Raw genomic sequence first — 72,089 nt, 5'->3', positions numbered from 1 at the left:
CACACCTCCTCCCCCACACCATCACACCTCCTCCACACCAGCACACCTGTGAAGTGAAAACCATTTCAGTGTGAATCTACAATTTTCATAGTCATGAAAATAAAGAAAACTCTGAATGAGAAGGTGTGTCCAAACTTTTGGTCTGTACTGTATATTAAACAATACCATTATATGTATATTTGTAATATACATTGGTTTACAAATGTGTATATTTTTTTGTGAAAAAATGCTGTCCCTGGAGTTATTGCCTGTGTGTCTCTCTGAGGAGTCCAAATACAGGAAGTGAGGCTCTGTGCAGGCTCCTGGCTTGTCAATCATCCTGATGTGTGAGCCGGGAGCATGTCACAGAGCCTCAGTGCACAGATCCTTGCTTGTCCTCAGTGCACAGAGCCCTGCTTGTCCTCAGTGTACAGAGCCCTGCTTGTCCTTACTGCACAGAGCCCTGCTTGTCCTCCGTGTACAGAGCCCTGCTTGTCCTCAGTGTACAGAGTCCTCCTGCTTGTCCTCAGTGTACAGAGCCCTGCTTGTCCTCAGTGTACAGAGTCCTCCTGCTTGTCCTCAGTGTACAGAGCCCTGCTTGTCCTCAGTGTACAGAGCCCTGCTTGTCCTCAGTGTACAGAGCCCTGCTTGTCCTCAGTGTACAGAGTCCTGCTTGTCTACCCACACTTCCTGTATTTGGTCTCCTCAGACAAACAGGCAATAGCTGCAGGGAGAAAAAATTATACAGTTTTTTAACCAATGTATTTTACAAATATACCTATAATATTATTTTCTGCATTATACAAAAAGTTTTTGCTAATGACAGGTACACTTTAATGGATGGTAATGGGGTGCATGGTGGTAGGGTGCTTGTAGTGTCCCTCCTTCAGCTCCAGAGAGGTCAAAGGTGGCGTGAGTGGGAGTTTGGATCTCAGTGTTCCTCAATGATCAATAATGCCTGATGAAGCAGCTGTGCTGTGAAACGCGTTGCATTATGGGTGAATAAACGTTTGGTCTAGCTACCCGTTTGTCCAGCGCCCTTGTATCCCATCTACACCTTGGAGTTCTACCCCTGTTGTATCTATATCCTGGGAGGAGTCTCTTCTCTCTCTTAGAGCTAAGCTCTGAGTCTTTGCTGAGGTCCAGCCAAGTCAAGTCCTAAGAGTGTGTCTGGAGTCCTTAGGAGGCCTCAAGTCAGTCCAGCAGCCACAAGTCTTCAAGTAAGCTACAATTGGGGTATAGTCAGGCCCATTCAAGTCAGTCAAAGTCATCTGTCTTCAGTCAGCGTGGCCTGCATCAAAATTGTCCCAGTCCACTACAAGTCCCAGCAAGCCCTAAGGTCTCTGAAGTCACTGGTCACCTCCGTGGGCCTGGCTAAGCTGTATAGACTGTTCCATCTGTCACTCAGTAAAGCTACCGTTGTCCATAACTTGGCGTCGGAGTCATTATTGCCCCCGTACCTAGCCCAGGATCCAGCAGTATACCTTCGGGTCGTATTGAGGATAAACCACGCCCTGGCGTCACGAATACAAGGGGTTAATGCCATCTGCCCCTAAGGTAATTCCATCTGCCCTGCATCACACCTTCTACCACACTATACACTATCAAATGTGGAATGGGCCCGAGGCCTTAAAAAATTGGAATTTAAAATGAATAAATATAACATTGCAGATCAGAACTTGATAATATATATATTATATATTTACTATCCATGTATGTGACAATCTATGTCATGTTTAAAGAAGCACTCCGGGTTTCCTGTGGTCCTGCAGTTTTAATAAAACTACAATTCCCAGCATGCCCGGACAGCCGTTGGCTGTCCGGGCATGCTGGGAGTTGTAGTTTGCAACAGCTGGAGGTCCACAGTTGGGAGTACACTGGTCTAAGGGATGAACCAGTAGAATTCTTAGACCATGTTCAGACGTCCAGAATTTCCGTGCGGAATTCCGCATTGGAAATCTGCTGGAGATTCCGTAGCAGCAGAGTCCCATTGATTTGAATGGGATTATGCTGCACCGTCCACGCGGCAGAAATTCCTGTGCGGAAATTCAGATTCCAGCGTCCGCAGAAAGAATAGACTGCAGAGTCCGCAAGGAAATGCATTGCCACCTATGAGACGGCGCTATTCCGAGCGGTCCTAGCGCCTGCTGTTTAGTCAAATGTGCGGAATGTCCACACTGGTTTTCCGTGCGGACATTCCACACATTTTTCGTCTGTCTGAACATGGCCTTAGATTGGCGGATCTAATGAACACCTGACCAAAAGAAGCTGTAGATTTAAATACTGGATATAATAAGAAAATAACAAGGGAATTATATCTTTTTGGTGGAGTTACCTATAAACGCGTTTGAGTCATCAGGACCCCACCCGATGTGCGTGGACAGGCACACAATACATGCTAGACACACCCATCCTATCTCCATGTGTAGATTTTGCACCCGATCACAAGCAACAAAGAAAAGGAGACAGGGAAAAAAAAAAAAATCGAGGTCAGGCTTCATGCCAAAGCCACATATGCTGTGGGGGCTTCACGCAGACGAGGAAGGAGAGCGCGCACTTTGGAGATGATGTGAGGGGAGATGAAAGGAGGAACCAAAACGTATCTACACCTTGGTGCAAGCGTCTGTAAGCTGCCTTGAAAGCCGCAAGTCCACAATATCTTGTATTTCAACTGGGCGTCTATAAAAGGTGTTCAGCGTGTCAGGTTATGCTCCAAATGGCTGTTGTTTCTTATAAGGAGCCTCTAAGCTTGCTCCTCGATACTAACCCCATTCCAACAATTTATGAGTACGACCAAAAACTGATATTTATTTAAAAATTTGCAAAACTGTATCAGGCGCCACCTTTGATAGAAACAAGAACAACTCAAAAACACAGGGGCGACAGACACGTCGCAAGACAATGCCCATCTCCAACGACAGACCAGACCAGCCATGCCTGCCATCAGGGCTCAAGTTCTGCAGGAACTGGGTTCCTGCACTTTTTCCACAGCAGGAACACCATTCCAGTTAGAAACCTTGAATGAGTTCCCACACGTTTTTTCCCAGGACTTGACCCGGCCTGCCATCCACTAATAAAAACATATCTTGGGGGAGATTTATCAAAACCTGTGCAGAGGAAGAGTGGTGTAGTTGCCCATAGCAACCAATCAGAATGCTTCTTTCATTTTCCACAGGCCTCTAAAGAGGCCTGTGGAAAATGAAAGAAGCAATCTGATTGGTTGCTATGGGCAACTGCACCACTCTTCCTCTGCACAGGTTTTGATAAATCTCCCCCATCTATCTCTACCCTGCCATTTACGACCTGCTTCACACCTGCCTACAGGTGAGACAATACCTCACCATCCTGCTCCCTGGCCTACTGGGAATTGATGGCCAGGTGTGCAACACACTATGGCCGCTGCACTCCTAGACAACGTATGCCTACTTGGTCGGGGCCTCCCCAACCATCTTGTCTGTAAATCCTGAAGAACCTGCTTAACCCCTTAAGGACGCAGGACGTAAATGTACGTCCTGGTGAGGTGGTACTTAACGCACCAGGACGTACATTTACGTCCTAAGCATAACCGCGGGCATCGGAGCGATGCCCGTGTCATGCGCGGCTGATCCCGGCTGCTGATCGCAGCCAGGGACCCGCCGGCAATGGCCGACGCCCGCGATCTCGCGGGCGTCCGCCATTAACCCCTCAGGTGCCGGGATCAATACAGATCCCGGCATCTGCGGGAGTTCGCGATTAAAATGAACGATCGGATCGCCCGCAGCGCTGCTGCGGGGATCCGATCATTCATAACGCCGCACGGAGGTCCCCTCACCTTCCTCCGTGCGGCTCCCGGCGTCTCCTGCTCTGGTCTGTGATCGAGCAGACCAGAGCAGGAGATGACCGATAATACTGATCTGTTCTATGTCCTATACATAGAACAGATCAGTATTAGCAATCATGGTATTGCTATGAATAGTCCCCTATGGGGACTATTCAAGTGTAAAAAAAAATGTAAAAAAATGTAAAAGTAAAAGTAAAAAAAAAGTGAAAAATCCCCTCCCCCAATAAAAAAGTAAAACGTCCGTTTTTTCCTATTTTACCCCCAAAAAGCGTAAAAAACATTTTTTATAGACATATTTGGTATCCCCGCGTGCGTAAATGTCCGAACTATTAAAATAAAATGTTAATGATCCCGTACGGTGAACGGCGTGAACGAAAAAAAATTAAAAAAGTCCAAAATTCCTACTTTTTTAATACATTTTATTAAAAAAAAAATTATAAAAAATGTATTAAAAGTTTTTTATATACAAATGTGGTATCAAAAAAAAGTACAGATCATGGCGCAAAAAATGAGCCCCCATACCGCCGCTTATACGGAAAAATAAAAAAGTTATAGGTCATCAAAATAAAGGGATTATAAACGTACTGTCACGATGCCGGCTGGCAGGTAGTGGACCCTCTGTGCCAGAGAGGGATTGGCGTGGACCGTGCTAGTGGACCGGTTCTAAGCCACTACTGGTTTTCACCAGAGCCCGCCGCAAAGCGGGATGGTCTTGCTGCGGCGGTAGTGACCAGGTCGTATCCACTAGCAACGGCTCACCTCTCTGGCTGCTGAAGATAGGCGCGGTACAAGGGAGTAGGCAGAAGCAAGGTCGGACGTAGCAGAAGGTCGGGGCAGGCAGCAAGGATCGTAGTCAGGGGCAACGGCAGAAGGTCTGGAAACACAGGCAAGGAACACACAAGGAACGCTTTCACTGGCACTAAGGCAACAAGATCCGGCAAGGGAGTGCAAGGGAAGTGAGGTAATATAGGGAAGTGCACAGGTGATTACCCTAATTGGAACCACTGCGCCAATCAGCGGCGCAGTGGCCCTTTAAATCGCAGAGACCCGGCGCGCGCGCGCCCTAGGGAGCGGGGCCGCGCGCGCCGGGACAGAACAGACGGGGAGCGAGTCAGGTAGGGGAGCCGGGGTGCGCATCGCGAGCGGGCGCTACCCGCATCGCGAATCGCATCCCGGCTGGCAGCGGGATCGCAGCGCCCCGGGTCAGAGGACGTGACCGGAGCGCTGCAGCGGAGAGGGTGAAGCGAGCGCTCCGGGGAGGAGCGGGGACCCGGAGCGCTCGGCGTAACAGTACCCCCCCCCTTGGGTCTCCCCCTCTTCTTGGAGCCTGAGAACCTGAGGAGCAGACTTTTGTCAAGGATGTTGTCCTCAGGTTCCCAGGATCTCTCTTCAGGACCACAACCCTCCCAGTCTACTAAAAAAAAATTTTTCCCTCTGACCTTTTTGGCAGCCAAAATTTCCTTGACCGAGAAGACGTCCGAGGAGCCGGAAACAGGAGTGGGAGGAACAGATTTGGGAGAAAAACGGTTGAGGATGAGTGGTTTGAGAAGAGAGACGTGAAAGGCATTAGGGATACGAAGAGAAGGAGGAAGAAGAAGTTTATAAGAGACAGGATTAATTTGACACAAAATTTTGAAAGGACCAAGATAGCGTGGTCCCAACTTGTAGCTAGGGACACGGAAGCGGACATATTTAGCGGAGAGCCATACCTTGTCTCCAGGGGAAAAAACGGGGGGAGCTCTTCTTTTCTTATCCGCGAACCTCTTCATGCGTGAAGAAGCCTGTAAGAGAGAATTTTGGGTCTCTCTCCATATAATGGAAAGGTCACGAGAAATTTCATCCACAGCGGGCAGACCAGAGGGCAAGGGGGTAGGGAGGGGGGGAAGAGGGTGACGGCCGTACACCACGAAAAATGGGGATTTGGAGGAAGATTCAGAGACCCTGAAGTTATACGAGAATTCGGCCCATGGAAGGAGATCTGCCCAGTCATCCTGGCGGGAGGAAACAAAATGTCGCAAATAATCACCCAAGATCTGGTTAATTCTTTCTACTTGTCCATTGGACTGGGGATGATATGCAGAGGAAAAATTTAATTTAATCTTGAGTTGTTTACAGAGAGCCCTCCAGAATTTAGACACGAATTGGACACCTCTATCCGAGACAATCTGCGTAGGCAACCCGTGAAGACGAAAAATGTGTACAAAAAATTGTTTAGCCAACTGAGGCGCAGAAGGAAGACCAGGAAGAGGGATGAAATGTGCCATTTTGGAGAATCGATCAACGACCACCCAAATAACAGTGTTGCCACGGGAAGGGGGTAAATCAGTAATAAAATCCATACCAATCAGGGACCAAGGCTGTTCGGGGACAGGCAGAGGATGAAGAAAACCAGCGGGCTTCTGGCGAGGAGTCTTATCCCGGGCACAGATAGTGCAGGCTCGCACAAAGTCCCCAACATCCGTCTCCAGAGTCGGCCACCAATAGAAGCGGGAGATGAGTTGCACAGATTTCTTGATGCCCGCATGACCTGCGAGATGGGAGGAGTGACCCCATTTGAGGATTCCGAGGCGTTGGCGTGGAGAAACAAAAGTCTTTCCTGGAGGAGTCTGCCTGATGGAGGCAGGAGAAGTGGAGATCAGGCAGTCAGGTGGAATGATGTGTTGCGGAGGGAGATCAACTTCTGAGGCATCCGAGGAACGAGAGAGAGCATCGGCCCTAATGTTCTTATCGGCAGGACGAAAGTGAATCTCAAAATTAAATCGGGCAAAGAACAGAGACCACCGGGCCTGGCGAGGATTCAGCCGTTGGGCAGACTGGAGGTAGGAGAGGTTCTTGTGGTCGGTGTAGATAATAACAGGAAATCTTGATCCCTCCAGCAGATGCCTCCATTCCTCAAGTGCTAATTTAATGGCTAGAAGCTCTCGATCCCCGATGGAGTAGTTCCTCTCCGCTGGAGAGAAGGTCCTAGAGAAAAAACCACAAGTGACAGCATGCCCGGAAGAATTTTTTTGTAGAAGAACAGCTCCAGCTCCCACTGAGGAGGCATCAACCTCCAATAGGAAGGGTTTGGAAGGGTCAGGTCTGGAGAGCACGGGAGCCGAAGAAAAGGCAGACTTGAGTCGTTTAAAGGCGTCTTCTGCTTGAGGAGGCCAGGACTTGGGATCAGCATTTTTTTTGGTTAAAGCCACGATAGGAGCCACAATGGTAGAAAAATGTGGAATAAATTGCCTGTAATAATTGGCGAACCCCAAAAAGCGTTGGATAGCACGGAGTCCGGAGGGGCGTGGCCAATCTAAGACGGCGGAGAGTTTGTCTGGATCCATCTGTAGTCCCTGGCCAGAGACCAAATATCCTAGAAAAGGAAGAGATTGGCATTCAAACAGACATTTCTCAATTTTGGCATAGAGTTGGTTGTCACGAAGTCTCTGAAGAACCATACGGACATGCTGGCGGTGTTCTTCTAGATTGGCAGAAAAAATTAGGATATCGTCCAGATATACAACAACACAGGAGTATAACAGATCACGAAAAATTTCATTGACAAAGTCTTGGAAGACGGCAGGGGCATTGCACAGTCCAAAGGGCATGACCAGATACTCAAAGTGTCCATCTCTGGTGTTAAATGCCGTTTTCCACTCGTCCCCCTCTCTGATGCGGATGAGGTTATAGGCGCCTCTTAAGTCCAATTTAGTGAAGATGTGGGCACCTTGGAGGCGATCAAAGAGTTCAGAGATGAGGGGTAAGGGGTAGCGGTTCTTAACCGTGATTTTATTAAGACCGCGGTAGTCAATGCAAGGACGTAGGGAGCCATCTTTTTTGGACACAAAGAAAAATCCGGCTCCGGCAGGAGAGGAGGATTTACGGATAAAGCCCTTTTTTAGATTCTCCTGGACGTATTCGGACATGGCAAGAGTCTCTGGGGCAGAGAGAGGATAAATTCTGCCCCGGGGTGGAGTAGTACCCGGGAGGAGGTCGATAGGGCAATCATAAGGCCTGTGAGGAGGTAGAGTCTCAGCTTGTTTTTTGCAGAAAACATCCGCGAAGTCCATATAGGCCTTAGGGAGACCGGTTACTGGAGGAACCACAGAGTTACGGCAAGGGTTACTGGGAACCGGTTTTAGACAGTTCTTGGAACAAGAGGACCCCCAACTCTTGATCTCCCCAGTGGACCAATCCAGGGTTGGGGAATGAAGTTGAAGCCAGGGAAGTCCAAGGAGAATTTCTGAGGTGCAATTGGGGAGGACCAAAAGTTCAATCCTCTCATGATGAGATCCGATGCTCATAAGAAGGGGCTCCGTGCGGAAACGTATGGTACAGTCCAATCTTTCATTATTTACACAATTGATGTAGAGGGGTCTGGCGAGACTGGTCACCGGGATGTTGAACCTGTCGACGAGAGAGGCCAAAATAAAATTTCCTGCAGATCCAGAGTCCAAGAAGGCCACCGTAGAGAAGGAGAAGGCAGAGGCAGACATCCGCACAGGCACAGTAAGACGTGGAGAAGCAGAGAAGACATCAAGGACTGTCTCACCTTTGTGCGGAGTCAGCGTACGTCTTTCCAGGCGGGGAGGACGGATAGGACAATCCCTCAGGAAGTGTTCGGTACTAGCACAGTACAGGCAGAGGTTCTCCATACGGCGTCGTGTCCTCTCTTGAGGTGTCAGGCGAGACCGGTCGACCTGCATAGCCTCCACGGCGGGAGGCACAGGAACAGATTGCAGGGGACCAGAGGAGAGAGGAGCCGAGGAGACGAAACGCCTCGTGCGAACAGAGTCCATATCTTGGCGGAGTTCCTGACGCCTTTCAGAAAAACGCATGTCAATGCGAGTGGCTAGGTGAATAAGTTCATGTAGATTAGCAGGAATTTCTCGTGCGGCCAGAACATCTTTAATGTTGCTGGATAGGCCTTTTTTGAAGGTCGCGCAGAGGGCCTCATTATTCCAGGACAATTCTGAAGCAAGTGTACGGAACTGTACGGCATACTCGCCAACGGAAGAATTACCCTGGACCAGGTTCAACAGGGCAGTCTCAGCAGAAGAGGCTCGGGCAGGTTCCTCAAAGACACTTCGGATTTCCGAAAAGAAGGAGTGTACAGAGGCAGTGACGGGGTCATTGCGGTCCCAGAGCGGTGTGGCCCATGACAGGGCTTTTCCGGACAGAAGACTGACTACGAAAGCCACCTTAGACCTTTCAGTGGGAAACAGGTCCGACATCATCTCCAGATGCAGGGAACATTGGGAAAGAAAGCCACGGCAAAACTTAGAGTCCCCATCAAATTTATCCGGCAAGGATAAGCGTATCCCAGGAGCGGCCACTCGCTGCGGAGGAGGTGCAGGAGCTGGCGGAGGAGATGACTGCTGAAGCTGTGGTAGAAACTGTTGTAGCATAACGGTCAGTTGAGACAGCTGTTGGCCTTGTTGCGCTATCTGTTGTGACTGCTGGGCGACCACCGTGGTGAGGTCAGCGACAACTGGCAGAGGAACTTCAGCGGGATCCATGGCCGGATCTACTGTCACGATGCCGGCTGGCAGGTAGTGGACCCTCTGTGCCAGAGAGGGATTGGCGTGGACCGTGCTAGTGGACCGGTTCTAAGCCACTACTGGTTTTCACCAGAGCCCGCCGCAAAGCGGGATGGTCTTGCTGCGGCGGTAGTGACCAGGTCGTATCCACTAGCAACGGCTCACCTCTCTGGCTGCTGAAGATAGGCGCGGTACAAGGGAGTAGGCAGAAGCAAGGTCGGACGTAGCAGAAGGTCGGGGCAGGCAGCAAGGATCGTAGTCAGGGGCAACGGCAGAAGGTCTGGAAACACAGGCAAGGAACACACAAGGAACGCTTTCACTGGCACTAAGGCAACAAGATCCGGCAAGGGAGTGCAAGGGAAGTGAGGTAATATAGGGAAGTGCACAGGTGATTACCCTAATTGGAACCACTGCGCCAATCAGCGGCGCAGTGGCCCTTTAAATCGCAGAGACCCGGCGCGCGCGCGCCCTAGGGAGCGGGGCCGCGCGCGCCGGGACAGAACAGACGGGGAGCGAGTCAGGTAGGGGAGCCGGGGTGCGCATCGCGAGCGGGCGCTACCCGCATCGCGAATCGCATCCCGGCTGGCAGCGGGATCGCAGCGCCCCGGGTCAGAGGACGTGACCGGAGCGCTGCAGCGGAGAGGGTGAAGCGAGCGCTCCGGGGAGGAGCGGGGACCCGGAGCGCTCGGCGTAACACGTACTAATTTGGTTAAAAAGTTTGTGATTTTTTTTAAGCGCAACAATAATATAAAAGTATATAATAATGGGTATCATTTTAATCGTATTGACCCTCAGAATAAAGAACACATGTCATTTTTACCAGAAATTGTACGGCGTGAAAACAAAACCTTCCAAAATTAGCAAAATTGCGTTTTTCGTTTTAATTTCCCCACAAAAATAGTGTTTTTTGGTTGCGCCATACATTTTATGATATAATGAGTGATGTCATTACAAAGGACAACTGGTCGCGCAAAAAACAAGCCCTCATACTAGTCTGTGGATGAAAATATAAAAGAGTTATGATTTTTAGAAGGCGAGGAGGAAAAAATGAAAACGTAAAAATTAAATTGTCTGAGTCCTTAAGGCCAAAATGGGCTGAGTCCTTAAGGGGTTAAACAAGTACATAAGTAATATAGGACCCCAAAGAAGAATCTGGAACTAAGCAGGTTTTCTTTATCTGGCGGAGAAGCTGTTTGACCACAACAAGCAATAAGGCCCGGATGGCCCTGCAAACTCTACAGAAATCTAAAAGAACATTATTTTTTTAGTGTCTATTAAAAATGTGAAAATAATTGGAGGACATAAACATTGATGGTCCATACTTAAAGAAGCACTTCAGGGTTTTTGTGTTTTTTATTTGCCCATATCATGCTCTCTCACAATCACTAGTCCTACAGTGCCATCTGTTTTATTCCAGCACAGCTGCATTCATGTGTTTTTTACTCTAATTTGCTCATGTGATCAGCAGTCTCACTCCCCAAATCTTTCATTGCCAAATCATTTAAACAGGATGTCAGACTCTAACTTCCTCTAGACTACAGGATGACATCATTACCTACCAGATCCCTCCTCCTAGCTTCCAGACCTCTCCTCGCCCAGCTCCGTCTGCTATCTCTATGGGATCAGGATATATCTATATATATATATATATATATATATATATATATATATATATATATATATATATATATATAACTCAACATGTGTGTGTATGTGTGTATGTGTGTATGTGTGTGTGTGTATGTGTATGTATGTATGTTCCAGCATCACGTCCAAACGGCTAAAGATATTAACATGAAACTTGGCCACATGTTACTATTATGTCAACAACAAACATAGGATAGGTGATTTAACCCTTACTCACCCCCATGTGCCAGGGGCGGGGTTTATGTTTAAAGTCCCATACAATTCAATGGGAAATATATGTTACTGCATAATTTCCAAATGGCTGGAGATATTTCGATAATACTTGGTCACATGTTACATGAGAGGAAGGGATAGGAGGTCAAGATAGGAGGAAGGGATAGGAGGTCGGGATAGGAGGTAAGGATAGATGGACTGGATAGGAGGACAGGATAGGAGGTCGGGATAGGAGGTCGAGATAGGAGGTCGAGATCGTAGGTCGAGATAGGAGGTCAAGATAGGAGGACAGGATAGGAGGACAGGATAGGAGGATGGGATAGGAGGACGGGATAGGAGGTCGAGATAGGAGGACGAGATAGGAGGACAGGATAGGAGGTCGTGATAGGAGGACGGGATAGGAGGACGGGATAAGAGGACAGGATAGGAGGTCGAGATAGGAGGACAGGATAGGAGGTCAAGATAGGAGGTCGAGATAGGAGGTCGGGATAGGAGGACGGGATAGGAGGTCAGCATAGGAGGTCGGGATAGGAGGACAGGATAGGAGGACGGATAGGAGGACGGCATAGGAGGACGGGCTATTAGGATGGGATAAGAGGTCGGGATATGAGGGCAAGATGTGAGGATGGCATATAAGGTCGAGATAGGATGACGGGATAGGAGGTTGGGATATGGGGTTGGGATATGACAACAATATGAAGGACGGGATGTGAAGTCAAAAGCTTCCTCCTTTGTTTATTTTCCTCCCCAACAAGGAATAGGAAGGAAAAACCGGGCAACGCCGGGTACTCAGCTAGTAGTAGTTATAAATCCCCTGAAATTGTGTTCACATGTTTCATTTCTCACTGCTTTTTTCATATTTTTTTTTTCCAGTTACACCACAAACTGTGCAAATTGTGGTTTTGCAAAATCACGGTAAAACAGGTAAAATGCAGTAAAAATGTGGGAAAAGACCCCAGACATCCTGTGCACAGAGCGAATGACTGGCAATGCGGGGCGGAGGCTCGTGATGTCACGGTCACGCACCCTCAATGCAAGTCACAAGCTGGTCATGACCGTGACGTCACAAGCCTCCGCTGCTGCACCCAACACTCTAAATGAGTGGTGCAGCAGGGAGATCGCGGGGGTCCCCAGCGGCAGGACCCCCACGATCAGACATCTTATCCCCTATCCTTTATATAGGGGATAGGATGTCTAGGGGCGGAGTTCTCATTTAATTCTAAAAGAAATATGCATTTTGAGTAAGAAAATGCATGAACTGATTCCAACCCACCTGTTAGTCTATTGCATTTACCAGGGTGATCTCCAGCACTAGCAGCCTGATGAGATGACCAGCTGCAATAATCAAACACCCCACCCAAAGCCAGAGGTTCCATGGGAAATGTAGGCTGCATTACAGAATAATGGATAACAAGCTGATTGGCAGGAGTCCAACAATTTCTTAGTGGTGCAGCCTCAGGCTTGATTGTTGTTGTTGTTTTTATATTTTGAACATAAATTAACACACCCTTTAATGGGATATTCCCATCTTGGCCTAATGGGATTTACATTAACTGTAGGTAATGGGCTACGCCATTTGTGCAACTTGGTTAAAATCAATGGGAGTCACGCAGATTGTAAATTCTAGACGCCATGGTTGTCAGCCATTTTGAGCACGGTGCCAATATACTGTTGTAGTGTCGTCATGGTGATGAACGTATGGAGCCCTCATATGAGGGACATAGAGGTACATGGTTCCCCCTGCTTCACTTAGCGTCACATTTGAATGCAATAGGCGAATTTGAATAAAGCCGTTGTGGAACGCCTCTATTGTTACGTACATGGCGCACTTTAGGGCAACCCGCCTGCAATTGGTGGGTTATCTATGGTAATATCTCTTATCTATTGATCTGCTAATTTTCCAGACTCCTCCTTTATAGAGGGAACCTGTCCCAGTCATACGAGGCCTTTACAACAGGATGTTTACTTTTGTGGGGGCAGGGAAACCGCTTTACATACGAGACGTCTCGGCTCCGATAATCGCACCCTCCCCATGTCCTGATTGAAACTTAAGGGGGCTTCACAAGACACATTTATTGCCTTTACTACAGAATTACTAGAAGACCCCCATTTTGGCACGTGGTGATATTCAAAAACAGTATATCCCAAGCAGGGTGCCTCCAGCTGTTGCAAAACTACAACTCCCAGCATACCCGGACAGCCGTTGGCTGTCCGGGCATGCTGGGAGTTGTAGTTTTGCAACAGCTGGAGGCACTCTGCTTGGAAAACACATCATAACATCTACACTTGGCATACGTCCTAAAATCAGTGGTCACATGACACTGCCCTATGATGCTATGTATTTCAGCTAAACACATTTTGGGAGATTTATCAAAACCTGTGAAAAGGAAAAGTTGCCCAGTTGCCCATAGCAACCAATCCAGTTGCTTCTTTCATTTTGCAGAGGCCTTTTCCTCTGGACAGGTTTTGATAAATCTCCCCCATTGGGCAGAGGAAAAGTTGCCCAGTTGCCCATAGCAACCAATCAGATTTCCTGTTTCATTTTTCAAAAGGCCTCTGAAAAATGAAAGAAGCGATCTGATTGGTTGCTATGGGCAACTGAGGAACTTTTTTTCTAGACAGGTTTTGATAAGTCCCCCTCCCATTAGTCATAGGGCACCTTCCCTATAGGAAGTAGGGAATTTCCCACTGTTAGTGCGGACATTCCGGACACTGCGGGAGCCGGCACAATATGCCGACGCTAGGACCGCACAGGAATGCGCCGTCTCATAAACGGCAATGCATTCCATGCAGTGTCCACAGAACGAATGAACAGGTTCATTCTTTCTACGTACACAGAAAACTGAATTTCCACGCCGGAATCTTCTGGCACGGAAAATCCGCCGTGTGCACAGCGCAGCAGAATCCCCTTAATTTCAACAGGACTCGGAATCTTTTGTGGAATCCGGCACAGAAATTCCAACGTGTAAACATGGCCTTAGGCTATGTTCCAGTGGCGGAATTTCCGAGTGGAATTTTCCTGAAAAATATTACTGGGAAATTCTGCTGCAGCACCCTAATGTACTCTTTTGTTGCGTTCACATGAGCGTATTTAGTTGCAAACTCGCAACGCATTTCCCACTGCGAGTTTGAATGGGGGCGAAAATCCACTGCAGATAGCCCGCCCCCATGTAAACTCGCAGCAGAAAACACGCTGCAAGTTTGCAATCAAATTTGCCCATGTGAACGAGCCCTTAGTATGTTTTTTGGATGCGACCATTTTGGAGTGTCAATTTGTGTCATCCATTATATTGTTGTATCCGTAATACACTTTTTTTTTTTTTTTTAAAGGATTCTGCTCTACAAAATAGTTCAGAGGTCTGTAATATTCCTTCCAGCAGAAATATACAAACCCTATCAGAAACCACCAAAAAGACAACCACCAGCCAAAATGACTCTTTTCTGGCCATCGGGGTCTATGGGTATGTTTTTTTGTATGCACCGGAATGTATAGGAAAAACAGAACTCACTAATGTAGTGTGAACAGAGTCATATATATATATATATATATATATATATATATCACGTTCTGCGCTGACTCATCCCTCAAGTCATTGGTTATCACTTCTCCCGGCTCTTAGAGGAAGTGGGTGCTGCAGCGGGTGCTGTACGATAAGTCATGTAATATCCCCCCAGATCGGAGGAGGTTTGATTGACAGCCCAGGGATCCAGTAGTAATACAGGGGAGGGCTTTCTGATTTCAGTCAGTTCTGTGTTGCATTGGCTGTTTCAGTAGATTGACATGTTCATTGTACAATATCTAATTGGCTTCCCAACCTTATTCTATCACCTTGTTCAGTTACGTTAATACAGGATTATTAAAGGGGTACTGTCATTTAAAAAAAAAAAAAAAACATTTGACATATCAAATGCTTTGATCAGACGTGGTCTCATTGCTGAAACCCTCACCAATCACTAGATATAGCCAGGTGAAGTGCACAGCAGCTCAGCACTTAATCCGTCACATTGCAGACTATGGAGGCCATTATTTGTTATGAACACTAAGCTGGGGAGTAAAGCCCGTTGCCCTGCGCTTCACCCTGCTATATCTAGAGGTTGGCAGAAATCCTGACTGACATCTTTAAACTTTTTTTTTTTCAATCACAATGATACTTTAACACCTTGGGGACCAAGGGCTTACCTGTCGATAACCAAATCTTTTAAATATAATGTAGATAACACCATTATATGTATATTTGTAATATATAAAAAAAAATGCATATTTGTGTGAAAAAGGGCTTTCCCTGCAGGCTACTGCTTTTGTGTTTCTATGAGCAGACCAAATACAGGAAGTGAGGGTAGAACAAGCAGTACTATTTGCAGACTCCATGCTGTGTGAACCAGGGGCATGTCACAGAGCCTCACTGAACAGAGCCCTGCTTGTCCTCACTGCACAGAACCCTGCTTGTGCTCTGTGTACAGAGCCCTGCTTGTCCTCAGTGTACAGAGCCCTGCTTGACCTCAGTGTACAGAGCCCTGCTTGTCCTCAGTATACAGAGCCCTGCTTGTCCTCACTGCACAGAACCCTGCTTGTCCTCAGTGTACAGAGCCTGCTTGTCCTCAGTGTACAGAGCCCTGCTTGACCTCAGTGTACAGAGCCCTGCTTGTCCAAAGTGTACAGAGCCCTTCTTGACCTCAGTGTACAGAGCCCTGCTTGTCCTCAGTGTACAGAGCCTGCTTGTCCTCAGTGTACAGAGCCCTGCTTGTCCTCACTGTACAGAGCCCTACTTGTCCTCAGTGTACAGAGCCTGCTTGTCCTCAGTGTACAGAGCCCTGCTTGTCCTCACTGTACAGAGCCCTTCTTGTCCTCAGTGTACAGAGCCCTGCTTGCCCTCACTGTACAGAGCCCTGCTTGTCCTTAATGCATAGAGCCCTGCTTGTCCTCAGTGTACAGAGCCCTGCTTGTCCTCAGCGTACAGAGCCCTGCTTGTTCTCAGTGTACAGAGCCCTGCTTATCCTCTCAGCGTACAGAGCCCTGCTTGTCCTCAGTGTACAGAGCCCTGCTTGTCCTCAGTGTACAGAACCCCGCTTGTCCTCAGTGTACAGAACCCCGCTTGTCCTCAGTGTACAGAGCCCCGCTTGTCCTCAGTGTACAGAGCCCCGCTTGTCCTCAGTGCACGGAGCCCTGCTTGTCCTCAGTGTACAGAGCCCTGCTTTAAGGAATCTTGGGGGCTAGAAATAAGTAAACTGTATTGGTTAACAAAACAAAATTTATTTATGAAATCTGAGAGAATCAGAAAGAATCAATTGTGTAAAAAGATTTATAGAAACTTCATAGTATCGTTTTTTCACAATGCAATTTTGACTTTTACAACATGTGTAAAAACAATAAACAACTTTGTTGGGGTTCTTTACAGTGTACACAATTGTTTGTCACTACAATTTTTATGTAAATAAAAAAAATATATATATATATCAGCGTGTGTATGTATGTGTACAGTGGGGCAAAAAAGTATTTAGTCAGCCACCACTTAAAAGATGAGAGAGGCTGTAATTTTCATCATAGGTGTACCTCAACTATGAGAGACAAAAATCCATAAAATCACATTGTCTGGTTTTTAAGGAATTTATTTGCAAATTATGGTGGAAAATAAGTATTTGGTCAATAACAAAAGTTCATCTCAATACTTTGTTATATACCCTTTGTTGGCAGTGACAGAGGTCAAATGTTTTCTGCAAGTCTTCACAAGGTTTTCACACACTGTTGCTGGTATTTTGGCCCACTCCTCCATGCAGATCTCCTCTAGAGCAGTGATGTTTTGGGGCTGTCGCTGGGCAACACGGACTTTCAACTCCCCCCAAAGGTTTTCTATGGGGTTGAGATCTGGAGACTGGCTAGGCAACTCCAGGACCTTGAAAAGCTTCTTACGAAGCCACTCCTTCGTTGCCTGGGGTGTGTGTTTTGGATGCTTTAATGCTGAAAGACCCAGCCACGTTTCATCTTCAATGCCCTTGCTGATGGAAGCAGGTTTTCACTCAAAATCTCACAATACATGGCCCCATTCATTCTTTCCTTTACACCGATCAGTATTCATGGACCCTTAGAAGAAAAATAGCCCCAAAGCATGATATCTCCACCCCCATGCTTCACAGAAGGTATGGTGGTCCAACTCAGCATTCTTTCTCCTCCAAACAAGGTGAGTTGAGTTTTTACCAAAAAGTTCTACTTTTGTTTCATCTGACCATATGACATTCTTCCAATACTCTTCTGGATCATCCAAATGCTCTCTAGCAAACTTCAGACGGGCCCAGACATGTACTGGCTTAGGCAGGGGACACATCTGGCACTGCATGATTTGAGTCCCTGGCTGCATAGTGTGTTACTGATGATAGCCTTTGTTACTTTGGTCCCAGCTCTCTGCAGCTCATTCACTAGGTCCCCCCATGTGGTTCTGGGATTTTTTGCTCACCGTTCTTGTGATCATTTTGACACCACGGGGTGAGATCTTGCGTGGAGCCCCAGATCGAGGGAGATTATCAGTGGTCTTGTATGTCTTCCATTTTCTAATAATTGCTCCCACAGTTGATTTCTTTACACCAAGCTGCTTGCCTATTGCAGATTCAGTCTTCCCAGCCTGGTGCAGGTCTACAATTTTGTTTCTGGTGTCCTTCGACAGCTCTTTGGTCTTGGCCATAGAGGAGTTTGGAGTGTGAATGTTTGAGGTTGTGGACAGGTGTCTTTTATACTGATAACAAGTTCAAACATGAGCCATTAATACAGGTAACGAGCGGAGGACAAAGGAGACTCTTAAATAAGAAGTTACAGGTCTGTGAGAGCCAGAAATCTTGCTTGTTTGTAGGTGACCAAATACTTATTTTCCACCATAATTTGCAAATAAATTCTTTAAAATCAGACAATGTGAATTTATGGATTTTTTTTCTCATTATGTTTCATATTTGAGGTATACCTATGATGAAAATTACAGGCCTCTCTCATATTTTTAAGTGGGATAACTTGCACAATTGGTGGCTGACTGTAACACTCACGTTTCTGAAGACAGGAACCCCGGTGGATGTGGATCCGCTGGACCTGATTGGCAGATGACTCGGACCGTACCAGGGAGCGGAGTCTAAGGTGCCGCTGGTTTTCACCAGAGCCTGCTGCAAAGCGGGATGGACTTGCTGCAGCAGGCAACACCCCGGTCGCTACCCCTGGCACAGCTCGACCACACAGGCGGCTGAGGAGATGCGAGGCACAGGAGGGATAAGGCAACTCGTAGTCTGGATAGCAGAAGGCCAGGGCAGGCGGCACAGTAGCATAGTCAAAGCAAAGCAGGAGTTCAGTATGCAGGCGGACCGTACCAGGGAGCGGAGTCTAAGGTGCCGCTGGTTTTCACCAGAGCCCGCTGCAAAGCAGGATGGACTTGCTGCAGCAGGCGGCACCCTGGTCCCTACCCCTTGTACAGCTTGACCCCACAGTCGGCTGAGGAGATGCGAGGCACAGGAGGGATAAGGCAACTTGTAGTCTGGATAGCAGAAGGCCAGGGCAGGCGGCACAGTAGCATAGTCAAAGCGAATCAGGAGTTCAGTATGCAGGCGGCAGGGGAGCAAGGTCAAGTAACAGGAGCAAGAGATCTGGTACACGGCAAGGCAATAAAATGAAACGCTTTCTCAAAGGCACAAGGCAACAAAGATCCTACAGGAAACTGAGGAGGGTGGAGGAATTTATAAATGAGCCACAGGTGGATTACACTAATGAGCGTACTGGCCCTTTAAATCTTTAAGCAGAGAGGCAGAGACAGGTGAAACACCCAGAGAGTGACGGACTTGGGCTCGCATTTGGCGCATCCCGCGATGCGAGTCCCAGCCCCGTCTGCAGCACAAGGTAAGAGGACAATGCGCTCACGGCCAGCGTGTGTGGCCGTAGCACATAACGTAACACTGACAAAATACTTTTTTATCTATAGCCAAGGTTAAAGGGGTACACCACTGGAAACTATTTTTTTTTTTAATCAACTGGTGCCAGAAAGTTAAACAGATTTGTAATTTACTTCTATTAAAAAATCGTAATCCTTCCAGTACTTATCAGCTGCTGTTATGATCCACAGGAAGTTATTTTCTTTTTGAGTTTCCTTTCTGCCTGATCACAGTGCTCTCTGCTGACACCTCTTTCCATTTTAGGAACTGTCCATAGCAGGATAGGTTTTCTATGGGGATTTGCTCCTACTCTGGACAGTTCCTAAAATGGACAGAGGTGTCAGCAGAGAGCACTGTGGTCAAGCAGAAATGTGGATTATACAGCAGCTGAAAAGTACCGGAAGGATTAAGATTTTTTAAATAGAAGTAATTTACAAATCTTTTTAACTTTCCGGCACCAGTTGATTTTAAAAAAAGGGGTGTTAAGACACATATGGTTAGATTAGGATATACCATGTCTTTATTATTGATGGGGGCGCAACCTCTGGGGCTCCCAGCAATTCTAGGAATAAAGGCGCTGTAGAGATTTTTTAATCCATATGCTATCAATCACTTTATGGGATAGAAATACCTATTTGTGATTTGTTTCAGTGAGTATGGCTGCATCATGCTGTGTGATAGACCGCACCTTTATTTGAAGTTGACAAAGCTGTATGGATCACTCTACTCTTTAGGACACGTGAATATGGTATGTACTGTCCCTTTAAGAGAATTGTTCCTTTAAGGATATTGAGCAGCTCTTATGGAAATCATGTGATATGGGTGTGCACCATGTCTAACACGCTGTGAGAAAGACGCCCATGTAATCTGTGACATATGAGAAGGTCTCCATCTGTATATACACTCTGTGGCCTCTGTCACTGCAACACTATGAATGTATTACGTCTGATGATCTTAGAGTGGTTGGCGGTGGGCTCTGCCCAACATGGCGGTGGGAAAGTTCAGTCCCAGGCGCCATGGTGCTAGGCTATGTACCACAGGGCTTAATGGGGACACTACAATGACATACTCTACCCATGTATCACCAGGCCAAAGGTTAGGCCCACAGTAAGGTAATAAATATAATGCAATCCCATCAGAAGTTGTCAGGAAGGTGCCAGAAGTGTTTGCCAGGCATAAGTCATTACAACATATTTACATGATATGACAAATCCTTACAACATAATCACGTGACATCACAAGTCATCACAACATAATCACGTGACATCACAGGTCATCACAACATAATCACGTGACATCACAGGTCATCACAACATAATCACGTGACATCACAGGTCATCATAACATAATCACGTGACATCACAGGTCATCATGAAATTACAAGTCATCACAACATAGTTACATATCACAGGTCATCATGACATCACAAATCATCACAACATAGTTACATGACATCATAAGTCATCACAACATAGTTACATGACATCACAGGTCATCATGACATCACAAATCATCACAACATAGTTACATGACATCACAGGTCATCATGACATCGCAAATCATTACAACACAGGTACATGGCATCACAGGTCATCACAACGTAATTACATGACATCACAGATCATTACAACATAATCATGTAACATCACAGGTCATCATAAAATCACAAGCCGTCACAACATAGTTACATGACATCACAGGTGATCATTACATCACAAGTCTTCACAACATAGCTACATGACATCACAGGTCATCATGACATCTAAAGTCATCACAACATAGTTACATGACATCACAGGTGATCATGACATCACAGGTCATTACAGCATAATAACGTGACATCACAGGTCATCACAACATAATCCCATGACATCACAGGCCATCATGACATCACAAGTCATCACAACATATTTACATGATATCACAAGTCATCATGACATCACAAGTCATTACAACATAGCTACATGACATCACAAGTCATCACAACATAGTTACATGACATCACAGGTCATCATGACATCACAAGTCATTACAACATAGCTATATGATATCACAAGTCATTACAACATAGGTACATCACATCACAAGTCATCACAGCATAGTTACATGACATCACAGGTCATCACGACATAACAAATCATTACAACACAGGTACATGGCATCACAGGTCATCACAACGTAATTACATGACATCACAGATCATTACAACATAATCATGTAACATCACAGGTCATCATAAAATCACAAGCCATCACAACATAGTTACATGACATCACAGGTGATCATTACATCACAAGTCTTCACAACATAGCTACATGACATCACGGGTCATCATGACATCACAAGTCATCACAACATAGCTACATGACATAATGGGTCATCACAACATAATCACGTGACATCACAGATCATTATGACATCACAGGTCATCACAACATAATCACGTGAAATCACAGGTCATCACAACATAATCATGTGACATCACAGGTCATCATGACATCACAAGTCAACACAACATATTTACATGACATCACAAGTCATCATGACATCACAAGTCATTACAACATAGCTACATGACATCACAAGTCATCATGACATCACAAGTCATCACAACATAGTTACATGACATCACAAGTCATCATGACATCACAAGTCATTACAACATAGCTACATGACATCACAAGTCATCATGACATCACAAGTCATTACAACATAGCTATATGATATCACAAGTCATTACAACATAGGTACATCACATCACAGGTCATCACAACATAGTTACATGACATCACAGGTCATCACGACATAACAAATCATTACAACACAGGTACATGGCATCACAGGTCATCACAACGTAATTACATGACATCACAGATCATTACAACATAATCATGTAACATCACAGGTCATCATAAAATCACAAGCCAACACAGCATAGTTACATGACATCACAAGTCATCACAACATAATCACGTGACATCACATGTCATCAAGACATCACAGGTCATCACAACATAGTTACATGACATCACAAGTCATCATGACATCACAAGTCATAACAACATAGCTACATGACATCACAAGTCATCATGACATCACAAGTCATCACAACATAGTTACATGACATCACAGGTCATCATGACATCACAAGTCATCACAACATAGTTACATGACATCACAGGTCATCATGACATCACAAGTCATTACAACATAGCTATATGAAATCATAAGTCATTACAACATAGTTACATGACATCACAGGTCATCACGACATCACAAGTCATCACAACATAACTACATGACATCACAGGTCATCATAACATCACAAGTCATTACAACATAGCTATATGATATCACAAGTCATTACAACATACTTACATGACACCACAGGTCATCACAACATCACAAGTCATCACAACATAATCACGTGACATCACAGGTCATTATGACATCACAAGTCATCACAACATAATCACGTGACATCACAGGTCATCATGACATCACAAGTCATCACAACATAGTTACATGACATCACAGGTCATCACAACATAATCACGTGACATCACAGGTCATCACAACATAATCACGTGACATCACAGGTCATCATGACATCACAAGTCATCACAACATATTTACATGACATCACAAGTCATCATGACATCACAAGTCATTACAACATAGCTACATGACATCACAAGTCATCATGACATCACAAGTCATCACAACATAGTTACATGATATCACAGGTCATCATGACATCACAAGTCATTACAACATAGCTATATGATATCACAAGTCATTACAACATAGGTACATCACATCACAAGTCATCACAGCATAGTTACATGACATCACAGGTCATCACGACATAACAAATCATTACAACACAGGTACATGGCATCACAGGTCATCACAACGTAATTACATGACATCACAGTTCATTACAACATAATCATGTAACATCACAGGTCATCATAAAATCACAAGCCATCACAACATAGTTACATGACATCACGGGTCATCATGACATCACAAGTCATCACAACATAATCACGTGACATCACAGGTCATCATGACATCACAGGTCATCACAACATAGTTACATGACATCACAAGTCATCATGACATCACAAGTCATTACAACATAGTTACATGACATCACAGGTCATCATGACATCACAAGTCATTACAACATAGCTACATGACATCACAAGTCATCATGACATCACAAGTCATTACAACATAGCTACATGACATCACAGGTCATCATGACATCACAAGTCATCACAACATAATCTCGTGACATCACAGGTCATCATGACATCACAGGTCATCACAACATAGTTACATGACATCACAGGTCATCATGACATCACAAGTCATCACAACATAGTTACATGACATCACAGGTCATCATGACATCACAAGTCATTACAACATAGCTATATGATATCACAAGTCATTACAACATAGTTACATGGCATCACAGGTCATCACAACGTAATTACATGACATCACAGATCATTACAACATAATCATGTAACATCACAGGTCATCATAAAATCACAAGCCGTCACAACATAGTTACATGACATCACAGGTGATCATTACATCACAAGTCTTCACAACATAGCTACATGACATCACGGGTCATCATGACATCACAAGTCCTCACAACATAATCTCGTGACATCACAGGTCATCACAACATAGTTACATGACATCATAGTCATCACAACATAGTTACATGACATCACAGGTCATCATGACATCACAAGTCATCACAACGTAGTTACATGACATCACAGGTCATCATGACATCACAAGTCAGTACAACATAGCTATATGATATCACAAGTCATTACAACATAGTTACATGGCATCACAGATCATCACAATGTAATTACATGACATCACAAGTCATCACAACATAATCACGTGACATCACAGGTCATCATTACATCACAGGTCATCTCAACATAGTTACATGACATCACGGGTCATCATGACATCACAAGTCATCACAACCTAGTTACATGACATCACAGATCATCATGACATCACAAGTCATCACAACATAGTTACATGACATCACAGGTCATCATGACATCACGGGTCATCACAACAAAATCCCATGCCATCACAGGTCATCATGAAATCACAAGTCATCACAACATACTGTAGTTACATGACATCACAAGTCATTACAACATATTTCCAGGACATCACAAACCATCACAACATGGGTACATTACATCACAAGTCATCACAACATAATTACATGACATCAATAGTCATCACTACATCATCACGTGACATCACAGGTCTTCATGACATCACAGGTCACCAATCTGCATGCAGTTCTCTGGACTGTTCTGAGACTTTATCCCTTCATTTTCTCTACATTTAAATGTCTCTAAAACTTTTTGGGATATTACTATAGTATCTTGTCATTGTATGACCCCTGATGTCATGTGATTATGTTGTGATGACCCCTGATGTCATGTGATTATGTTGTGATGACCCCTGATGTCATGTGATTATGTTGTGATGACCCCTGATGTCATGTGATTATGTTGTGATGACCCCTGATGTCATGTGATTATGTTGTGATGACCTGTGATGTTGATCTGTGATGTAATGAAAGCAGGGGGCACGGCTTACATCTTAAGGGTGGCAGGGGCTATATACCATATATTCCACCCTAAAGTGGGTTCTTCGGGGGCGTTCCCGGCTGTTTGGGGGCATTTACCACCTGTCATGTGATGGGCTGATGCTTAGATGCTGTCCAGGTTTTCCAACCAGAGCGCCTCCGGCTGTTACAAGACTACAACTCCCAGCATGCCCGGACAGCCGAAGGCTGTCCGGGCATGCTGGGAGTTGTTGTTTTCAGACAGCATATACATTCTATAATAAAATGCCCTGTAATTTTACAAGATACTTTAAGTTTTAATTTCTAAGCATTTTCAATATCTCTGCATGCTTTCAGTGAATGTAAACATTTTCACTTTTTTTTTTTTTTTCTACATTTGCTACAATGTATCAGTGCAGGTAAAATGTATCAGTGTGGTCCAGGCTGTATATTTTTCAAAGGATTGTCTACTAGACTGGATACAATTGTAACAAATTCTCAGCTGTGAGAAGTATTAGGTCCAGGTTTTTTAACCCTCTGGACCCAAACAAGAAGGATCCAATTCACTGACAGCAAGCACCGGGCAGTCTGAGGGGCTGCTGCTGGTTTATTATGGACTGAACCTATTATGAGATCACGCTCGCTGCTCTCTCCCTCACGCCGCACTTATTATGGGATGTCAGGCTTCCCTTAAGATATTATGGGATGCCAGTGTGCACTATTATGGGATGTCAATCTCTCTCTCTCGCTGGTTCATTATGGGATGTCTGCATGCCGACTATTATAGGATGTCGGGCTTCCCTAAAATGATTATGGGATGTCACTGTGCACTATTATGGGATGTCAATGTCTCTAGGGTTTTTTTTTTTTTTTTCTGGCTAATTATATTATGGTATGCCTCTTGTGTTAGTACTATGATCTGTGAGAGCAATTATGGGATGGCACATGTGGTAATGATTATGATATAGCGAAGTGTTCCTAAACCTGCGCCTGTCCCACCAATTGTAAAACTACAACTCCCATCATGCCCAGACAGTCTGCAGCTGTACGGGCATGCTGGGAGTTGTAGTTTTGCAACAGTCTGAGAGTCACAGTTTGGATTGCACTGTATTGTGGGATATCAGGCTTTAATCAAACTATTAAGGCAGTGTTTCCCAAACAGGGTGCCTCCAGCTGTTGCAAAACTACAATTTCCAGCATGCCCGGACAGCCGTTGGCTGTCCGGGCATGCTGGGAGTTGTAGTTATGCAACAGCTGGAGGCACCCTGGTTGCAAAGCATTGTATTATGGGATTCCAGTGTGCTCTATTATGGGATGTCAGTCTGGGAAGTATGCAGAGATGATCAGGGGATACCCTCCTATGGTACTATGGGCTGTAAGTACTACTATGGGATGTCACACTTCACCATGTGATTATGACTATGACACAAACTACAACTCCCAGCAAGCCTGCAGTTGACTGGGCTAACTGGGAGTAGTAGTTTAAGCAACAGCTGGGAAGTCACAGGTCAGAGATGACTTATTTATGGGATGTCAAGTTATGATCAGCGTGCACTATTATGGGATGTCAGTCGACTTTTTCGTCTTCATATAGGATGACTGTGCGGAGACTATTATGGGATGCCCCTTGTGTCATTACTATGGACTGTGAGAACTATTATGGGACGTCCCTTGTCTTATTGCCATGGGCTGTGAGAACTATTATGGGATGTCACACTTCTCGCCATGTGATGCTATCGATCGCGATTATGATAAAGTACACAAAGACTGCTGGGCCCTGTGGTGCGCCAAATAAAGATTTACTGTCTGCAGCAGCTCCTTGTTCCGACTAATGGGTATATAGGGTATATAGATAGGTTGTCAGACACAGCCAACCCCATTAGGGTCTATTCTATTCTATTCAGCGGATCAGCACCTCTGGAATGGGGTTTCATTTCGGACATTGAGATCAATGAGTTTCTGCTGCAAGCAAATTCTCTTCGGAATTAATTCCGTAGTGTGCATGGGCCTTAACCGAAAGGGCAACAGCGGTGCAGTTGCCCCTAGCAACCAATAAGATTTAATCTTTTTATTTTTAAAAATTCCTGAAGGAAAATGAAAGCTGGAATCTGATTGGTTGCTATGGGCAACAGCACCACTGCTCCTCTGCACAGGCTTTGATAAACCTTCCCCATGTCCTCACAGTGGAAACCCAACATGTCTGCCCCTGTATACGACAAAGTGCATAGGGTCCATTGCTACAAAAAAACTAATAAAAAACATAATTCGGCCTATTCTTAGTCACTATAGAATTGTAATAATTTTTCAGATGGTTCACAAATGTTCACTATTGCTTCCATTCACTACTACAATGCAAGTCTATAAATAATACTGGCAGAGGAGACAACCCCCCCCATCACCACCCCCACCGCCGCTGCCACCATGTAAGCTAAAATGGACCAAATATGGGGAGAAATCTGTTTCACGTGCCAATCCCGGCTTTTAGGCCGCGCTGTCCAGCTCTATTGTGGAAAAACGCAGACTGCGCAGGGTGGCACAGTACCTGAGACAACTGTACCACGCTTAGCGAAGTTCCGTGCCCAAGCCCTTTTCTGATGAAATGAGACTTGTGCACAGAACTTCCCTGAGTGTGGTACGGTTGTCTTGGCAACTGTGCCATCCAGCGTGGCCTGCGTCTCTCCACGCTGAGGCTGAAGATGTGAGGGCCTAAAACTTGGGACGTGTGCCCTCACAGCCATGATTTCTATACCCCCCCTCCAATCGTCATGGAATGTCCTTTGTGGATCTATGCCCTTCGAAATTATTCGGAATTGTCCCCTGCCATTTTATGCGGACATAAGCGCCGTCCCATTGACAAAACTACACTTTTCTGGCAGATTTCGCCTGAAGATTAAACATTTTCAATATTCCACCCGAATCCGATTTCTCGCAAAGGAACTTCCGAAAACTTCCAAAATCAATGGGAGGGTGCTGCAGCAGAGAATCCTCGTGGGATTCCTCGCGAAATTTCCGCGCTAATTTTCCATAGAGCAAATAGGGTTCACGAGTGACCTCGTGGGAGTTCAGCCTATAATTTGCGTAGTACCAATATACTCTGTGCAGCTTTATTATACGTATAACCGGGACTATGGTATCCAAATTGTGGTCCTGCAGATGTCGCAAAACTACAACTCCCAGCATGCCCGGACAGCCATTGGCTGTCCGGGCATGCTGGGAGTTGTAGTTTTGCTACATTCGGACATCCACAATTTTGGAGACCACTGGACTATGGCCTATGGAAAGTTGGGATTAAAAAGTTCACTTTATTTACAAAGTCTATAAATATAACAAGAATGAGCCATATTTCAAGGGGGGGTATATGTTTCACAAACATTACTCCTTGATTTCCCCCCCTCCCCATGCTTCGCAGAATTTAGGTCCCCATAGGGGTTCACTAGTGATCTCAGGAGGGTCCATTGCACTGGCGGGGGAGCACGGCCTGTGTATGGTCAATACAATAGATATAGTATCTCACTATACAGTACTTCAAATCTGTCCAGCTTTATTGTATCACGGGGACGACAGCTGGCTGACAACCAATATGGCTGCTAGGTGAAGGTTGTCAGGCAGACTTCTGCATAGTGACAGGGATGAAGGCTGGTCAGGAGCCTGAGAAAGCTGGGTGACCATTATTGATGGCTATAGTAAATGAATGAGGGGGCAGAGATATGTGATAGGATGTGGCCCCTTGAGGTGGCCCTGCTGTGACATGAGGATACCTGGCACTCTGAGGTGCTGTCACACTGATGGATTATTACAAAATCTGTCAGGGGAGCCTATTATGGGATGTCATGTTCTCTCTCCCTCACACCACACATATTATGGGATGGCAGGCTTCCCTAAAGTTATTATGGGATGTCAGTATTGCACTATTATGGGATGTCAATCTCTCCCTCTCTCTCTCACACACACTATGGGATGCCTGTATATGTGTGTGTGTGTGTGTGTGTGTGTGGAGAACTATTATGGGATGCCAGGCTTTCCCCCCTCATGTTATCACTATGGGCTGTGAGAACTATTATGGGATGTCAGACTTTGTGGTGATGATGATGATTATGGGATGTCTGATGGAGGAGGGAGGGGGGGGGAGTGTGGGCTACTATGGGATGTCAGACTCCCTCAGGTTCATTATGGGATGTCAGGCCGGCCCATCTCTAGGGCAACACGCTGGTGACCATGGTAACGGGGCGGGGCGGGACGAGGGAAGGGGTGTGGTCTCCACCATCACTGCCGGTGTAACAGGGGGAGAGGAGCGGGAGTATATACCGACAGGAGGGAACGTGGAGGCTGCGGGACTGTGGACATACCGGCCCCAGGGTGAGTGAGGGGGCGGCCGGGAGGGGCTCCGGGGGCGGCTGTGAGGTGACGGGGGTCCCTGGGGGGGAGCGTGGAGGGCCCGCGGGGCCGTGAGGAGACCGGCCTATTGTGTGTGTGCGGCAGTCATGTCTGTGTGTGAACGGGGCGCTCCGTCCTGCGCGCCAACCTACTGTATGTATATAGGTGGGCATACAGGGGCCCTATATACCGGGTACATGGGATTACATAGACTTACAGAGGGGAGTGAATATATATATATATATATATATATATATATATATATATATATATGTATATTGTGTGTATAATACTGTATGTGTGTGTATATGTATATATATATATAATATATATATATATATATATATATATATATATTAGTGTGTGTATAATACTGTAGTGTGTGTGTGTATATATGTACATAGCAATAGGTGTGTAGAATATATATATATATATATACATACACAGACATCTTTATCTTCAAAGTAAAACAGGACTAACTTAAAGGCTATATACACAATATATATATATATATTTTCTCTCATCTATCTACAGTTGGGAGTTTAAGTAATTATGTAATATATATATCTCCACACACGTGTATTGTTTTCTATATAAATGCATTTTGGACCCTTAATTTTTTGGGAGGGGGTCATTGTTTTGCCGGCATTATAATCCGTATAGCTCCACTGAATCATTATATCCCCCCTTAGATTATACACATTATACTACCCCCCTCCCCCATAGCACATTTAGTCTCTACTACTCCTCCTCCCCAGCTGTGGCTCGTGTTACAAGGGACTACAACCCCCAGCAGCCGGCCTCACTCACTCAGGCCCTCACTCAGGCCGGCCTGACAAAGGGCTCCTCCGGAAGCTGCACTTCACATCTTGGCCACCGGCAGCAGTGTCCTTGCCCTTAGGAAGATGGCTGTGAACTTTAGCCTGCGACTGGATGGATGTGTGTTAGTGTGTGTACCCTCAGGGGTGAGCTGGGATAGGGTATGGTTTGTTTAGGGCAGCGGAGAAGGTTGTCGTATGTTCAGGGTGTTACCTAACCTGGGGGTCTACAACTATTGCAAAAAAAAATAAAAAATATGGCAACTACCATCCTTCCTGGGCATGATGGGAGTTGTTGTTTAGCATCAGCTATAAAGAGCCATACAGAGCCCTACCTCTCATTACGATCAGGGGGGGCTGTTGGATGGATGAAAACTGTTAAATAAATGTTGGTCAAAACTTCTGAGACTTGTCCCAAGACTATCGCGATCTGGAGACGGATTAACCAGAAGTCCCATAGGCTTGTATGGGACTTGCGGCAAATGCTTTTAGAAATCGAGAGTCTTGGGCTCAGAAGTGTTCAGTTGTGTTTTATGAGTGTGTATTATGCTATTTTGTTAAACCTGAGAACAGTGTCTCTGTGTCAGTGTTTCCCGACCAGGGTGCTTCCAGATGTTGCAAAACTGCAACTCCCAGCATGCCCGGACAGCCTTCGGCTGTCCGTGCAGGCTGGGAGTTGTAGTTTTGCAACAGCTGGAGGCACCCTGGTCAGGAAACACTGCTGTATGTAGTGGGTTACACGCTCACCTTGCCAATAGTGTAGAGAAGATTTTCTTGCATTTGGGGTGATAAGGTGCTATAGCCCCAGGTTGAGTGTATGTTTTAGTCATCTTATAACTCTTCGCTGGGTTTTTGTTCCTCTGTTCCAGCCCTCTCTCCTGTGGCTGAACGCAGCCTCTCTTACATTCCTTGGATATTAACTTCTGCTTTGTGGAGCCATTAACAACATCAACAAAATGGCTTCTGGAATGGGACCCTCCTCCCCAGGTAGTGACGGTGAAATCGAAGTCATGCTTAATAGCCACCACCAAGGTAAGAACAAATATCTAATATACTTTGTTCCCGTCCACCATTTTTAAAGTGTACCTGTCGTCAACAAACTTTATATAATGTAGATAATACAATTTATATGTATATTTGTAATTTATGGGTGAAAAAAAATGCTGTCCCTGCAACTATTGCCTGTGAGGCGTCCAAATACAGGAAGTGAGGACAGGACAAGCACGGCTCTGTGCAGGCTCCTAGCTTGTCAATCATCCTCATGTGAGCCTGTAGCATGTCCTCGGTGTACGGGGCCCTGCCTGCAGGTCCTCGGTGTACGGGGCCCTGCCTGCAGGTCCTCGGTGTACGGGGCCCTGCCTGCAGGTCCTCGGTGTACGGGGCCCTGCCTGCAGGTCCTCGGTGTACGGGGCCCTGCCTGCAGGTCCTCGGTGTACGGGGCCCTGCCTGCAGGTCCTCGGTGTACGGGGCCCTGCCTGCAGGTCCTCGGTGTACGGGGCCCTGCCTGCAGGTCCTCGGTGTACGGGGCCCTGCCTGCAGGTCCACCCTCACTTCCTGTATTTGGTCTCCTCTGAGACACATAGGCAATAGCTGCAGGGACAAAAATATACATATCTTTTAACCAATGTATATTACAAATATACATATAATGGTATTATCTACATTATATAAAGTTTTTGTTGATGACAGGTACACTTTAAGATCTGTTTCCTGTTGGCAGATTAGGACATTCTGATACATTTTCAGACCCTGTTTTGCTTACAGTAGGGAGATGGATACAATTGTAACATTTTCCTTGCTGAATGTACAATTGTAGTCTGTCTGGACTGTCCCCCCAAGCAAACTACAGCAGAATAATGGGCTTATGGTTTTGTTAGTGTGTTAGCCTTTATCTCAGTGCAGGGGTCTCCAGATGTTGAAATCTACAACCCTATTGTCCAGGTATGCTGGGAGTTGTAGTTCTACGACATCTGAATGTCCACAGTTGGGAGACCACTGTTATAGTATAAAGGTTGATGTGGGGAAAAAAAACTCAGCTTTGAGAAGTATTAGATTTGTAGAGGTTTTGTCCTCTCTACCATTATGTGATTCTTCCTATTCACTGACAGCCATCAGGTCTGGAGGAATATGTACACAAAGTGAACTCAGCTAGGAGAAGTTTTCATCCCAACAACACTGATCCCGCTATCTATGAGATAGTGACTGATCAGTGGGGGTCCAGTTGATGGAAGTCCCATTGATCATTAGAAATAGAGCTGTGGCTGAGGGATAAAGGGTGTTTGTGGAAAACACCAAAACATAATGTGATTCCTTGAAAAGGGGGTTGGATTTTTCCTTTATGCCAGTGTATCCCACAAGGCTACAACTCCAAGCATTCCCGGACATGCTGGGTATTGTAGTTTTGCAATGGGCACGCTGGTTAGAAAACTCCAAGCTGGGGTGGGGGGGGGGTTTGTTGTCACAAATTGAATATACATATTGTTGGTGCATCCTATAGTCTTAAGAAATAGATTCATGTAGGTTATCCTAACTACTAGATATGTCGGGTTTTGTATTTCGACTCTTCCCGTGAAGCTAGGTTCTTTTAGCTAATACTTGATAGAAGGGTCCCTGGACAATAGGTTGATCGCAGAGTGTCCTCTCAATGTGAGCTGCAATCTGTGGGGAGAAACCTGGTTATAGTTCAATTCCCCTGCAGCATTACAACATGGGAGACCGAAGTATTGTATTACTCAGTGTCGATTTGTTTTTTTGTGTAATAGTGGGACAGGTCAGGTCCTCCAGAGTGAGGGACACTTCTTTTTCCCTTTTTTTTTTTTATTTTATTTTATTTTATTTTTGTACTAATTCTCTCCTCTGGCCAAGGGAGGCCCTCCCATATTAACTTTTTAGAATCCCCCCTAGCAGGGTATATGAAAAGGTTTTGTTGTCCAGTCCAGGAGTAGTCCAGTCCTGAAAAACGTTATCCCCTATCCTAAGGATAGGGGATAAGTTTCAGATCGCAGGGGTTCTGACCGCTGGGGCCCCCGTGATCTCATGTACGGGGCCCTGGTTGACCACTGCACAAAGCGGCGGCTGTCACGCCCCCTCAATACAACTCAATGGCAGGGCCGGAGCTCCTCTCCTGCTCTGCCATAGCGATGTATTGAGGGGGGGGGGGGCGCTTCATGGGTGGTCAACACGCCCCCTTCCCGCAGGCTTCCGGGGCCCCGTAGAGGTGATCGCGGGGGGCCCCGGTGGTCGGACTCCCCGCTATCTGAAACTTATCCCCTAACCTTAGGATAGGGGATACGTTTTTCAGGACTGGACTACTCCTTTAAGGCCTAGATCACATCCTTTAAAGGAGAACTCCGGTATGGGGGGGGGGAAAAAACGTATCCCTTATCCGAAGCTGCGGCCGACACGCCCCCTCGATACACTTCTACGGCAGGGCCGGAGTGCTGCCTTCGGCAATCTCCAGCCCTGCCATAGAAGTGTATGGAGGGAGTGTGTTGGCCGCAGCTTCGGCTGTGGTAGAAAAACGCTTGGCTCCTGCATTGAGCAGGAGCGAGCCGGGTCCCCGTACAGGAGATCGCAGGGGGCCCCAGCTGTCGGACCCCCCACGATCTAACACTTATCCCTATGCTTAGGATAGGGGATAAGTTGTTTTTTCCCACCCATACCGGAGTTCTCCTTTAAGCTGCCTTTCATCCTATCAGGAATGGGATGCTGACACATACTGCGGTGGGCACCATTCATTTTAATGACACGAATTATGGGATTCTGTTTGGGCTGTATACACTATTCTAACAGGACTCAATAGCACAATAGACCAGTCTGTCAATTCCAGTTTTAAAATAGCAGATATGACCAATTGCAATGAATAGCGCCCCCAGATGTCCACCAGACAGATAACTGTATGGGACAGCTTAGCAATGCAGTGTGGACTAGGCCTTAGTCCTTTCCTGAGTGACAAAACAGCCAAGATGATGATGGGTGAACCTTTATAGTTTGAGCCTTGCATATGATGAAGACTTATTGTAATTTTCCACAAACAAAAAAAAAAAGCAGTGGGACCTTTGATCAGACCTCTTATCCCATAGGGGATAAGAAGTCTTGGGGCCGGAGTACCCCTTTAAGAAGCTTCACCTGTATAGCTTCTTGTGCCCACACAGATGAGCTACACCACCTTCTCTGAATAAATTCTGTCCTCAATAGATCCATCATCCTTTTGAGGATCTGTCCATATGCTTCATGCATGTACTCAGCTGAACCCAATGGACATCGGCCTGGGCTAAAAATGTTGTGTATTTTGTTTATGGCAGATTTTACCTCACTATGGTCTCAAGTTCATGACCGGATAGTGTGTGATAGAGCACATCATGCTAACATAAAATCTATTAGAAATCCATTGTGTGTGAAAGTGAACTTAATGGGAGATCCCTGGGCAACATATACTAAGCTATGACTGTGGCCTGAGAGTCAGGTGGAGTACCCCTTTAAATCCTCAAATTGCTTATTGTAGGATATTAATAGAACATATTGGATTTCAGTCCAGTCACATAACCTGGCCAGGATCACTGAAGGGGCCTAACACTGGGTTTTGGACTTTGAGGGGTCAGGGACGTCCGAGCAACACAACTGAAGTATGAAAGGTGCATTTAGGATTGGGCTACGGGCTTTATTGGAAGCATCAGATTTGGGGAGACTGTTTGTCATGAACAAGCTGAGGTAACAGAATGGGGAACCACAGTGGCAAGAAACTGCGAGGCATTTTCTTGACTCTTGTCACGGCCACTTGTGGGGCGAAATTTTTTTTCTAAAATCTGCGACTGGTCCCAGCAGAAGCAATATAGTCTCTTTACCTCAGGTCTGATGTTCGGGTCCGTTTTCAGCGTAGACGTATGCGGCTGATGTTCCTATTGACAGATCTTTACCTGTCCTTTCCTGCACCACATTAATTATAAATACATGGATGGTATATGGTTATGTAATACCCCCCAACATCTCCTGTCACTTCTCATCTCTGCTGTGGTGTCGCTATTATGTATTCTGCTTACTGTACTTTTCTATTTTTTTTTTTTTTTTTTTTTTTTTTTTTTTTTAAATGGCCTCTGTGGTTTCTTACTATTTTCTCCAATGGGGACTATGCAATATTCTCAGACACGTCCTATCTGGTACTTTCTCTTCACTCTGGAGTCTGTCCTGCACGTCAATCAGGTGGCGGTCTTTTACATTTGGGTATACAGCAGTACAGTCTTCTGCTTTTAATAGACTCTATATCAGTGTTTTCCAAACTGTGTCTTCAGCTGTTGCAAAACTACAACTCCTAGCATGGGCATGCTGGGAGTTGTAGTTTTGCAACAGCTAGAGACACACTTTTTGGTAAACACTGATACATGACACTGCCCTACATCTACGAACTACATTGGGTGAATAGATGTGTTGTAGATGGCACAATACCTTTTTTATTTTTTTGCTTGCATTCCAATGTATCTCGAAAACAAGATGTGAATATTATAGAAGAGGTTCAGCAGCACAGATAAGTCATCCAGTCCTGGAGCTGGGATGGGATAAGAAAGCTGCTCTTTTTTTTCCGGGGCTCCAGCCTGTGGGCACCATTGTAGTATTGTGTATGACCCCTGTACCATCCCCATTCCCACCAGGCACTTTCTATTGCCCATTATTTTATTTATAAAAAAAATTGTCATAGCATGCTGTGCACTTACTACTTGTGGGATCTTTTTCAGGTCTTGTAGGCTATAGGGGGGAATTATAATTGGGCCACGTTTACAAGGCAAAATGTTTGCCTGGAAAACATGTTCTGCACATATGAATGATCCCACGGGTGCGAAGACCTTTCAGAAATGTGCCGTCTCATAGACGGCAGTGCACTTCGAGCCGAAACCGCAGAAAGAATAGACATGACTAGTCTTTCTGCGGACGTGGGAAATTCTGGAGTGTGTACAGTGCAGCAGAATCCCATTGAAATCAATAAGACTCTTCTGCAGTGGCATTTCTGAGTGGAGTATTCCCCCAGAATTCGACTGGGAAATTCTGCTGTGGTAACATAAGCTTAGTTGCATAATAGCGCAGAAAAATGTTGTGTAAAATCCTGCGTTTATTTTTATTTTTTTGCGAAGACTGGGCCTGCTCAAAATGTACAATTTTGCCAACTTTATTTTATTGCACCATAACTGCATAGACCCAGCACTGCTACCCATAAAGCGAACACCAAAATGTACTTCTTACAGTCTGAAATTTACCTCCCGGCTGCATTACTTGTCACAGATCTGCAACTTTTTCACATACTGTCTATTTGGACTGTGATGTTTACATCTGTTTATGAACTTTACACTGTAGTTTAACTTTTTTGCATACTAGCTCAGGTCTGAGGCATTCTCTAGTTCTCATTTGTGAGTCTTATATGTGTGTATGTGTATATATATATGTATATATATATATATTCTCACTAATGACACATGTATCTTCACTGTATTGTTAGCCCCATCTATGTGCACATGTATACATTGTTTCTTGGGCTGTGGTATTGCCAGTGTGCGCGCAGCGTTTTGCATCATTCATTAGATCTCCTCGACTTTTCGTGATTTGGAAATGTTCACAAACCTGCAGATCCAGGTGATATGATGTGATACAGTAAAATGAACTGGCACAAGGGCTGTCATGGACAGATTGGTGGGCGCCTCCGGAGTCTGGCGGGGGGGGGTGCGGAGGAGGGGGGCGAGGTGCAGCGTGGATGTTTGGGGTGCTGCCATCTTGTCAAAGTCGGAAAGTAAAGCAGCCATTAACTGTCCTGTCCTAAAGAAACAAAAGCTCACCCCTCCCCCTTGCAGAGCTGCGTGTGCATTGTGGGCGGGAGGGGGCTGTCAGACAAGGGGAAGCCCCCACCTCCCCTCTGCATGTGCTCCTTTTTTTTTTTTTTTTTTTTTCTTCCCCTCTCTCTCACTTCTCTATCCCCTCTCAATAAGCCACTGTGGGCCACGGGCCTGGATCTCTGCCTTGTCCCCTGCTGTGCGCCTTGTGCCCTCTCTTTCTCTTAAAGGATCTGCTCTGCATGTCTCTATTCTCCGGTATCTGCTGCTGCTGCCTCCTCCCCTCTCTTGCCATGCTCGCGTGCCCCCCCCTCCCTCCCCCATGTAAGCTACTATTCCTGCCTTTCCCGGGCTTTTGTTCTCCTACCCAGCAACTGATCGGTGACCTGAGGGCTGTCACATGTGACGGTCTCTCCATATACAGCCAGCATACGAGCGCTGCAATGTGACTTGACGTCATGCATACACCTAGTGTGAGGTGGTGGTGTTTTAAAGGACTGTGTGCCTTTGGCAGTCTGGGCATGCTGGGATTTGTAGTTTTGCAACAGCTGGAGGCACACTGGTTGGGAAACACTGCAATAAGGAATATAGTGAAGTGCCATTCACATTACAAGTTCAATACATGGCGCCCAAACATGTCAGTGTTCACCATCCTGAGTGCCTCCAGCTGTTGCAAAACAGACATGTTTGGGTGCGATGTATTGAACTTGTAATGTGAATGGGACTTCACTATATTCGTTATTGTAGTGTTTCCCAACCAGGGTGCCTCCAGCTGTTGCAAAACTACAACTCCCAGCATGCCCGGACAGCCAACGGCTGTCCGGGAATGCTGGGAGTAGTGGTTTTGCAACAGCTGGAGGCACCCTGGTTGGGAAACATTGCCTTATTAGTTGGGTTTACACTCAGTTTTTCATTCTATCCAGTGCTCTACCAGCCCATGGTTCTCTGGCTCAGTATTTTCCAAACAGCGTGTCCATCTATTTCAAAACCACAACCTCCAGCATGCCCTGACAGCCTTTATTCAGTGTTGCCCCTACTGGGGTCTCACCATCTATTGGGAAAACACCTTCCAGCATTTCCTGACGTCCTTCGGCCTGTTTTTTCCCCAACTACTGTTTTGCAGCTATGTTAAAACTACGACTCCCATCATGCTCTGAACTAAACACTGGCCCATGCGGTGCTGCTGCAAGTCCTATATATGGACCTTTTTATTGTAGTAATCTCCATTATAAACTAATTAAGATGAAAACTTAGTATAAAGTTGGTTTCTTGTCTTTAGATGTGTATGTATTAAAATAAGATTTTGATAGGTTCGTAGATGTCGATGAGATGTGATTGCAAATAGAGTGGTCATACAGCCTTGTGTTGGGCGACAATGTGTAGCAAGGACGTGGCTGGATTAATCTTTCTAATCTCTACGAGGAGTAACCCACATCTAGGCAGTGATCTGTATGTATGTGGGGCACGTATACTGTTGCATATGGCCGTGCACAGCAGGGATTCTCTTTTGTGTCCTGCGAACAGGATGATATTGCACGGCGCAGAGCTCTGCCATCCGCACTGGTGATTCCTGCCAGGTCCGACACAGCCCAAGCTACTAAATCACATGAACAAAATGGCTGCAGAGCTCTAAGGAAATGCCCACTTTTCCCTTTCCAGTGTCCTGCGTGTCCAATGACAGCCCAAGCTGCAGATCGTGTTATCTGCCTATGCTTGAATATAATCCGTGTGCATAATGCTACCTTCACGATGTCGTCTTGCCCCACCCCCACCCTGGCTCGTTCACCCACTCTCTTTCCCCCCCCCCCCCCCCCCCCTCTTCTTACATGGAGGTGATCCTTTTATTATCCAGACCATTTCAGCTATGCAATTACTAGATTGCTCTTCCCTATAGTGTCTTGAACTGCCCGTTTTGTTACATAATCCTAAAAGTTGTCCTTGCTTTATTCCTTTTACAGATGATGATGACTTGGATGAAGACCTCTCTGAGGTGGAAACTCCTAAAGTAAAGAAGAAAAAGAAGCCTAAAAAGCCACGGGAATCCAAGACACCCAAAGGGAAGCGACAGAAGAAGGTGAGTGAGATGGTGGACTGCAGACGACTCCATGTTGCGCATTTCTCAGTAATCTAAGCGATGATGTGTGGGCAGGCAGCGGGTAAAGTGTTTGGCGTGCCAAGTCCAAGCAACAGCACAACGTGAAGTGTGCCCAACATTGATGCAGGCTTTTGCTTCTCTTCCCAGGACCTGCTGGATGACAGCTCTGGTGAAGGCAACGATTTTGGAGAGGATGATGGAGGCCTTGCCCGATCTGACAGCGAAGGCAGTGATTACACCCCCGGGAAGAAAAAGAAGAAAAAGCTGGCACAGAAAAAGGAGAAAAAAACAAAGGTGAAGCGTGACGAGGATGAAGATGATGACGACGACTCTAAGGTCTGTGATGTGTGTAAAGTGGCCAAATTTGGATATTTAGCTTTGCAGAGCTTGCAGCAGTGTTTCCCAAACCAGTGTACCTCCAGTTATTGCAAAACTACAACTCCCAGCATGAGCATACTGGGAGTTGTTTTGCAACAACTAGAGGCACACTGAAACACTGGCTTAAAATATGATTTTTTATTTTTTTGGGGTGGTTATGTCAAATAAGAGATGTAAAATCTAGGCTGGATAAAGTGTGGGCTCCTCTTTTGAAGAGGTTTCACTTTAATCACATTCTTACAACAAATTGTTACTAATTCTTACAAATTGTCACTAATTTTTACCAACTACTTAGTTCCGCAGATTCTAGTCCGTCGTGCTAACTTTAAATTTGTTTGCGAATAGGAACCAAAGTCTTCAGGGCAGCTTTTGGAGGACTGGGGTATGGAGGACATTGATCATGTGTTCACAGAAGACGATTACAGAACACTGACAAACTATAAAGCCTTCAGTCAGTTTGTCAGGTATGTACATTTGGTGTTTAAAAATAAAATTAAATAAAAATGATAGTTAAATTTTTCCATCGTATTGATATTTTATTTTCCATTTTAGGCCACTTATAGCAGCAAAGAATCCTAAAATTGCGGTGTCCAAGATGATGATGGTACTTGGAGCAAAGTGGAGAGAGTTTAGTACCAACAATCCATTGAAGGGCATCTCCGGCGCATCTGTAGCTGCTGCGGCTGCCGCCGCCGTGGCTGTGGTTGAAAGCATGGTAGCTTCCACAGAGCCTGTTGCGCTGCCGCCACCACCACCCCCGCCTGTTGAGGTTCCCCTGCGCAAAGCAAAAACTAAGGAAGGAAAAGGTGAATTAATGAGCTTTCTACTGCTAATATTGTAAATGACTGAAGGGAATATAAATGTGTGGGGATTTAGGGATCATCGTATGATTGCTGTTAGGTTGACCCAGGCTGGAATTTGCCAGTGTATCAACTTCCTCCACGTGTTGCATGTAACGGCCCAATGTAATGCTACACTTCCCCATTAAAATTGGGTGTTTGCTCTGTGGCTTTCAGCAGTGTCTCTTGTATATTACTTTTAAAGCAATGGAATAGTTGGTGTCTGTTTTTTCACTTGGATTTCTGTTTTACCTTTTTAAGGACCCAATGCCAGAAAGAAACCAAAGATTGTCCGTCCCCCAGAAAATAAGAAAACCAAAGCCAAGAAAGTGGCCCCTCTGAAGATCAAGTTAGGGGGTTTTGGTTCCAAACGCAAGCGCTCCTCTGTAAGTAATACATTTGTGGGAATATACTCTACACCAGTGGTCTTCAACCTGCGGACCTCCAGATGTTGCAAAACTACAACTCCCAGCATGCCCGGACAGCCGTTGGCTGTCCAGGCATGCTGGGAGTTGTAGTTTTGCAACATCTGGAGGTCCGCAGGTTGAAGACCACTGCTCTACACAATAGTAGCATTAGTTAGCTGCAATATAAGCATTTTGTACTGGACTCCATTCTTGTTTTTCCCTCAGAGTGAGGAGGAGGACCTTGATGCGGACTCAGACTATGATGAAGGCAGCATGAATAGCTTGTCCGTTTCTGACGGATCAACAAGCAAGAGCAGCCGAAGTCGTAAGAAACTTAAAGCCAACAAAAAGAAAAAGAAGGGTAAATATGAAAGTTTATGCATGTCGGCACTAGCCTATTTTTGGACAAAATGCTTTTTTTTGAATGATGAGATCTAATCTTGACAGACGGTGATACAGCAGGTGGCGTTGATGGTTATGAGACGGACCACCAGGACTACTGTGAAGTTTGCCAGCAAGGAGGGGAGATCATCTTATGTGACACATGTCCACGTGCATACCACATGGTTTGCTTGGACCCAGACATGGACAAAGCACCTGAGGGCAAATGGAGCTGTCCTCACTGTGTAAGTGTCATTTTCTGAAGAAATGTTATACTCTCTATGTAATGCCATGTTTTACAGTTTTCTTTTTTCTCTATTGATTTTTACAGGAAAAGGAAGGGGTACAATGGGAAGCTAAAGAAGACAATTCAGAGCTAGACGAGGACTTGGACGAGACTGTAGGTGATCCAGAGGAAGAAGATCATCACATGGAATTCTGTCGTGTCTGTAAGGATGGAGGAGAGCTACTTTGTTGTGATGCCTGTCCATCTTCCTACCATATTCACTGTCTAAACCCACCATTACCCGAAATACCCAATGGAGAGTGGTTATGTCCTAGATGCACTGTGAGTACATTCACAACAATACAATACAATGATTCTTTTGGGCTCTGCTTGGCAATGGCATTTTAATTCTTTGCTTCCTCTTTTATAGTGTCCTCCGCTTAAAGGCAAAATTCAGAAAATACTCATTTGGAAGTGGGGGCAGCCTCCTCCTACAAGCGTACTGAAACCCGCGGTTGCAAATGCTGATGCTCCTCCACCCAAACCATTGGAGGGACGTGCGGAGCGAGAATTTTTTGTGAAGTGGCAAGGAATGTCTTATCTACATTGTTCGTGGGTGACAGAACTACAGGTAGATGCCTAGTTACAGCCGTGTCTTATAGGTGTGGAGTGTATATAGGGCTCTGTTGCTGAGTTCTGTCTTTTATCTTGCAGCTCGAGTTACACTGCCAGGTTATGTTTAGGAACTACCAGAGAAAGAATGACATGGACGACCCTCCTCCTGGAGACTATGGAGTAGATGAAGAAGAAAAAAGCCGCAAGAGGAAAAACAAAGATCCAAAGTATTTAGAAATGGAGGAGAAGTTTTATCGATATGGTATCAAACCAGAATGGATGATGATTCACAGAATCCTAAATCACAGGTAAACTTGTCAAAAAGGGGAGGGGGTGCATTGAAAAGTGCTGGAGTCTGTAATGGTTTGGATAGTTATTGGCTGTCAAAATACAGTTCAGAGGTCTGCACACCCTCTATGTACAATGCAAATGAACTGCCTACTTTGAGGACGAGTTACCATTATTAAAGGGGTACTCCGGTGGAAAACTGGTGCCCGAAGATTAAACAAATTTGTAAATTAGATTTGCTATGGGGATTTTCTCCTGCTCTGGACAGTTCCTGACATGGACAGAGGTGTCACAGAGAACAAGACAAAAAAGAAATTCTAAAATTTCCTCTGTAGCATACAGCTGCTAGTAAGTACAGAAAGGATTGAGATTTTTTAATAAAAGTAATTTACAAATCTGTTTTAACTTTCTGGCACCAATAAAAATAAAATTCCACTGGAGTACCCCTTTAATGCCAACATTGTATAACTAGTCTCTAGATCAGGGTTTCCCAACTAGGGTGCCTCGAAACTACAAGTCCCAGCATGCCCGTACAGCCAAAGGCTGTCCGGGCATGCTGGGAGTTGTAGTTTGGCCACAGCTGGAGGCACCCTAGTTGGGAAATGCTGCTCTAGATAGTTAGTTAACTGTTGATTTTACTGTTAGTTTTTACTGGTTGCATCACAAAATTTTATATATAGATAGATAGATAGATATAGATATAGATAGATAGATATAGATATAGATATAGATAGATATAGATATAGATAGATATAGATAGATATATATATTAACTGAATATGTTCTGCTCTCTCCTCAGTGTTGACAAGAAGGGGAACACCCATTACTTGATCAAGTGGCGGGACCTTGCTTATGACCAGGCATCCTGGGAACTGGAAGATGCAGATGTTCAAGATTATGACATATACAAGCAAGCCTACTGGAACCACAGGTAGGTTATGATGAGTGCACAACTTACACGAGAGTGTACACCATTTAAAGAGCTGTCTTCTTTTGGCTAATTGACAAACATATGTCTTACGGAATGGGGTCGCCCTGGTGAGCACCTTTTTTAAACTGTTGACTCCTATATCTTGTAGTAACAGTAAAACTTTTTGCTCTATGCTTTTGTACAGAGAACTTATGTGTGGGGATGATGGCCGTCCTGGGAAGAAGGTGAAGAAACATAAAGTAAAGAAACCTGAGAGGCCACCAGAAACTCCCACAGTTGATGTAGGTTACTCAATATTTGCAGCTACTTACTAAGGATCAATTAGATTGTTTATGATACTCACAATTCCCTTGTGTCTCAGCCCACAGTGAAGTATGATCGCCAGCCGGAGTACCTGGATGCTACCGGAGGTAATCTTCATCCTTACCAGTTGGAGGGTTTGAACTGGTTGCGTTTCTCATGGGCACAAGGCACTGACACCATCTTGGCAGATGAAATGGGTCTGGGAAAGACTGTACAGACAGCAGTCTTCTTGTACTCTCTCTACAAGGAGGTAAGTGTCTGGGCTTCATGTTCTGTAGGGAAATGTTATAAGTGAGCCTCGCGGGTAAGTTCGTTAACATCAACAGTAAATGGCTTTACAAGTATTTTTTCTTTTCTTTTTAGGGACACTCCAAAGGTCCCTTCTTAGTCAGTGCTCCCCTCTCCACTATCATTAACTGGGAACGAGAGTTTGAAATGTGGGCCCCTGATATGTACGTGGTCACCTATGTTGGCGACAAGGACAGCCGTGCAGTTATCCGAGAGAATGAGTTCTCCTTTGAAGACAATGCTATACGGGGTGGCAAGAAAGCTTCACGTATGAAGGTTTGTCACACACCTCTTTCTTTTTTTGTCACATTATGGGGGACACGGCATGGTTTTATTTGTAAATAGGATTCTTATGTACTTATTTATTCTTCTTCTTCCCCCACCTTATAGAAAGAGGCATCTGTAAAGTTCCATGTTTTGCTAACATCATATGAACTGATCACCATTGATATGGCAGTCCTGGGCTCCATAGATTGGGCCTGCTTGGTGGTAGATGAAGCTCATCGTCTAAAAAATAACCAGTCTAAGGTAAGCTGGCAGCTTTCGTAGTCTTCAGTGCAGTTGACATTTTGTGATGTGCACTTGGTGCCATGTTTTAACCTTTTTGGCATTTTCAGTTTTTCAGGGTCCTTAATGGATACAGTCTTCAGCACAAGTTGCTCTTAACAGGAACTCCATTGCAGAACAACCTTGAGGAATTGTTCCATTTACTGAACTTCTTAACACCAGAGCGGTTCAAGTATGTGTCATAAAAGTAATGGACTGTAGTAGACTTCCATATTATACATACTATGTTTACTTTAAAGGTGTTTTATCAAGATGTTTATATTGATGGCCTAGTCTTGTTATAAGCTATTAGATCCAGTGGGGTCTGACTCCTAGCATCTCTTGATCAGCTGATTGAAAACGACTCCTCGCATGTGAGCTTTGCATCGTTTTTACTGATTTTACCAGGCACAGTTTCATACATTGTCTCAGCGGTGCTTTAGTATTGCAACTTTTACCATTAAAATGAATGGGATGAGCTGAAATACTAGGTACTGCCCAATGAGTTGTCTGGTAGGTGATCAAGAGGCTGCACACCTGCTATTAAGTTTAATCCAGGAGTAGGCAATAACTAGAAGATCCCAGAAAACCCTATTTAAAATGGCATCCATCACCGACTGTATGCTGTGTCCTATCCTAAAGTGTCATAGGCCTGCTGACATCAATTTACTTGTTTAGGGATTTCTTCAGATGTATGGCCCCTACAACAAAATGTAAAGTGTGTAGTCCATGATACTCGCCCACCCACCTTTAATTGGTGGCTTTCTACCTGTGGTCCGTTTTGACAGAACGCTGCCCATAACTTGCAGGCCGGAGCGGCTGCTCATAAATATCATGAACGCACTTAGTATTCCGCAGTGATTAACAATGATTTCTTCAGAGAAATGTAAATTGGTGCTTGTAATTGCACAGCAGAAATCTGGTGACTCTCTCTCTTTTAAAATGTGGTAAATTAAAAATTAGCGCTTTTGCATAACTACTTGTCACTTTCATGCAGTAACCTGGAAGGTTTTCTTGAAGAATTTGCTGATATTGCAAAGGAAGATCAAATTAAGAAGCTTCATGACATGTTGGGTCCCCACATGTTGAGAAGATTAAAGGCTGATGTTTTCAAGAACATGCCTTCAAAGACTGAGCTCATTGTCCGTGTTGAACTCAGCCCCATGCAGAAGTGAGTACAAGCACAAGGCTTTCTTATTGTTTTCTCTGAACTTGCAGTTTGCCTGTATCTACAATTATCTGCTCTTGTCATTTCAGAAAATATTATAAGTTCATTCTCACTAGAAATTTTGAAGCTCTTAATACTCGAGGAGGTGGTAACCAAGTATCTCTACTGAACGTGGTGATGGACCTCAAAAAATGCTGCAACCATCCGTACCTCTTCCCAGTGGCTGCTATGGTAAGAAAGAAAACAAGCTGAGTAAAGAAACCATAAATCTGTATACAAATAGATAATATTAATAAAACTTGTGCTCTACAGGAGGCACCCAAGATGCCCAATGGAATGTATGACGGCAGTGCCCTCATCAAGGGGTCTGGAAAGTGCCTACTTCTGCAGAAGATGTTGAGAAAGTTGAAAGATGATGGCCACAGAGTACTCATCTTCTCCCAGGTTAGTCCTGTTTTGTCATCTTAATTTCCCTTTTTAAATGGAGGAAGATCTTTTCTATATTAGAGTTTGGTAGTGACCCTTGTTACATATCACCATCCTCCTGCCTACTCCATTGTCCTGTGTTTCTCATTTACCTGCAAAAGTGCACCACAACATTCTCTACCAACTAGAAATTTTTGTTGCATTTATGCATCAGCTTATGAAACTTGTCAAAGCGCAGTGTTGCTTTTCTTCTGACATCCATCTTCTTTGTTCAGATGACCAAGATGTTGGACTTGCTGGAAGACTTCCTTGAACACGAGGGTTATAAGTATGAGAGAATAGATGGAGGAATCACAGGAAACTTGCGTCAGGAAGCCATAGATCGCTTTAACGGTGGGTTTCTTTGGGTTTCCTTTAATAACTCTGAAGGACTGTTGCTAGTGAACATGGTTTTCAAGTGGTTATTTAGCCTTTAACTTATGGCCATCAGTATGAGAGCAATGGGGCTCTGACTCCTACCACATCGGCCCATCAGGTAGTTGAAGGGGCCCCTTGTGATAAGACTTATCCACAGATTCCTGTGGATAGGGGATAAGGACTTATGTACCGGCGTTCCTCTTTAATGGTCTGTCCCAGGAATAACACATACAACTTTATTTATTTATTTATTTTTTCTCTAAGGCTGGGTAACGTCATTAACTTATAGGACATTGGCACACAAATTTAATTTACAAATCAGACACAAGTTGTATAATCCCTAAGACAATCGTTTTCTGACCTCCACTACCTCACAGATGATCAGCAATACTGTGTACTTCCATAAACAAACATGTTAGTGTCCAGCCATCAGGGAATAACACCACCATATTGTAAGATCTTTCTTCTTTTACTGTGTTTTAGCACCGGGTGCTCAGCAGTTCTGTTTCCTCCTGTCCACCCGAGCTGGAGGCTTGGGAATTAATCTTGCTACAGCAGATACTGTGATCATCTATGACTCTGACTGGAACCCTCACAATGATATTCAGGTAAGCAAAGGGAAAATACTGGCTGTGTTACTCTTTTCCTTGTACAGGTCTGACTTTTTTATTTTTTTTCCCTTGCTCATTAGGCTTTTAGTAGAGCCCATCGTATTGGACAGAACAAGAAGGTCATGATTTACCGGTTTGTAACTAGAGCGTCTGTGGAAGAAAGGATTACTCAGGTAGCAAAGAAGAAGATGATGCTCACTCACTTGGTCGTAAGACCGGGTCTAGGCTCCAAGACAGGTTCAATGTCCAAGCAGGAACTGGATGATATCCTGAAGTTTGGTACTGAAGAGCTTTTTAAAGATGAAGCCACAGAAGGAGGTAGACCATTGTTCACATTGCATGGAAGCTGAAGTGAACTTTCCTCATACGTACTATTGCCATGTGACTTATCACTGTTCATCATTACAGGTGATAGCAAGGAAGGTGAGGACGTCAGCGTCATTCACTACGATGATAAAGCCATAGCCCGATTGCTGGACAGGAACCAAGATGAGATTGAAGACACTGAGATACAGGGAATGAACGAGTATCTGAGCTCCTTCAAGGTGGCACAATATGTGGTCCGCGAGGAAGAGATGGAAGTGAGTGAACAGAGCAGAATTCTGTACTTCTTTATGCGCCTTATACATATGACTCTTATCGATGATTAAGAGCCATGTAGCCATATAGGGGTTCTCGAAAAGTAATAAAATTGGATCACTGCCTGGCAAACTTTTCTTTTTGTAGGAGTGTAGTCTCTTGAGACGCTGTATAATCCTTCAGTGTAATGGTCTATAGACAACATACAGTACATGGGAGTTTATCATTGATCTATGCTCTGTTTTCAAAATTTTAAGCAGCCCACAATTGGCCACTTTACACATGTACATGACACCTGCTGACTTTCTTTTTGACAAGGTCTATCAGTGGTCTTCAACCTGCGAACCTCCAGATGTTGCAAAACTACAACTCCCAGCATGCCCGGACAGCCAACAGCTGTGTGGGCATGCTGGGAGTTGTAGTTTTGCAACGTCTGGAGGTCCGCAGGTTGAAGACCACTGGTCTATACAGTGGTCCCTCAACATACGATGGTAGTTCGTTCCAAACGACCCATCGTTTGTCGAATCCATCGTATGTTGAGGGATCCGTGCAATGTAAAGTATGTGAAGCTGTACTCACCTGTCCCCGCCACTCCGGACCAGGTCCTCACTGCTCCCGATGCTGCCCAAGGGGTTCCTGATGCTGTCCCGCTGCTCCGGTGTCTTCTTCGCGATCCTCCAGCTTCTTCCGCATCTTCTCCGGGGTCCGGGCCTCGCTTTCTGGTGACGTTATTACGCTGCTGCGCCGGCGCGGCGTGCATAGTGACGTAATAATGCCGGAAAGCGAGGCACGGACCCTGGGGAAGATGCCGGAGGATCGCGAAGTGGACGCGGAGCAGCGGGAATAGATAAGCGAACCTACGCGGGGTGCTTAAACTGCTATCGGACAGCAGCTTAAGAATTTTGCGCTGTCGGATAGCAGTTAATGCGATGGCCCCGACATATAAAAGCATCATATGTCGATTTTATCATATGTCGGGGCCATCGCATGTCGGGGGGGTTACTGTATTATGTGCTGAACTTTTGTATTAAATGGCTTAGGGACAATCGGCACACAGGCTACGAAGGTGTCAAACTAGTGATAAATACAATATGCACGTAGCACAATAAACTGAACAAATGATAAATTCCCCCATAATTCTTATAGATTTACAGTAGCTACATGTTGTCCAGCCCATACTAAACCCCCTTCTTATTAATAAAAGGTAGGGCCATGGTTGGACATAAAATAACCCGGTCTGTTTAGGAGGGCTGCACACAGCAAATGTGCAAATCCCTTAAAGGCTCGACTGGACAACTAATGGGAAAATATGGTCAATTTAGTCTTGTTCTGCTTGCATTCAAGTGGTTTATCATGTTATTTAAAGCTAACCAAGCAGTGCCTACTGGGTCTCTTTCTAGGATGAAGAGGAAGTTGTCCGTGAAATTATCAAACAGGAAGAGAGTGTGGATCCGGATTATTGGGAGAAACTTCTCAGACACCATTATGAGCAACAGCAGGAAGACTTGGCTCGAAATCTGGGTAAAGGAAAGAGAATCCGTAAGCAGGTTAACTACAATGACGGCAGCCAAGAGGACCGAGGTGAGTGTCTTACTGTCCACAGCATTGGTGTGTAACATTTTTCTGAAGTGTTTATCTTGTAATTTTCCGCTGTCTTGAACATCCATTCCTTTCTGTTCCCAGATTGGCAGGATGATCAGTCCGATAACCAGTCTGACTATTCTGTGGCTTCTGAAGAAGGAGATGAAGACTTTGATGAACGATCAGAAGGTGAGAGAGAGTAACCCATTGTAACTGGTCGTAAAATAGTTTGGAGTATCCTTTTGTGGTGTTCCCTATAATGTAAAAAAATGTTTAATTGCAGCAGCCCGTCGACCTAACAGGAAAGGTTTGAGGAATGATAAAGATAAACCATTACCACCTCTGCTGGCTCGTGTTGGAGGCAACATTGAGGTAAGAAATGTCTTGGAAGCATAATCCTACTATAGTGATGATACCAATTGCATGGGGATTCATTGTCAGTAATACTTTACTGGAATCTCACTGGGACATGTAGCAGAAACCTTTACACTTCTGTTACACATGGTAGTACAAATTACTGATGGTATCTATGGGGGACATGTATCATTATTTGTGTAGGGTAGAAGCACTTAACCCCTTTTCCCGAATTCTAAATTATGTGCAGAAGCGCTAAATTTATCAATCAAGCGCAATTAGCTTCATAAATTGCGGGTAAATATAGGAATCTCCTCAATCCACTCTTTGGAAAATAGAATTGATTTAGAGCATCTTGCTAAGTCAAAGATGGCTTATATTTGCGCAAAAAAAACAGCTCTTGCGGCAAAATTTTTGGTGTACAGGATAAGTACGCAGTTAATAAATCCATGCGTACTATAGATGTCGCTCCAAGGTACCCTGATTCAGCCACATCTAGAGGACATGATCTACCAAAACGTGCGCAAAAAAAAGCTTGTGCAAAATTTTGTGCAAAAAAAAATACACACACAACAGGGGTAAAATCTTTGATACATGTCCCCCTATGGGTATAATTGCGCACAGCAGACTTGTTTCTGTCTGGGATGCTGATAGGACAGCAGTGGGTCTATGTGGGGCTGTTATCAAAACACCCATTGACTGGATTTGCATAAACAGCGTAGCACTAAAACTACTGTTGAGTCTCCAGTGGCTATGCATAAAATGTTCCTGCTTTTGTAAAACTACAGCTACAAGTAAACCCAGACAGCCCAAAGCATGTCTGGGCATGCTGAGAGTCGTAGTTTTTGGTTAGTTTAAGAAGACATAGGGGGAAAAAAGTGAGCACGTGACTTACCATGGAGACCGGTCTGCATAGGACCTGTAGACACAAAATGAGATTCCTAATTCACACGCTTTGCAAAGTAATGTTTGCACATTGGTTATGAAGGTGGAAATGGACTTTGAATAAGCAGTGTACTTGTTTTGTATTTTTCTAGGTTTTGGGTTTCAATGCCCGTCAACGAAAGGCTTTCCTGAATGCCATTATGCGTTACGGCATGCCACCACAGGATGCATTCACCACCCAATGGCTTGTCAGAGATTTGCGTGGAAAATCTGAAAAGGAATTCAAGTAAGATTTGCGATTCCCTGTTCCTAAATTGTACAATCTGCTGTGAGTTTCTTCCAGTCTTCTTACATTGCTCTCTACATTTTCCAGAGCGTACGTGTCATTGTTTATGCGTCATCTCTGTGAACCCGGCGCAGATGGAGCAGAGACATTTGCAGATGGAGTTCCACGGGAAGGTCTCTCTCGCCAACATGTGTTAACAAGAATCGGAGTTATGTCACTTATTCGCAAGAAGGTGAGATGCTATTTTATAACATTATTGAAAGGGTCTCCAGCCTTGTTTTTTTTTTTTGTTTTTTTTACAAATATTGGTAACCCCTGTCTGTTCCTATGCAGTAAAATTTTGCCAGAAACCAGCTTATGCCATATGAAGTATTGTCTTCGGCTAAATTAGCATCTTATCATTTCGGTTTAAAAATTGTCTCCACCAGGTTCAAGAGTTTGAGCATGTGAATGGACGCTGGAGTATGCCAGAGCTTGCCGAACAAGAGGAGAACAAGAAGACCTCTCCAGTCGACTCTCCATCTCCTAAAACCCCCACCCCATCAACACCAGGGGATACACAACCTAATACTCCAGCTCCCTCTGTAGTTAATGGTATGATATTACTTACTTTTTATTTGTTCATGGCTTTCTAACTTCTCATGTGCAAAGAGAAAAATAACCTAAACCTGTAGACAGACTTCAGAGGTAAAACGTATCGTCTGACCAAATAACAAAGCGCCTCATGTCAGGTCAGTGATATGGGGACCCACGGCCGGACGTACATCAATTCTGTCTGTTTAGGAGGGCTGCACACAGAAAGGCGCACTCCCTTAAAGGCTCGACAGGACAGTTAATGTTCTTTAATTTTATTATTATTTTGGGGTATTAACCCCTAAATGACTCATGGCATACATCTACACCCTTGTTGTTTGCGTCAAGCCCTCATATGGGTCTGTAGATGAAACATTAGAGTTATGGCTGCTACAAGGGGAGTAGGAAAATATGAAAACTTAAAAATGAAAATGGGCTGTGTCCTACAGGGGTTAACTTGCAATTTTTTTCTTTCATCTCTGCAGAAGAGGGTGTGAAAACTGAGGAACCAGCTGTGAAAGAGGAAAGCGCACAACCGGAAACAAAACCACCTGAGGAGAATATTGAGGTGAGGGTCAGTTGACTGTACTGTCTACATCATTGTTTCCCAACCAGGGTGCCTCCAGCTGTTGCAAAACTACAACTCCCAGCATGGCCCGGACAGCCGTTGGCTGTCCGGGCATGCTGAGAGTTGTAGTTTTGCAAAAGCTGGAGTCACCCTGGTTGGGAAACGCTGGTCTACATGCTACACTCCTGCATATGATAGGCCATTGCATTAATATCTGCAAGATAACTGGGCAATTAACTCTAAATTCTTAACTTTAATAAACTTTAATAGTAATAACTTGTTATATTTTCCCCTATGCCAGAGTGCACCACCACCACCAGCAGCAGCAACAGAGCCCCGCGCCCCGACAGAAACTGCCCCAACAGAGGTGAAGCCAGAAGAGGCGGAAAAACAAGAGAAGTCTCCTCCACCTGAGCCAATGGAGACCGAGCAGAAACCGGAACCGGAGAAAGCCAATGATGATGTTATTACTGTGGAAGACAAGAAAGGTTCAGATGGCTTCTCTTCTCAATTGGTTTGCCCTGTGCTGTGTGAGATTAAATGTCTAAAAACGTATTCTACCTACCTCCGATTCTAGATGATGAGAAGCCGGTCACGTTACAGAATGGAGAGACTCCCAAAGACACCACGGAGGAGATCAAGAAAAAGGCTGCGGCCACCAAGCAGAGGTTTATGTTTAACATTGCAGATGGAGGCTTCACAGGTAAAGGGAGCAGTGTTCTCTTTAAAAACAAAAAACCTTTGGGTCAGGGTGGCCATACATACACAATAACTGACTAAGCGCTTGCCTCTCCTGTTTCCACCATACATACAAGTGCTGGCCCACACATAGATACACATTGAATTGGGGGGTGGGGGGGGGCAGCTTATCTTAATTCTGCTTGGAGAATGGTATACTATTGTCAGGGTACACTTATGTGTGGCAGGAACTTGTTTTCCATTGGTTAAGAGTGTATTCCTTGTCTTTCCTACAGAACTACATTCATTATGGCAGAATGAGGAGCGAGCAGCCACCGTTACAAAGAAGACTTACGAGATCTGGCACCGAAGACACGACTATTGGCTGCTGTCTGGCATTATAAAGTATCCTTTTGAAAAGCAAATGCAGTTTTACTGCAGGGCAATAAAACAGTTTCCATGCTTGTCAACCAATAGGCAGCTTAGACAAGGGTCTGTTTTACAGCCTTGCAGGATGAGTTAGTGTTTTATATATATGTATATGTGTGTGTGTGTATATATATATATATATATATATATATATATATATATATATATATATATATATATATATATATATATATATATATATATATATATATATATATATATATATATATATATATATATATATATAATGTGTATGTGTGTAGATATATAGATAGATAGATAGCTATGGATATATATAGATATGGATATATATGGATATATATGGATATATAGATATAGATATGTGTGTGTGTGTATATATATTTATATATGTATATGTGTGTGTTTATGTGTATATATGTGTATATATATATGTGTGTGTGTGTGTGTAATATGTGAAATGTAAAGGTCGTATAAGACGTTTTCCTTAGCATCTTCTCTTAGCCACGGCTATGCACGCTGGCAGGACATCCAGAACGATGTGCGGTATGCCATCCTAAACGAACCTTTCAAAGGAGAAGTGAACAGAGGCAACTTCCTGGAGATCAAAAACAAGTTTCTGGCACGACGGTTCAAGGTTAGTGCTGCATCATTGCCTCAGTGTATTGTCTGCTTAATCTAGAAGGGGGGGTGTATTATATTCAGACGATGCTGCTGATTGTAGGCCATTTCCTATTAAATTATAATAATGTAATCTAGATTTGTTTTTAACACTCAAATTTTATTTTGCAAAAAGAAACCCACGCTTGGCATTCCTTTTTAAGATGTTATATACTAGTGTGTCCCCTAGGAAGATGCCTAAAGCTTTGCAAAACTACAATTCCAAGCATGAATGGCTGTCCGGGCATGCTGGGAATAGTAGTTTCTCGGTCGCTTTTCATTGGGGGACACCTATACTGATGGCAACAGGGGCATGGCGCTACCTGATCTCCACATGCGACAAAGGGGCACAGTGCATGAGAGTATGGGCCGTCAACCACTTATCACCACCAGCTAGCGCCTGGAGGTTGTATCCTGGTCCAGGTCCCCCACTGCCCCTGCTTACCTTGCTTTGCTCCAGGTTGTTGCAGCGCGGCCATAAGCTAGGGCCCCCCCCAAATGTTGCAGATTCCCATTCTCCTCCTTTTCTTTACAGCTTCTAGAACAGGCACTTGTCATAGAAGAGCAGTTGAGGCGAGCTGCTTATCTGAACATGTCTGAAGATCCATCGCACCCGTCCATGGCTCTGAATACTCGATTTGCAGAGGTGGAGTGTTTGGCCGAAAGTCACCAGCACTTGTCTAAAGAGTCTATGGCAGGGAACAAGCCAGCCAATGCTGTTTTACACAAAGGTAAGAAATGCACAGATATGTCCTGTAACTTATTCCACATCTTGGTTATTTTAAGCGAATAATTCTTGGTACTATAAACTGTTGTCTTTCTCAGGATATAACAAATTGTCTTACGGTATTATGTGTTGCGGTATTTACTTTATCCTGACTTATCGCCTCCTTTTTGTCCTCTAGTACTTAAACAGTTGGAGGAATTATTGAGTGATATGAAAGCAGACGTTACCCGACTTCCAGCCACCATTGCCCGAATTCCTCCTGTGGCAGTCAGATTACAGATGTCAGAACGCAACATTTTAAGCAGACTGGCAAGCAGGAGTGGTGAACCTCAACCCCAGCAGGTAAGATTGGGCAAGGCTATAACCATTAACAAAGCAGTGAATTTATGGTGCAACAAATGTAAGGGAAAGCTTAAATGGCAGTGCGGTTTTATCAGAATTAATTATAAAATGATCAGTTTGATGTTGATTATGGTTATAGTGGTCTCACTTCTCAAGACTGCGTTCTTAGTGCAGGCTTTCTGTATGTGCTAAGCTCCCAGTGTGCACAGTAAACCTATCCATAGAGCCCCAGTACCAGAGTTTTAATTTTTGGCATCTTCTTCTTTTAATTTTGTGGTCTGATGTATGGAAAACAATAGACTGTTACATAGAGCAATGTATAGTAAAAGCATGCACTGTATACATGTTTTACTGTAGGACCCTATGTATGACTAATGTATTGTGGAGGTATAGCCTCTGTGTAACTGTTTGTTTTGCTATCTATAAACTGCATTATATTCAAAAATTCCCATCTTTAATTTTTCCTGTAAAGAACGTTTGGGTATTGCCATAGAAAACATAGAATGTGTCGACAGATGAGAACCAGTCGGCCCATTTGTCTGCCCAATATTCTGAATAGTCCCTGGCCCTATCTTTTATATGAAGAATAGCCTTATGCCTATCCCTATCTTATATGAAGAATAGCCTTATGTCTATCTTATATGAAGGATAACCTTATGCCTATCACTATCTTATATGAAGCCTATCCCTACCTTATATGAAGGATAGCCTTATACCGATCACTATCTTATATGAAGGATAGTGTTGTTCCTGTCCCCTGCATGCTTACACATTCACTGTATTTGCAGTTACCTCGTCTGCAGGAAGGCTATTCCATGCATCCACTACTTTCTCTGTAGTTATACTTCCTGATATTACTGTATAAACTTTTGCCCTCTATTATAAACCTGTCCCTCTAATTCTGCACAGCTATGACTACTCTATAATTATTTGCTGCCTCTCTTCTCAGACCTTCTCTTTAACATAAGTATCTCTATCTACAGCAGATTGCTCAGCAATAACAATCCCCCTCCTCTGGTCAGGAGGACAAAGCATCCACCCACCCCATACATTCCCAACCTAAGAGCAGACGACCCGGGGAAGCGCACCGGACCTGTTCACCAAAATCGGCATCCAGGGACAAGACTCAGCAGAGCTGAACCCCACCCCAGGAACAATGATGTAGGGGGGGGTCACAGGAATCCTGATCCTACAAGGTGTCACTGTGACCGCACTAGCCTGATGGCAGATCGTATGGTGCTGCTGCTTCATAAAATGGGGTCCACCCCTTCATCCATGGGGTGCAGGGTTGCACCAAATACCCCAAAGGCCAGAAACTCTCCCTGCGCGCAGGAGCAAATCGCATCCTGGTTTCAGAAGGAAATACTTTCGTTTTTGTTTGTCTTTAATTTTATTTGCTCTGATCCCCTCACGCTGCCCGAGGGGGGGCAGGAGGGGTGTCACCCAGGACAGACACCCTACCTCCATCCTTTTTAATACAGAACGCGTTGTCGTATAATAAAACACAAAACACTATTGAGAGGTTTTCTTTCTGAGTTCTGTTTGGTGGGAAGGGCTGGTGATGAACACACAAACCAGACACGTTGTGAAACGTCTCCTTTTGGTTCTGCATAACTGCTGCAGATTTGGGATGAATTATGGCACTTACAGCGCAAAAAATACCTGGTTATTTCAGCGACTGTTTACATCCACAACTTACGTGTTTCAGATTGACAAAGGTTTGGTTGCTTTACTTCAGTGGTCTCAAACTGTGGCTCTGCAGATGTTGCAAAACTTCAACTCCCAGCATGCCCGGACAGCCAAAGGCTGTCCGGGCATGCTGGGAGTTGTAGTTTTGCAACAGCTGGAGGGCCACAGTTTAAGACCACTGCTTATGAACAGGGGGGCACCACATATATCAAATAGATGCCCCTTGTTCATAAATGGCAAAGTAACTTAGATGTAGACACATTTTTTAAGTGTTGGCCAGGCTGGTGTGAGATTGCACAAAACTTTTGTGACCATGTTAAAAGAACCTCGGCAACTAGGTAACCATCCGACGCTACATGTAAGTTGTTTTTCCTTGAAACGGTCTGACTTGTTCCAAAAAAAAATGCTGCAAATTTTTACCTACTGCGCAAAACTGTGGCGTACGATAGAAAATAGGTTCTAGAATTTAATTTACACTAAGAAATGAGAATCTTCCCCTAAATTGGACTTGCAAATTGCAAAATAGGCAGCGAGGTCCGTGGTCCCTTTTTTTAGAAGAGTCTTCTCTCATGGACACTTTACTATAGAAATAAATAAATCATTTGTGGTGTCTGCATGTGCCTGCAACGTCTCAGTACCAGTAGCTATGGGCCTTAAAGGGGTACTCCCGTGGAATTTTTTTTTTTTTTTTTTAAATCAACTGGTGCCAGAAAGTTAAACAGATTTGTGTATCACTTCTCTTAAAAATCTTAATCCTTCCAGTACTTTTTAGGGGCTGTATACTAAAGAGAAATCCAAAAAAGAAATGCATTTCCTCTGATGTCATGACCACAGTGCTCTCTGCTGTCTATTTTAGGAGCTGTCCAGAGCAGCCTGTTTGCTATGGGGATTTTCTCCTGTTCTGGACAGTTCCTGAAATGGTCAGCAGAGAGCACTGTGGTCATGACATCAGAGCAAATGCATTTCTTTTTTGGATTTCTCTTTCGTATACAGTCCCTAAAAAGTACTGAAAGGATTAAGTTTTTATTTTTTATTTTTTTTTAATAGAAGTGATTTACAAATCTGTTTAACTTTCTAGTACCAGTTGATTTCCATGGAGTACCCCTTTAAAGTAGTATTCCCAGCCTGACTATCACTCTGTCTGGTTCTGGGTTCCTTGGCGTTGATTTCCTACTTCCTTCCGGGATGGTTCAGGCCATCTTACTTCCTAATTGACCTACTTAAAATAGTATTCCCATCTCAACCAAGTTACTTAAAGGTGTACTCCAGGATCTAAAAACTTATCCAGTATCCTTAGGATAGGGAATTGGTGTCAGATTGCGCTGGGGGGGTTGATTCTGACTGCTGGGACCCCCTGCGATCTCCCGTATGGGGCCCTGCTGGCAGTCTGCAATGAGAGCAGGAGTGCTGCATTCCTCAATCTGCCATAGAACTGCATTTACTGTGGCGCATCGGCTGCCACTTCGCGCGGTGGTACACACTCCCTTTGTTCGTACTGCCAGGGCCCCGTACGGGAGATTGCGGGGGTTCCCAGCGGTCGGACCCCCGAGATCTGACACTTATCCCCTATTCTTAGGATAAGGCATACGTTTTTTATTTATTTATTTTTTTCCAGATCCTGGAGTACTCCTTTTTAAATTGTAGGGCACGTTAAGTTAAAGGTTGCAAATACATTATTTTGCCAAATTTTCCTGACATTCCTGTCCTCTTGTTAACAGCTCACTGCATAGGTTACATGCATCTTGTGTCATGTATATAATCTGTCAACAGGAGGAGTAAAGTAGCAGGAATATCGGGAGGAAATACATTTGCTAAATGAATGGATTTGCAAAAAAAAATCACTTATGTTCCCTACAAGTTTGGCTATGCTAGTTGAGACGGGAATGCCGCTTTAAGGATCTGGATCAGACAGAAATTACAAAATATTCCGGATTGAGTTCCTAGAGAAGTCTTATAATTCTGTGTAATGTGCCAATTTGTCCCATGTTCATGCACTGGGCGCACAGCATTCCAGGTGGCTAGAGACCATGTCATAAGTCACATGGTCAGTGAGTGGGTGGATAGCATTCCTTTTACTAAATCTTTTCCACCCTGCTATCCACCCACTGCAGCATAGCTACTCCTCCTGGAGATAATGTGACTTATGACATTGTCTCTGCATGGAATGCTGGGAAAGCGTAAAATAGGCATGAACACTACAGCACTTTTGGGTGTGGGTTCTGTGCATCAAAAATGGACAAAGCCGTGCACAGAGGTAATAGAAGAATAAACAGTATTTATGGCTCTGTCATGGGCTTAATGGTTGAAGAAAACAAATGTGTAATCTTGGGGAACCCGTTTAAGAACTTGTCCGTGCTAAAAGCTGCATCTGATTTTTTTTTTTTAATTTAATTTTTTTCTTCTGATGCTCCAGTAGATTCTCTCTGCACTCAACAAAAAGTATCCCTTTCCTATTAGGTAAAGCTGGGTTCACACCACGTTTTTGCAATATGGTTCCTGTATCAGGTTTTGGATAAACACTCCTCAAAACCTGACTACTGTATCAAAACGTGTACAAATTTTAATCTGTATACAGTTGAAAACCATATATGGTTTGAAAAATGATGTCCGGATGGAACCGTACACACAAGTTACCATTGACTACCATGTTTAAAAAAAAAAAAAAAAAAGAAGAAAATTTACTTTATCTATCGGCTCCATTGGGGGACACAGACCATGGGTGTATGCTGCTGTCTCTAGGAGGCTTGATACTATGGCAACCAGAAAAGTCGGCTCCTCCCAGCAGGGTATACCCGCCCACAAGGCACCTGAGGAAATCAGTTTCAGCTTGGTGTCGAAGGAGGAGACACTGGTCTGGGATTCTCCTCAGACCATGTCTTTTTATTTTCCTAGTTAGGGAATGTGTTCTTTTATTCCTTTTTCTTTCCATTTTCAGGTGGGGACTCGGGAACTGCGGTTCACTGTTTCCCCATTGCCAGAGGTGTCAGGCATCTTGGATGTACTGTTAACCCCCTCTCACAAACGGTCAGTGCTTGGAGTAGTACCTCATGGGTCCGGGTCCGCCTACCTCCCTGTTCGCCTCGCTATGAGCTTGGATTGCTGCAGATGACAATGCTGACTGAAGACTTCTAGAGGTAAGTTCTTCAGACTAAGGTGAGTATTTTTTCGTTCCCTTAGGTCACGGACTTGCAACATCTGGAGTCCCCCAGTTTTGGGACCACTAGCTCATAATTGAGCAGTGTGAGGATGGGGCTGGCCATAGGGTTTTTCCCTCTTCTTCTCTGCAGGGGGGCACCTTTATTATCTTATGGGGAGCAGTCTTCCTGAGCAGTCAATGTGTTTATAGGGCACAGTTATAACGCAGCTGCCTTCTGCAGGCATGGCACTTTCTCTACGAGCGCTCGTTTTACTTTCACTTTAGTTCCGGCGGCGCCCTCGCCAGCTCCGTGGCGACCACTGGGAGTATTGGCTCACTGAGTTGAAGCATGGGCACCATAATCTCTTCACCTTGTGGCACTCACCTCTTGATTCCCGGCCTTCTGGCTAGGATCAGAGAAATTTTTATAAATCCGGCCGGATGTCCGGGCAGTATATCTGCACACATTCACTTATTTATTTCTTTTTGTCTCACTGTGTCACTTTTTGCGTGTTGTGTGTTCACAGGATTTGTCAGGATGCGGTAGCCCTTCTGGGTGTCCCTCCTGGCGGTCTAGGGGAGGTGTGTGTGGCCATTAGGTTCCGCACCTCCCTGCAAACACCCCGGGTACTCCTGCTTTGGCAGGGTACCTACTGTTACCGGCTCTGCGGGCAGATACCTTGGCTAACGCCAAGGGGGATGCCGGGAGCATTTGTGGTCCCCTAGTAGCTTCGGCGAAAAGGGACATCGAACCTGGAACCTCGCAGGTACCTTTTGGTCGGGAAGCGAAGGGTAAGGTTTGTTGGGGGGGGGGGGGGGCGATCTCCTTTGTGCACGTTTTTTTTTAGTGTAACACGTTTGCACTTTTTCTTGCACTTTCGGTGATTCGAGAGCACGTTCCTCGGCTTTAGATTTAAAAAAAAAAAAAAAAAAAAACTGCTCCCCCAGACCCTCCGGCTATCTACCCCGGTTGTCTTCCAGACCTGGTGGGTTCGGCCGGCCCCCCAGTCTGGGTTCCCTCCCTCTCCCAGTCTGTACGACTTGGCCCAGGTCTCTCCTTATGTGGTGACTACCTTGGAGAGGCCCTCCCTACACCGGCACTCTGGAGAGTCGCGCTCTCCCCCTATTCTGACGCTATCACAGCATCATAGGGGTGTTTTTCATCTGACTCACTCCCTGAGTCTTCTGGCAGGCACGGGCACTCCCCTGGCAGGCATCGCCCTGTTCCTCCGCCCTGTAGCAAGTGTCGCTCCCCTAGAGGACGCTCCCATGGTCGCCGCTCTGGCTCTCCAGACCCGCGTACCAAGTCAGTCTCCCTCTCTTCCAGGGCCATCTCACACGTTCCCGTTCACCTGGTGAACTTGTGGATGTAGTTTCAGATACGGCCGCTGATTCGGAAGACCGCACGGATATGTCGGACATGGTGCGCTAATTGGTTTCGGCCATAAGAGACGTCTTCCATCTAGAGGACCCAGGAACTTCGGATGTGGCTCCAGAAGTTTCCTTCATCATGCCCAACCTCCAGGGCTGCCTCACCTAGTTCCCATTCACCTGGAGAACATGTGGATGAGGTTTCTGATTCGGACTCCGAGGACCACACGGATATGCCTGATGTGGTGTACCCATTGGTTTCGGCCATAAGAGACACCTTCCAGCTAAAGGACCCAGGAACTTCGGACGTGGTCCAGAAGTTTCCTCTCATCATGCCTGACCTCTTCCAGGGCTGCCTCACCTCGTTCCCATTCAACTGGAGAACTTGTGGATGAGGTTTCTGATTCGGCCTCCGACTCAAAAGGAACGCACGCATGCCTGATGTGGTGTACTCATTGGTTTCGGCCATAAGAGACACCTTCCATCTATAGGACCCAGGATCTTCGGACGTGGCTCCAGAAGTCTCCTTTTTCGTGCCAGACACCGTCACCCAAGTTACGCCCTGCTAGTATCTGCCTGGAGGCACCCTGACAAAAAGTTTCAGGAAAAAAGGATGGTTCAAGCATGGTATCCTTTAGCCAAGGACCTCATTGCTCGGTGCACCTCCTCTCCAACTGTGGATCTGCCGGTCTTCCGCCTCTCTAAGGTGCCTACCTGGCCGTTGGCTAATGCAGCTGCCTTCAAGGATCCAGCAGACATGAAGGTGGAGACTTTGGCAAACTTTTCCTTTTGAGACCGCAGGTTCTTCCTGCTTTTGCTTCGGCCTGGGTGGCCGGAGCCCTTTTCAGTATGATCTCCCATCTCCGCCAGGGTAGTCTTCAAGATCCCTCTGGAGGATTTATTTAATCTAGCTCTCCGATGCTCCGCAGCTGGAGTTTTTGTGTTCTGCTTCCATGCGCAGCCACTGTGCTGCCTTTACCACAAGTTACCTGGTAGCCACCGTCCCTCCATGTGGCTTAAAATCCTGGAATGTGGGCGCCGCCTTCAGAAAGTGAGGCGACGAGCGGAAAAAGGTTCTTTATTACCTCTGGATAAGGCTCACAGAACCGCTTTCCGTCGTAAGTCCTCCTTCCGGTTCTGCGGACCTTTGGTACCAACAGAGGGTCCAGCCGGGCGCCTTCATGGGAAGAGGGCTCCCTCCTTCCGGACCTGTCCTTCCGGAGGGCGGCTTATCTGTTCCGGACGTTTTGCGGCCCCATCAGGCACCCGTAGGCCTTCCCTGGTCCCTTCCCTTTTATGGTTGCTTCGTTTCTCCCCTGCTTTTTCGGGGGCGTTCCTTCCTACCCCTCCGTGCCAGTCTGTCGGGCTGGGGAGGTGTTTTCAAGGACCGGTCTGTCTGGGGCCTTGGTCCCCGAGAAGCCCTTTTCCCCTTCAACATGTTGGGGCATAGGGCAATTCTTTCTTTGCTTGCTTCTTGGAAAATTCCCTTCTGGGCAGAACTCAGGTTTCCAGCCATCTCATAGATCTTCATTCCGGGCGTCTTTGGGATGAGATCTTTCTCAGCCGGTCCTCAGCTGTCCAAGGCGAGTGGTCCCTACATCCGGAGGTGTTTGCAGTGATCTACAATCTCTGGGGTGCTCCAGGCATGGACCTCTGCACGTCCCGCCACAACCAAAGCGTTTTTCTCTCTTGGTCGGGCTTGACCCTCCTTATCTGTTTCCTCCCCTTCCTTTCTTTTTGGGGGTCCTGAGGAAACTCGTAGCAGGGGTGTTCCCGCCATTCTCGTGGCCCAGACTGGCCCCGACAGGCATGGTACATTGTCGTGGTCAAGCTCCTGAACAACTCACTGCTGCGCCTTCCCTATTGTCCAGACCTCCTATATCAGGTCTCCTGTGCCACCCCTATTACAGTCTCTGCCTTTGACGGAGTAGCGGTTGAGACAGCGGTTCTGAGGACCTGCGGTTCTCTTCCCAAGTGGTTCACACCAGGCGGAGGGCTCACAAGCCTTCCTCTGCAAAGATTTATCGCCTTACCTGGCGGTCTTATTTCTGTTGGTGTGAAACTCAGCCTTTTTCTCCGATCGTGGTTGGCTTTCAGCTCTCTTAGGTGTCAAAGGTTCGGCCGTTTCCATTTTTTCAACGTCCTCTGGCATTCAATTATCATGTCCGAACCTAGTTCAGGGAGGGGCTCATGCTGCCCCTCCTTATCAGTCCCTTTTTTCCCTTGGGACTTGCACTTGGTCTTAGATGTCCTGCAAGGCCCCCCCCCCCCCTTTTGAGCCTCTCGGGGACATTTTTCTTCGCCTCCTTCCCCGGAAGGTGGCGTTCCTTGTTGCTCTTACCTCTGTTAGGAGGGGTCAGAGCTGGCAGCTTTCTCCTGCCGTTCTCCCTTCCTGGTTGTATACCAGGACAAGTTGTTTTCAGTCCAGGTCTGTCCTTCTTACCTGAGATGGTTTTTTTTTTTTTTTTTTTTTTTTTTTTTTAATCTCTATGAGGACATCGTCCTACCGTTCTTTTGTCCGGCCCCTTTTCATCCCTGGGAACCATTTGGTTGTGGTAAGGCTGTTCGGACTTGTCTCTGTCACTCTTTCCTTTCGGCAGTGTGACCCCCCCCCCCCCCTTTTTTTTTTTGTACAGGATAACCTGCCCCTACGACCACCATTTCTCGGTGGATCCGGTCTGCTATTTCGGAAGCTTACCGCTGCAAAAGGGAAGATCTCGCCCTTCAGGGTTTTGGCTTATTCCACCCATTTTTCGGGGCATCCTGGGCACTCCGCTACGTGGCTTCGGCCTTGCAGTTCTGTAAACGTGGTAGTCTTTGCACACTTTCACAAGGGCCTACGAGATTCATATCTTTGCATCAGCTAATGCTCCTCTGGGCCATAAGGCGTTGCAGGCAGCGGTGGTCCAGCCGTCCGCTTGACTGATTTCCTTACCCACCCAAGGGACGGCTTTGGTACGTCCCATGGTCTGTGTCCCCCAATGCAGCCGATGGAGAAAAGGAGATTTTTATGCTTACCGTAAAATCTTTCTCGAATGACCCATTGGGGGACACAGCTCCCACCCCTTTTCTGGTGTTCCTATTTAAGTTATTTGTCGGAGGGTATGTTCAGTTGCCTTTTCTTCTGATTGCTCGGACAGTTTGTGGGTTCTTTCTCCTGACCTGTCAGTCTTCTCCTATTGCTCTGGGACTAAAACTGATTACCTCAGGTGTCTGTGGGCGGGTATACCCTGCTGGGAGGAGCAGACTTTTCTGGTTGCCATAGTGTCAAGCCTCCTAGAGACAGCAGCATAAACCCATGGTCTGTGTACCCATATGGATCCTTCGAGAGAGATTTTACGGTAAGCATAAAAATCTCATTTTTCAATACGGTTTTTCACCAGGACCAAAAACCGTGGTAGGCTACGGTTTTGGCAATGGGAAAAACTGAAAACCGTGCAAGATGCAAAACTCACACAACCTGATGCATCTTTTGGCATATGGTTTTCAATACGGTTCCCTACGGTTTTCAAATTGATAACTTATATGGGAACTGTATTGCTAAATACGTGGTGTGAACCCAGCCTAAGATGGGCGTTGTATATCTATTAATCAGCAGGAGAAATTACCTGAAGAATACATTTTGTTCCCTTCCATGTCAACTGGATACTCTATTTAGGCCACAGTTACAGCGAAGTGGGGAAAAAACTATTTTGTACGTTTTCCAAAGGAATGATTGGTCTATAATGTTGGTTGGCTTATTTGAAGTGTGAGACACAGAGAATAACAAATCAAGAAAAAACGAGTTTCAAATAAAGTTATGAATGAATTTGCATTTTACTCAGCAAAAAAATATTTCAAGTACTGTGGTGCAGGAAAACTTGTCCCCCTATCCAAAGTTTAGGGTATATGATTGTGAGGGGTCTAAGTGGTGAGACCCCCACAATCTCCTGCACAGCACTCTGGCTCTCCTCAGGAGCGGCGTGTGTACCCCCAAATGAAGTGATGGCCGACGTGCCCCTCCATGCATCTCTATGGGAGAGCCGGAGATGCAGAGTTTGTGTATCTCTAGCTCTCCCATGGAGATACATGGAGGGGTGCGTCAGCCACCACTTCATTGCGGGGGTTCCCAGCGTTTGGACCCTACGATCAGACACTTCTGCACCACAGTACTCCTTTTTAACCCCTTTGCAAAACACAACTAACTTTGTGGCAAAACCCTTGTTGGCAGTCAGAGGTCAGGTTTTGTTAGTTGGCCAGTAGGTTTTGTTGGGCAGTAAATACTAAAACCTCAATCTCTTGAAGGATTTTGTCCCACTCCTCTGCAGATCCTCTCCAAGTCAAGGTTTTGAGGCTGATGTTTGGCAACTTGAACCTTCATCTTCTCCACAGATTTTTAGGGGTAATAAAGGGGGTACTCTGCGGGAAAAAAAAAATTTCAACAATTAGTGCCATTAATTTATAAACATATTTTTAATTTACTTCTATTTATCCCCTTAAGGACCAAGCATGTTATGGCCATGCCATGCCCATTTGAAGCCTAAATAAGGGATTTGCATAGGGACGGACCCGGATGATATGATTTGATTGATAATCTGTTTTCCCTTAGTCTCCTCAGCAGCACAATATGGGGTGTCTCGTGCTCCTGTGAACCCATTGGACTTAGGAATTTTTATGACCTTAATAAAATAACTCCTCCCCCCACAGCCCATATAATGGGCATACCTCCTCTTCACACAGAGTAGTTATAAAGGAAAAAAAAATTAATAAACAAAGTAAGGGGGGGGGGGGAGACTAAGGGAAAACAGATTATTAATCAAATCGTCTCTTCCCAAAAACAATATGGGGATATAGCAAGGAGAGAAACCCCATATGGAGGGCCTCAATGCTTAGCAGTATTAATAACCAAGTTTACAAAACTCTGCTGAGAAGACTCTGGTCTCCATTCTATAGTAACAAAACAAAGGTTAATTGAGTAGACCAGCTAGCAGACAAATATTTGTTCAATAGGAACTGAACATTTTTCAGCCCAAGAGGACTCCACTGATCTTGTAGAATGGGCCTTTGTAAAAGCTGGGGGGTCTAATCCTGTTAGAATATAACAAAAATGCATGTAACTACAGATCCATCTAGATATGTTAGGCTTAGAGGCCTTCTTGTCTCTAGTAGAACATTGAAACAAAATAAAATGATTTTCTTCCTTCCTGAAGGTAGATTAAGGTAAATTCTAAAACAGCGAACCACATCTAAATTTTTGAGGAGTTGGTCCTCATCATCTGAAAGTGCAGGTAAAGCAATGACCTGACTTGTGTTTTCTGAAAAGAAGCACACTTGGGTAAGAAGGTTGTGAGGAATCTCAACAGGACCTTGTCCTCAAAAAACTGTTTGTCTTCCTAGAAGAGAGGGCCTGTAACTCATCTACCCTCTTTACTGAAGTTATGGCCAATAAAAAAAAAAAAAACTGTTTTTTAAAGAGAGTAGTTCCAAACTAATATCCTGGATAGGTTCAAATGGATAGTCAGTCAGAAAGTTTCTTCAGAACTAAGGGTAAGTCCCCAAAAGAGACAGGTCTTGGATCCTGGGTCTCCGATGAGAAGCTGCTCTAATAAAGGCCTTGAACTCTGGAATTAGTAAGTCTTTTTTTGGAGTACTGAAGAAAGGGCTGAAATTTGTATCTTAAGTGTACTTGGTGATAGTCCCTTATCAAACCCATCCTGGAGAAATTCCAAAATTTCAGGGTTAGATTGGTTACAGAGCTAAAATTTTGAGGTGGTATCACCTCCCCAAGGGCGGGTTCACAAGGCTCTACGAGAAGCTACAGAGAGAGACATAGCTCTGGAGGCCAAGGTGATTTGCCGAAGGGCAGAATCTACTAGGAAATTAATAGCTTGTTTGACCACCTTGAAACTAGAGGATCTCATCCCCCTTGACACCAGAATCAATGTCGTCTTTAGCCTCGGACAGCCACCTCTTCAATGTCCTTGTGACCTCATGAGTAGCAGCAGCTACAATGTTGGACCCAGAGGCCATAGAGTATGCTCTCAAGAGTAATTTCAATACGCCTGTCCATTGGATCCTTTAAGTTGGAGCCATCTTCTGCAGTCAAAATGGTTCTTTAGGACAACTTCGATATAGCAAAGTCTACTTTAGCTGGCTCCATCCAGGTGGAGATCTCCTCCAAAAAAGGATATAGCGAAATCTTTTGGCAAGTACCGGAGCCTTTTCAGGATTTTTAAATTCCCTATTCATGAGGGTCGTCTTAGGTTCGTCTAAAGAAAAAAAAACTGGGCCCCTTAGAGGTAGAGGGACCTTCCTCGTCTTCAGTCAGACCTTCAGTCTGAACAAGCTTTATCAGCTTTTGAATTTGTTCAATTGGGAAGAGGGTGCGAGAGGAAAATTTCTCTTCCTCAGTCAGTAGATGGGTAAGCCTCATCCAACACTGTATATTCCTCTTCCAGAGATAATCCAGTATCCTTTCTAGATTTTTTTGGATTTAGGTCTAGAAATGGATGACTTGTCTTCAAGTTTCTTTAAAAAAAATCTTGAACCCATATTACGACGTCTCTGACTCTGTTCATCTCTATCCATAGGGTTCGGCTGACAGATATTAGTCGGCATATGGATAATCATCAGGTATAGGATTCTCACATCTCCAAGTGAAATGCTTACGTTTGGAAGTGGCCTTACTGCCACATGTATTGCCACCAGATTCCATATGGAAAACTGAAATAAGGAAAAAATTCCATTAGCAAGAAAAAAACTGAAAACCTATAAAAATCCTGTTTAAAGAAAAGCATCAAAAAAGCCTACATGGCACAGCAAAAAAATCTGATATAGATTGCAGTGAATATCTCTAGCCTCAATAGTTCTTCCTACACCAGGAAGCACATACACACAGCAAGAGAGTGAGCAGAGAAATGAAAGGGTTTAAATACCCTGAAAAAGACTGCCAGCCGCTAGGCCACGCCCCGGATCCCCTGATCTAGCCAAAGAGAAAAGGGTAAAGTCAAAGGACCTTAAAATAAAACTAGAAAGGTCCCTAGAGAATAAAAGGCTGCTAGAGTGCAATTAGCATATAGCAAACCTAAATATTTATATTAAACAAGAAACAAAGAGCATAGGATGTTACTTCCGGTCCCAACCTCGCGCGCCCCGGCTCAGAAGTCCCGAGCGTTACACACGCACGGGAACAAATGGCGCAGGGTGCCCATGATGCACACAGAAGGACAAAAAAAAGACTGCTGTGAAGAGGAGGTATGTGGGGGAGGAGTTTTTATTAAGGTCATTAAAATACTTGCGTCCCATGGGCGCACAGGGGCATGAGAAACCCCATATTGTGCTGCTGAGGGATGTTAGGGAAGCAAGCGTTACACTTGTCCCTTACCAAAAATACCCTACGACAGTGTTTGTTTCTCAAACAGGGTGCCTCCAGCTGTTGCAAAACTCCCAGTACGAGATGTTTTTTTGTACGAGATGAGATGTTTTTGATTTTTAACCATCAAACAATGAAGCTTTATTGATTGCTCAAAGAAACAGGCAAAATCAGCACATAAAAGTAAAAACTGAAGGTTCGAAAACCTCAGAATAACAGTAACAAGTAGGTCATATAAAAAAGGAAAAAAGGTAAGTATTAACAAAAGAGATCCATGCAGATAAAATACATGAAGCGGTAATAGCCATACAACGTAAGACAGGAATACCAAATCATCCATACCCAGTAGAAACCAGCTCCCCACCCCCAACCCACTAACCAACCCCTCCTCCCCCCCCCCCCACCTCCCATCATCCCGAATATCAGTACAAGGAGAAACTATGCGTCATATTAGGGCAATGTGGGGAAGTAAGCCAAGGTTCCCATACTAAGTTAAATCTATCCACCAAGTCTTCACGGATTGCTGTCAACTTTTCATTCAACATAATGGCATTGATTCTATCTATCACCACCGAGAGAGATAGGACAGGTTGTTTCCACTGTGCTGCAACATGTATCCTTGTCGCCATTAGAATATAATGGGACAACTTAAAGACCCTAAACGGCATCCTCGATGGTTTGAGGCTCAGGAGGCAAAAGGCAGGGGTACGAGGCACCCCGACCTCCAGTATCGAGGTCAGTATGTCCAAAATCTGAATCCATAACACTGATACAGTGGGGCAACTCCACCAGGTGTGAAACATTGTACCTCTAGCCCCACAGCCCCTAAAGCACAGAGGGGAAACTGAAGGAAATAATCGATGGAGTCTAGTAGGGACCTTATAGGTACGGTGAAGTATCTTCAGAGATGTTTCCAACAGGGAGATCTGCCAACCACCCTTACTAATAGTAGTGCAGCAGTCTCTCCATTGTGAGGCAGAAAGCGTGGAGTGAATGTCCCCTTCCCACTCAATCATGTATTTTAACTTTTTATCCGGGGGAGGAGCGTTAAAGTGTGAATAAAGTATTGAGAGGAGACCTGGTGTGTTAGAGAGTATAATATATGTCTCTCAAACGAGGTAGGGATAACTGGAGAGTTACGATGAATATGTGACTTATAGAAAGAGACGATCTGACAGGCCCGGAACCTCTCCCTCGGTGGAACTTCATGTCGTAAGTACAGGGAATCTAAGGACGGCAACATTTGGCCTACTAAAAAATGATGCAGGTACCTCAATCCCTTACTCAGCCACCAGTGAAAAGAAGTAGGAATTAAGCCAGGGGGAAAAGAAGGATTGGAAAGAAAGGGCAGAAGAGGTGAAGGCACCGACTGCATACGGAACTTAAATCTCACCTGACGCCACAGAGAAAGGGCGTACAGAGTGACTTGCGCTGAGGAGGGTAGCAAGGACGCAACAGGGCACGTAGTCCACATCAATGTGGGCAGCGAATGTGGAGAGACCAGAACCCCCTCCAAGTCCACCCACCTGGGAGCCCCCACCGAAATGTTAACCTGCGCTAATTGGGCAATGCGTGCAGCATAATAATACTTCAAAAGATTGGGCACCGAAACACCCCCCTCTCTCTTATTATAGTACATAAGGGTCCTATTAATTCTTGGAGCCCGGTCAGACCAGATATATTTAAAAACTGTTTTCTGAAACGACATTAAATCCCGTTTCACAATAGGGATAGGGAGTGTCCTAAATAGATATAAAAGGCGGGGCAATATTACCATACGCACTACATTAACCCGACCTATCCAGGATATGTAGGAATAGTTCCACTTCAATAGGTCAGTCCTCAATGTCCTATATAGTGGAACGTAATTAGCCTGATACAAGGAGTCCAGGGAAGCGGTCAGTCGCACCCCCAGGTAACTGAGACCCGCAGGTGAGTCCCTATAGCCAAAATTCAAACCTATAAGGCTTTTAGCCCTATCAGGGACATTAAAGTACATCACTTCCGACTTACTATTATTGATCCGCAGGCCAGACATATGCGCAAAAGTGCCCAACACCTCTAGTAAATTAGGAAGGGACGTAAGTGGTTGGGTGATAGTTAACAAAAAGTCATCTGCAAACAGGCTGCATTTATATTCCCTATCCCCCACTCCCACACCCCTGATGTCGGAGTGTGCCCTAATTTGGGCGGCCAAGGGTTCCATTAACAGGGCAAATAAAGCCGGCGACAACGGGCATCCCTGCCTTGTCCCACGTAGTATAGTAAGGGGTGCCGGAGTGGTGGAAGGCAATTTCAGAAAAGCCTTGGGATTGGAGTACAAGTGTTGGAGGATAGTGATAAAGGGGCCCTTAAATCCATACTTAGTCAGCACTGCGAACATATATGGCCATGTAACGCTATCGAAAGCCTTTTCTATATCTAGAGCTAAGGCTAGCATGGGTGTTTGGGTAGTATTGGACCACTGAATAAGATTTACTATTTTACGGACATTATCTGGGGCCTGTCTCCCGGGGATAAATCCCACTTGGTCCGCCTGTACCAGGGAGGGTAAAAAACGATTTACACGGGCAGCCAGAATGGACGTCAGGAGTTTAGTATCAATATTCAGTAAAGTTATAGGACGGTAATTAGCAGGATGCAAATGATCCTTGTTGGGTTTCGGGATTACCGTTATGTGTGCGTCTAGAAATTCAGCTGGAATAGGATCGCAGGATCTCAGGGAATTGAACAGCGATGTCAGGGGGGGGACCAAAATGGAGGCGAACTTTTTATAATAGGCGGCCGAAAAGCCGTCAGGCCCAGGGGACTTGCCATTTTTGAGTTTTTTTATCGCATCTGAGACTTCCTCGGTGGTAAAGGGGGCATTCATGACCTCCAAAGCATCCGAGGTAAGAGTTGGGAGATGAATAGAAGATAAGCCAGATGAAATAGATAAAGGAGTAGGAGAGTTAGCAGGTGGGGCAGCATACAGCGAGGAATAGAAAGAATGGAAAGCTGAGTAAATATGATCGGGATTAGAGGTAGTCACACCAGGACGTATCTGAATGGCATGTACTTTGTTATAGGAAGAGGTGTTGCGCAGCATAGAGGCCAAGAGGCGGTCGGGCTTGTTTGCGTACCTATAGTACGTGGAATGAGTCCAACGTACCGCTCTCTCGACCTCCATGGACAACAAGGCATCTAACTGAGTCCTAGTATTCTTGACTTCTTTATACAGGTACAGAGAAGGGTCATTTTGGTGTGCTATGGTAAGGCGGAACAATTTAGCTTCCAGTGCGACCCTGGTGGCCGAGCGATCTTTCTTAACACCCGAGGCTAAGGAGATAATCCTACCTCTCATGTACGATTTATGAGCTAACCATGGCCAACAGGGCGCACTGGCAGATGAACCGTTGCGAAGAAAATATTCTGTTAAGTCAGCCTCCAAGTGGGTACGGACCCGGGTAATTGTAAGCAGAGACTCATTCAGCCGCCACCTAAAGGGAATCCCGGAGGGAGCGGCTAAATGAAAGGCCGCAACCACTAAATCATGATCCGACCACACACACGGAATATGACGTGCATATAACAAGTGGGGCAGTAACACAGCGTTGGCCAAGATCCAGTCAATGCGAGTATAGGTATGCTGGGAAGGAGAATAGTATGTGTACCCTCTACAGCGGCCATTATGCTCCCGCCAGACATCAGCTAAACAATGGTCGCTAAACAATTGTTGGACCCTCTTCTGCTGAGCCCCAGATCTACGAAGCGGGGCAGAGTGGGATCTATCCAGGTCACTATGATACACAAAGTTAAAATCCCCAGCCCAAATCAGCCAGTCGTAGGTCAGGGTCTCCAACTCAGAACACAATTTAGTGAAAAAAGAGATAGAGGCGTCAGTGGGAGCATAAGAGTTAACGAGGCAAAGTGTTTTATCATACAGCAATCCTATTAAGATAACATAACGGCTATCAGGATCCACAATCGAATGTGCTACAGTATATGGGAAAGCGTCGTGCAATAACGTCACAACCCCCCTACTTTTGGACGCATATGTGGACATATAATAACGGTGGTATGATTTATGAAGAAACTTGGGGTGAGAGGATGGGGTAAAATGGGACTCCTGCAAGCAAAGTATATCCGGATGCAGCCTAGTATATTCCCTAAATGCCTTGTTACGTTTGTGAGGGGAGTTAAAGCCCCTCACATTGTGAGACACTAGCTTACACATAGGAACATAACACACGATGCTAGATAACACGTAATCAGGAGGGGAGCAAGCGGCAG

General features: G+C 45.1%; 1 protein-coding gene and 2 non-coding genes across 7 annotated transcripts; all 3 read left to right on the top strand.

Annotated features, from left to right (window-relative positions):
- Nucleotides 1-28,245: 28,245 nt before the first annotated feature.
- Nucleotides 28,246-55,785, top strand: CHD4 (chromodomain helicase DNA binding protein 4). 5 transcript variants are annotated; one of them, XM_056528964.1, is made up of 39 exons: nucleotides 28,246-28,367; nucleotides 30,768-30,930; nucleotides 38,669-38,784; nucleotides 38,953-39,141; nucleotides 39,529-39,647; nucleotides 39,736-39,989; nucleotides 40,284-40,408; nucleotides 40,655-40,790; nucleotides 40,877-41,055; nucleotides 41,142-41,378; nucleotides 41,467-41,667; nucleotides 41,751-41,959; nucleotides 42,739-42,870; nucleotides 43,055-43,151; nucleotides 43,232-43,423; nucleotides 43,537-43,737; nucleotides 43,852-43,989; nucleotides 44,079-44,200; nucleotides 45,005-45,178; nucleotides 45,265-45,406; nucleotides 45,488-45,619; nucleotides 45,877-45,994; nucleotides 46,502-46,626; nucleotides 46,710-46,947; nucleotides 47,038-47,210; nucleotides 48,609-48,789; nucleotides 48,892-48,978; nucleotides 49,073-49,161; nucleotides 50,181-50,314; nucleotides 50,402-50,546; nucleotides 50,743-50,908; nucleotides 51,373-51,455; nucleotides 51,757-51,943; nucleotides 52,033-52,158; nucleotides 52,430-52,538; nucleotides 53,046-53,178; nucleotides 53,737-53,932; nucleotides 54,107-54,270; nucleotides 55,254-55,785. In XM_056528964.1, the coding sequence occupies exons 2-39, from the start codon at nucleotides 30,855-30,857 to the stop codon at nucleotides 55,269-55,271; spliced, it is 5,643 nt and encodes a 1,880-aa protein (XP_056384939.1). In that variant the 5' UTR covers nucleotides 28,246-28,367; nucleotides 30,768-30,854; the 3' UTR covers nucleotides 55,272-55,785. The 5 variants fall into 5 exon arrangements, with proteins under 5 accessions (XP_056384939.1, XP_056384940.1, XP_056384942.1 ...); XM_056528965.1 differs by having other exon boundaries at nucleotides 28,257-28,297; XM_056528967.1 differs by lacking the exon at nucleotides 28,246-28,367 and adding an exon at nucleotides 28,919-29,062 and having other exon boundaries at nucleotides 40,889-41,055.
- Nucleotides 48,373-48,505, top strand: LOC130283703 (small Cajal body-specific RNA 11). Its single transcript, XR_008846814.1, has one exon. It is a non-coding gene; the product is annotated as a small Cajal body-specific RNA 11 (non-coding RNA).
- On the top strand, nucleotides 51,012-51,147 carry LOC130283704 (small Cajal body-specific RNA 11). The gene has a single exon (XR_008846815.1). It is a non-coding gene; the product is annotated as a small Cajal body-specific RNA 11 (non-coding RNA).
- Nucleotides 55,786-72,089: the final 16,304 nt, after the last annotated feature.

Source organism: Hyla sarda, chromosome 7 (genome assembly GCF_029499605.1).
Source record: "Hyla sarda isolate aHylSar1 chromosome 7, aHylSar1.hap1, whole genome shotgun sequence".
NCBI classification, from domain to species: Eukaryota; Metazoa; Chordata; class Amphibia; order Anura; family Hylidae; genus Hyla; species Hyla sarda.
Note: the sequence above shows the minus strand (reverse complement) of the source record. Positions and strands in the feature narration are given on the sequence as shown.

What these genes read in the sequence shown, in the direction of transcription:
- CHD4 (XM_056528964.1), top strand. Translation starts at nt 30,855, where the DNA reads ATGGCTTCTGGAATGGGACCCTCCTCCCCAGGTAGTGACGGTGAAATC. An exon ending in TCCGCGAGGAAGAGATGGAA is followed by an intron (nt 47,211 to 48,608) that starts GTGAGTGAACAG and finishes GTCTCTTTCTAG; the next exon opens with GATGAAGAGGAAGTTGTCCG. An exon ending in AAATCTGAAAAGGAATTCAA is followed by an intron (nt 50,315 to 50,401) that starts GTAAGATTTGCG and finishes TACATTTTCCAG; the next exon opens with AGCGTACGTGTCATTGTTTA.